Source organism: Diuraphis noxia, unplaced genomic scaffold (genome assembly GCF_037042655.1).
Source record: "Diuraphis noxia isolate RWA-SAM2 unplaced genomic scaffold, SU_Dnox_SAM2 contig0004, whole genome shotgun sequence".
NCBI lineage: Eukaryota > Metazoa > Arthropoda > Insecta > Hemiptera > Aphididae > Diuraphis > Diuraphis noxia.
This window is the reverse complement of record NW_028301714.1, coordinates 69859369-69913801: the sequence shown is the minus strand read 5'-3', so window position 1 is coordinate 69913801 and position 54433 is coordinate 69859369. Positions and strand designations below refer to the sequence as shown.

At 27.4% G+C, this 54433-nt stretch overlaps 5 protein-coding genes across 12 annotated transcripts; 3 read left to right on the top strand and 2 right to left on the bottom strand.

Annotated features, from left to right (window-relative positions):
• Positions 1 to 6565: 6565 nt before the first annotated feature.
• Positions 6566 to 8799, bottom strand: LOC107167705 (dnaJ homolog subfamily C member 21). The gene is made up of 2 exons (XM_015516876.2): positions 8469 to 8799; positions 6566 to 8380 (listed from the first exon to the last, which is right to left on the bottom strand). The coding sequence occupies exon 2, from the start codon at positions 8356 to 8358 to the stop codon at positions 6640 to 6642; it is 1719 nt and encodes a 572-aa protein (XP_015372362.2). The 5' UTR covers positions 8359 to 8380; positions 8469 to 8799; the 3' UTR covers positions 6566 to 6639.
• Positions 8800 to 8879: 80 nt separating this feature from the next.
• LOC107167725 (large ribosomal subunit protein mL63) lies at positions 8880 to 14244 on the top strand. Its single transcript, XM_015516897.2, has 3 exons — positions 8880 to 9143; positions 13671 to 13782; positions 13958 to 14244. Exons 1-3 carry the CDS (start codon positions 9088 to 9090, stop codon positions 14108 to 14110), a joined length of 321 nt encoding a protein of 106 aa, XP_015372383.1. The 5' UTR covers positions 8880 to 9087; the 3' UTR covers positions 14111 to 14244.
• LOC107167723 (apoptosis-inducing factor 3-like) lies at positions 14142 to 22415 on the bottom strand. 4 transcript variants are annotated; one of them, XM_089227921.1, is made up of 12 exons: positions 21716 to 22415; positions 18395 to 18642; positions 16910 to 17017; positions 16678 to 16738; positions 16427 to 16605; positions 16180 to 16353; positions 15954 to 16120; positions 15548 to 15672; positions 15356 to 15486; positions 14943 to 15274; positions 14645 to 14858; positions 14142 to 14557 (listed from the first exon to the last, which is right to left on the bottom strand). In XM_089227921.1, the coding sequence occupies exons 3-12, from the start codon at positions 16983 to 16985 to the stop codon at positions 14322 to 14324; spliced, it is 1695 nt and encodes a 564-aa protein (XP_089084047.1). In that variant the 5' UTR covers positions 16986 to 17017; positions 18395 to 18642; positions 21716 to 22415; the 3' UTR covers positions 14142 to 14321. The 4 variants fall into 4 exon arrangements, with proteins under 4 accessions (XP_089084047.1, XP_015372380.2, XP_015372379.2 ...); XM_015516894.2 differs by lacking the exon at positions 18395 to 18642 and having other exon boundaries at positions 21716 to 22060; positions 22139 to 22415; XM_015516893.2 differs by lacking the exon at positions 18395 to 18642.
• A 4692-nt stretch (positions 22416 to 27107) lies between these two features.
• Positions 27108 to 28947, top strand: LOC149056429 (uncharacterized). The gene is made up of 3 exons (XM_089227396.1): positions 27108 to 27267; positions 27444 to 27591; positions 27664 to 28947. The coding sequence occupies exons 1-3, from the start codon at positions 27108 to 27110 to the stop codon at positions 28229 to 28231; spliced, it is 876 nt and encodes a 291-aa protein (XP_089083522.1). The 3' UTR covers positions 28232 to 28947.
• A 6250-nt stretch (positions 28948 to 35197) lies between these two features.
• Positions 35198 to 54174, top strand: Spn (protein phosphatase 1 regulatory subunit spinophilin). Of its 5 annotated transcripts, none has more exons than XM_089225820.1 (24): positions 35198 to 35543; positions 35782 to 36037; positions 37011 to 37284; positions 37994 to 38185; positions 38900 to 39092; positions 39162 to 39527; positions 39805 to 39941; positions 40682 to 40702; positions 40770 to 40910; positions 43527 to 43716; positions 43939 to 44085; positions 44149 to 44409; positions 45809 to 45976; positions 46034 to 46186; positions 46246 to 46299; positions 46502 to 46654; positions 47919 to 48083; positions 48292 to 48420; positions 49543 to 49797; positions 49896 to 50100; positions 50165 to 50317; positions 50381 to 50518; positions 50586 to 50695; positions 52296 to 54174. In XM_089225820.1, the coding sequence occupies exons 2-24, from the start codon at positions 35782 to 35784 to the stop codon at positions 52569 to 52571; spliced, it is 4137 nt and encodes a 1378-aa protein (XP_089081946.1). In that variant the 5' UTR covers positions 35198 to 35543; the 3' UTR covers positions 52572 to 54174. The 5 variants fall into 5 exon arrangements, with proteins under 5 accessions (XP_089081946.1, XP_089081945.1, XP_089081948.1 ...); XM_089225819.1 differs by having other exon boundaries at positions 40767 to 40910; XM_089225822.1 differs by lacking the exon at positions 40682 to 40702.
• Positions 54175 to 54433: the final 259 nt, after the last annotated feature.

Sequence of the window (54433 nt, the reverse complement as noted above, 5' to 3'; positions counted from 1 at the left end):
TATGATATGGTCTTTCAGGGGGAGAGCAGGAGAGAGAGAGATTTGTAAAACACGACGAGTGCTATTTATATTAATAGGTACATATTACCTCCACTGCCTAAACCAAATTATTTTATTCAACCATACCATCTCTTCAAATAGAATTACGATCCTTCCTAGTATGCTTCGTCGACGATCAAATATTATACAATTGTCACTAAACCGTAAATAATTGTAAAATTGTATTATAGTAAAATAGTAGGTAAATATACATAATATTATAGATGGAAGATATGTTAAATTGATATATTTGTGTGTTTTTGCATATCGCAATATATATTATATACATCGTATCTGAGCAGTGAGCTTAGTGAGCTTGCAGTGAGTGCCAGTCGTTGAACAGGATTTTGTGAGAAAAATACGGATGACCGGAGTTCCTTCCCCTATTCAATTTAAACTAGTTTTATCTGTTGACCACTCCGTCACGTGCTACGTCTACTTTTTTGTATAGCCAGTAGGTTATTAAATTATTACTGTACTACAATGGTGTAGACAGACGTGTGTGGTTTAAAATGGTCGTTTACTGTTTAGGTACATTGCAGCATCCTACAACAGTTGTAACAGCTGACTTATTCGATTATATAATATCAGTGTCGCTGATTTTATTGTATGATAATATCAGTAACTATCCATGATTAAATCTCAACTACCAATTTTAATCTATTCTGTGATATTAGTTATCTATAAAATCTATAACAACTGTGATACATTTATACTTTATCCTATTATTTAGTTTATTATATTGTCTATTATACTTTATTCTACAGTATATTATATACTAATACGAGAGCACACACATATGTACTAAATAATAATAGTATTACATAATTCCATAAAATATTTAAATATGCATTAAAAATCATGAAAATAAAGAATAAATTTGCAAAACAACGATTTAAAAATGTTCAATCGCCAAATAGATAAAATAGTTATTAGTAAAAAAATAATGTATGAAATTAAATCGTTTATTTGATAATTATTAATTTATTAGACATAAATATGATAAAAAATAAATTTAACAATAACTAAATTATAAGTATTTAAAAGATCTTAATACTGACATTTTTTGTCTTTGACTTACAAGTGCGTTATATATCAAATTTACGCTCAGTAGATCACGTGTAGCTTCGTTTATTAAAAAATTAGAGAGAATCGACCTCTTTTGAAACTAGATTTTAAGTATTAAGATAAGGTATTTGTGTTATTTATATTAGGCTTTTCACTTGACATAGTTCAATTTAATTTTAATTGAATCAATTAGGTCAGTTTTTAAGTGCGTTGTGATGAGCATTTTCAATTTGTGCTATATTATATATACGCAAAACTTGAATAAAAATTGAACTATCATCGTTAAAAAAACCACATAAAAAAAGAAATTATGTTTTTACAATTATGTTTCATAATAAGTCGATTCACTCTAATATTTAAATTAACGAAGCTACACTTGATCTGTTGAGCATATAATTTATGTATAGCAAAACTACCTGAAAATGCTAGTGATGTTATGCCTATTTAATACAAAACAACTAATTTTTTTGAAGAATTCGCTTAGCAAAACTACGGACTTGAAAAATTCACTTCCTGTTAGAAACGGTGCAAATATACTATAGTCTATAATATATTACAATATTCATATTGGTTTGTCGAAAATCGATAGTTTCGTAGCCATCAATATTTGTTATAAGAATTATCTATTTGACCAAATATTATTCACATATAAGTTATACCTCAGAACACAGATATAGATAAGGTTTTGAAAACTATAAATCATTATTTCATTTCATTTTAATATGCAATAAATATCATAAATATGTAGAAATACGCAAAGAAACAATTGTTGTCATTTGTTTGAAACTAGATATATTACAATTCGTAAACATTAGTTTTATAATAAACGTGAAAAATCCAAAAATATAATAAGAAAAACAATAATATCTGAATATATGATTACAATGATTACATACAAATCAACGTTTAATGTTAAGTAATGGCCGGGTGTTTAAGAAATAAGAATTGAGTCACGATGGACCTTTCAAAAATGGGATCGGTTAGATAACTTGGAATTTTAAAATGTATTATATTAATATTTTAAATAAATTTTAAAAAATATACGAATAAAAAAAAACTAGGTTTATGATTTTGTACGATGTTTAGCTTGTTACCTAACCTAACCTAAACTACCTCGATAGACGATAGTCACTTTAAAAAGAGTTGTTTTTGAATAATATATTTATTATTTTAATTATTATCTATTTTAAATTGGCTGTATATAATTGTATTTAAATTTTATTTAATAATATCGTAATGTAGGTGAATTATAACAAATGTATGACTTATACATATATACATAGTTATATTGGATTACAATTGAATTGAATTTAAAATGTATTTATTTATTTATTGGAATCATTTACTCCTATTATATATACATATAAGATATTCAGGTGGTAGGACGTGTCTATATCATCGCTCATGGCTCATGTTATACATTTTTAGTTTTGGGTCCGCCGATACTTTACAAAGTTAGAGGACACTTTAATAAGTCAGTCGATTATATAATAAAATCTCTATAATATAATATACCTAATATTAATTATTATGTTTATACTATTTATGTTATAAATCTGTAACCTAATTTCCGGTAGCCGGTACCATTTAAACATAACACCTAACATAAAAGATTTTTTCGATTTGAATGGGAACCGGAGTTACTATATAATGTTTTTAGATAGTTATTTTATTTTAATTAAACATACAAAATATGAAAGTGTTAAAATGTATAGTCTAACAAAATTGTAAGAATGATATAAATAAAATACATTTTGAAATTTGTTTTTGTTCAATAGGTACCTACTAGGTACCTATAATTATCTCATGTTCAAATGTGAATTTTAAATCGTCTTAGTTAAAATAAACTATTAGGAATTAGTGTTGAAAAAATTAATCTAAAATATAAAATATTTTTTGAACGTTTATTATTTATTATCCACGAATACGCCGATTCTAGCTCCGCGGGTGTTCGAAATCAAAAATTCTTTACAATTATGATTTATAAATCATTGATTCTTATTTATTGCTATATTTTATAATTTACTTTGTCAATATAATTTTAAGAAACACCAACACACATTAACCGCACCTCTTTTGAGACAGCCCTTGATATGGTCTGAATATGAAGTGGAAAGGAATTCTTGTCGTCAAACACGGGAGGTGTTAATATACTTGTACAACGGGAGCCGTTTGAAAATTAACCTTTTGGTAGGTAAACCAGAGACAAATGGGAAATGGCCCATAAATCAAGTATACGATTTTCGGTTTGAGTTTATTAGTGGGATGGGATACTTCATGAATTATTGCGGCCGGCAGACTTAAGTTTTATATGACTGGGATTTACTTGCGGTCATATATTGTAATAATTATCAGTTCATACTTCATATCAGCCTACAAGTGTTACCCTGCAGGAAAGACCACGTGGAGGTAGATTAAATCTTGTTTTTATCTTAATGAATGAAATAAAAATTACAGATAGCTTATTTTAAAATTGAATTTAAAAAAAGAATAATAATAATTGTTTTGGATAAAGCTATTTAAACTTAACGGTTTTACAAAATTAAACTTCACTTATTTCTTTTAGTTTAAGTTTTTTCATTTGATGTTTAATAAAAGCTTCTTATTTTTCATATATTTTCTTCGTATTAAATCCTTTTCTTCTGCATTTTATGTAATTGGCAATAGTTTCAGAATTCAGATTGACTTCACAAGTAACACATCACCTAAGTTAGAGATTTAAGGATAGCTATACTATACATACTATTATACCTTTATGTTTTATACAGCCAGCTATTATACCTACCTATTCAAGTTTTTATTATAACACAGAATTTGGTGAACAGATATATGCATGACGTATAATAAATATCTGTATTAGGTAATGTATTTGTACATACCTACTATAACTACTTTAAAAAGCTGAATTAGTATACTAAATGTAGGTACCTAATATATGTTGCGTATTAACTGGTTTTATAATTCTAAATGAAAAAATAAAATATTACAAACATTATAGTATTTAATAATTAAAAAACGTTTTGACTTTGGAGTAAATTAAATAGGAGGGACGATGTCAAAAATCTCTGATAGGTAATACCGTTTTTTAGTTTGTTTTTTTCAAGTGATAAAATGAATGATTATTAAAATAGGGAGCAAGGTGTATGGCCCCTCCGCACTACTACATTATACCATTGATTATAGAATAGACTATATTAGAATAGATTATATTCTATAATCAATGATTATACATATAGGTGTATAAATCAATTTGATGTTAACTGGTAACTTACCTATTGTAAGCCATATATTGTTGGCCATAAGGTACAGGAATTAAATTTTACACATTATTTAAAACAAATTGTAAGTCCAGTTAACTGAATCAAATTGAAATCTTTTCTTTAAAACCTAAACAAATGCTCGAGAGGTAGTTTATACATTTACAAGGTTGAAACATCTAAAATAAAATCGTTAAAGTTTTTATAAATGATAAGATTACAAAATGTAAAAATGTGGTATATTATATTATAATGTTGAATAAATGTCTATTCATAAACAATTATCTAGATAAATTAATATAGATGACAGGAGATTTCAGATTTCACCTAGATAAGTCGCAACACCATACAGTAATAACTAGTGCCTGGAGTCTGGAATATTATAATATGCACTAAAAAATAAATATGAGGCAAATATGCAAAGCAAAAGTGTCAAAATATGTGTTATAATATGTAAAAATATGCTCAAATATGCATCATAAATTCAGGAACGGCACTAGGATTTGCGGGGCCCCGGGCAAAATAAATAACAGTCACATTACATATTATCCAAACTAATCTCTGAACAGTATAAAATATCATTTAAGAACTGCAGGGCCTTATTATAATTTTAAAATCGCGGGGCCCGGGGCAACTGCCCCGATTGTCCCCCCCCCCATCGCACAGGCCCTGCATAGATTTATATTACTTTAAACAACTACAAATATTAGAACAAATATAACAAAATTAGGAACGTTGGACTTTTCAATATCTAAATGAATTTAAAAAAAAAAACAAAACAATAGATATAAAAATGTATGTTTTTAAAAGTTTTTAAATAAATTAGAAGTGTTGGATTTATTTTTTTATTAGGATTTTATATTATATAAGGACCTTTCAATATCGTGTTAAAAATATTTTTTCACGCCATTATTTAAAAATTTCAATTTCTAAGAGGAAAACATGAAATAATTTGATTAGGTATTTACAAAGATTGTAAAAAATAAATATATGTTATAATAATATATAGGTACACTTGCATAAAAATATGACTCAATCATCTAAAAATGCAATTATTTGCAAAATTAAATTTGGTCTATTGAATCAGTAAGGTTTGAATTGTGGACATTTCGATTCCTTGTATATGAACAAGCAAATACATTAAACTTCGGTCTTTAGTAATAAACTAATAGCTAATTGTAATTCCTAATACACATTTTAAATTGCATAATATTTAAAAACCCTAAGAATTATTAAGCCATATTTTATGATCGTAGTATTAAATTACACTGCTTAATGACGTATCATTTAAAATTTGGATTCCGAGTGTATGGTCCGGACTAATATGGTTCGAAAAATATTTTATTCCATATTTATACGGTCCGCGTCTACACGGTGTTTGTGTTTTTTTCGGGAGTATACAGTCCGAGAATATACTTTCTGGATTTCTACGGTCCGATTATTTTGAAATTTTGGGATTATATGGTCCACCATAACGTGGTATGAAAAATATTTTAATCCGGATTTCTATGGTTCGAGACTTTACTGATTTTTTTCCGTAATTAAACTGTCCATGCGAATACATTCCAAGATTCTACGGCCTCCCAATTGTAAAACACTAAAATTAAAAAACGGGATATTTTTTTGACTTGAAAGTTAAAACTTTGAATTAGTATGTTGTATGTAGATTGTAGATCATCTATTTTTATTTATTAGTGTTATAAAAATTAACGACTACACAAATGTATGATAAATAGGTTCTGATGGCACCAATGTTTGCACTTGTTTGTATTTAATCAATGCACTTAGACAGCAAATAAAGTTTAATTAATTTATGTACTAACATGTGAGCTTTATTTAATATGTTGAAATATTAAAAAACTAACTTACAATTTTCTTAATGACAAAATTGACAACACTGTAGATGTAAGTAAATCAGTACAAAACAAAATGTTAAGTACATGATTTAACCTCTATATTCTATAATACAATATAGCATTATTGTATATAGGTACGGTACAATAGGTACATAATAAGTTTACCTATTCTAATAAACATTTTGATATTATATTTAATTATTTATAAAACAATTAAACGTTTTTATACTGAATTTTTCTCTATTAAAATGAAGAAGAAAATAGATACTTGATACAATCTATGTACTATAGACATTGAAATATAGGTTATATGAAACAACATTAAAAAAACAAGTAATAACAATATATTATACATATCAAAAGTTTTTAATTCATCAACCAAAATGCCAAAAAAAATAAAATATGCGATTTTGTAATAATTATTTTCCCTTTTTTTTACACTTGCGATCATTGACAACTTCTGTTTTTAGAACTGCATGGTTTGCATCTTTTATATGTTGATGTAGTTTATTTTTTGATGAAAATACTGATGAACAAACACCACACGCATGATTAGACTTTTTGATTTTGGGGGCTTCAACTAATTTTTGTTTTTTTTTGTTTTTTGTTGACTTGGTTGTTGTTGGTTCTTCTTGAAGTTGATTCTCCTTTGATTCTACTTCGGTCTCCACTTCTGGCACTGAATAATTATCAGCATCATCATTAGTCTTTCTAGCACTTATTAAAGTAACATTGTCTTTATGCTTTTTAGATGTCTGATGATTATGTAAAGCTTTTTCAGTTTTAAAAGACTGATCACATGTCAAACAGTATAATACATTAACTTCATCAATGGTCTGTGAATGTTTCTTTTTTCTTTTATTTGGTTTTCTTTTTATATTTGTTGTTTCTTCTTCACTACTTAAATCAGCTTCTAATACATCATCTGTATCAATATCATTTTGAACATTTAGTAGATTTATATTCTTTATTTTATTTTTATTTAATTCTTTTGCTTCAGCTTCACTACTTGAACTATTGCAAGACTCATTGCTATTATAACTATCATATTCTGCTTCATTTACAACACTTTCTTCATCAGAATCACTTTGATTATTGTCATCAGAAGAATTATTATTACTAACAGGTTCTTCATTATTCAGCAGTTTTTCGTCATTCAACATTTCGACTTTAATAAGGTCAATATTTTCTTTATGTTTTTTAGATTTTTCATGGTTTTGAAATGCTTTTTCAGTTTTAAACACTTTATTACAAGCCACACAGTATAAACAGTTAGCCATTTCATCATCTGAATCAAATTCATCACTACTACCGTATTCAGCAATTAGGCTTTCTTCAATCACCTTTAATTCCTCTTCTACATTAGAAAACTTTGACCAATCAGATTCTTTATAATTGGCCATTTCTTTTTGTTTGTCTTTTATTCTTTTTCGTCGAGCTTCTTCCATTCGCTTACTGTTTTCTGCTGATTTTAACTTAAGACTCTCGGCATATACTTTTAATCGTTTATCACGTTTACGTACAAACTCTATCAATGCTTGTATCTTATCATTACGCTCTTTTTTAGCTTTATCGCGAATTTTCTTGTTTTCTTTTTCCATTAATTTGACCACACGTCTGTTAGGGGCTTGTCGTATGTCATATTCATCTAACCATCCAAATGGTTTATGTGTGTTGAAACCACACCAAAAGTTGTAGAATGGCCGCACAATATCATTATAGTCACTGTCTGATCGACCAAATGTTGGAATATCATCAGGATCTATTTCAAAATAAACACTTTCTTCGGCCAATAACGTGTTAAATACCTCACGGTACACAGAATAAAATCCTTTATCGTCATCACCAAAGCCTTTGTAACAAGAAGGTGAAAAATACTTAAAAAGATTAAGTTCATTAACAGGAGTATCACCGCTATTAATAATATACTCGCGGTGGTTGTCATACCACTGGCGTTCACGTGGATCGCCTAGTACTTCATATGCTTGCTGAATTAGTTGAAACTGTTCTTTAGCTTCATCAACCCTATCTGGATTTTTGTCAGGATGCCACCTCAACGCTAATTTCTTGTACGATTTTTTCAAATCATCAGAAGAGACATCGCGAGACACTTCCAACACCTCATAAAAACACTTCATTGTTTTTTCACTCAAAATACGTCTATAAACAATTACACATAACAATATGAGTGAATAGAGGTCATTTGAAATAAAAAATTTCAAGTAGGTACATAAACATTAATATTTACCTGAAAATATATTCTTCAAAAATTTAATAATTTTCTGGTTGATCTGTTTTTGGTTTTAAATTAAATGAATACATTAAATTCTTAGGCTACAAATTTAAATTATTGTACAATAAGTCAACGGTAAAAGATAGCCGAGGACTAGAGGAGTAGAGGACTACGGACTACCGAGATCCGAAGATCCCAAGCACCTTAGCACCAAAACCTAAAGTTTGTAGTTTGTACTGTTTGTAGATAATATTAATTATTATCATTTATAATTTACAATAAACATTGCTGAGAATCTACCAATTACCATAGACAGTAAGTTGTGGTGGTGAGCAGTCAATCGAAAAGTGTTAAGTACAAGTGTTATCAGTTATCACTATACACCCGTCCCGCGGTCGGTCCGTGCTTAGATAATGAATATTTATTCTCGTGTGAATGTGTGATTGATAAGTGAAGTGAATACTTGAATAATCTTTATTCTTTAAATCTTAAGGCATACGAATTTACTTTTAAGCCGCCAACATCGGCACATCGCAGTTTACAGTCCTATACTTCAACTAGCCCTCCGTGCTAGTTATATACTTAAATAATATATTTTTTCTTTAAAACTATAAAGTTTACCAAATAATTCAATATGAGATTAACAGATGCGCTCTGGTCAAAACTACCAAGGGGTCATATTTTCAAAGGGTACGTGTAATTTTTCTATGAAATTATGTATTTATATCAATTCATTTTTAACCATACTATGATATGTGGATGTACAGTGTTACAATGGAAAACTCAATTGTATAACATCGACAAAAAATATAATATTAAGCCTGGTTCACACTAGGATGAACATTGTTGTCGAATATGATCGTTGAGAATGTTTCACCTAGTCTGGATGTGTTTCCTATGTGTGCGCGTACAACTCTAAAATGTTCGCTCAATAGGCGGTATTTGAACGAACATCAAAGAAAATGTTTGCTAACTCCGTCATCAGTATAGACGTGTTCGACAACAAATTTGCTATAAACTATAATTTATACATAAAAATATAAAATGTATATTTTATCTTTAAATTGATAAATATTTTTGAATAAATAATTATCTTTCAAAAAGTTCATAGAATAATTGATTATTAATCAAGTTTACCTACTTACCTTTATAGTATAGGTGAACACTATTTGAATTAGAATATTGATTTATTCAAAACTTCAAATTTTAATTTTAAATATCGAATGAAGGTTTAAAAAAATATGTAAATTGTTGTTTTTATTAAAATATTGGACTCAAATTATTATGATTGAACGTGGCTTATTTTTTCTAAAATTCAGTACAATATAAGTAAACTTTTAAAATTTATTAAAATTATGTAAAACTAGGTGTATCACATAGGTCATAAACTAATAATATAATTATTGTGCATTAAATACCTATACATATTATTATTTATTTAATTATTTGTATGAAACTATAACTTAAACTAGGTAGTTATTAATTTATTATTATTTAATGTTTATCAAAAAACATTTTTGTTGCTTGAGAAACTAACGATGTAAAAACAAACGCTGCACTTGCAATAATTATATCTTCGTCACTCATATTGAAAAAAAGCGGGTAAGTCGTGGATGTCGCTCTGCTGTACAGTAGGTTACAAGTGGGTTACTGTAATGGATGGAATTAAATTTGAATCCAATGATATTATTTCATTGAATACAAAAAACGATTCTGAGCGAAGACGGTTTATCTGTCTAGGAGGTATATAATAGATTTTTTAAATTTTCAAATCTTAGATATAAAAGGAAAAATTTTTGAATTGAATGAATTTCTAGCGTAAAATAATTTACGAATTTTCATGATTTTAACGTATGTTGTCAAAATTCAAACTTTGAATGCTTGTAAATATAAATTGTGACTATATTTTTCTTTTATTTTTCACCTGCTATTGTAAAAATATGTTAGGAGCCTTGTATTTAATTTTCAAATCTTAGATATAAAAAAAAAATTTTTTAAGAATTTTCGTGATTTTTACGTATGTTGTGAAAATTCAAACTTTGAATGCTTGTAAAAAAAATTGTGACTATGAATTTCTTTTATTTTTCAACTGCTATTGTAACAATATGTTAAAAGCCTTGTATTAATTTTTCAAACTTTTCTGCCTAACAAATAAATTTTTATTGATATTAATTTAAAAAAAACTAATAATGATCAAAAATTGCAAATACCTATGAATAGTTCAACTTAAGTCGAAAATTTTTGAAAATTGCATGGTGAATATAATATACTTATATAAACATTCGTTGAAAATTGCATGTGTCTATGGTCATTTGTTTTAAAGTTTTACATCAAAAACCAAAATCGATTTTGTCGAAAACTGATTTTGTGTAAATCTTCCCGTTTTTCCCTTAATTTTTAGTTTGTTTTTCTCTATTATTTAGAAAATTATTAAGAATTTTTTACTTTTGACCCCCCAACGTACCAACTAGATTCACTTTCTGCTCGAACGAGGTACTGAAGTCAAAAATCAAAGCACTTTAACTGCCCCCAAATGTGATGACAGACACAAAAAAAATAAAAAAAATAAAAACACACATCATGGTAAAATTAATACATTCATAGCTCCGCTCAGAATCTAAAAAAAAAAATTAAAACTGATAATTTTTTAGAAAAATTGGCAATTTGTTTGCTCCACACTAGATGTAGGTTCCAGCTAAAATTAAATAAATAATATGAATGCGAAATCTTTAAGTTCCTAATTTAAAAGGCGGGAAATCTTTGTGTATTTTTAACGAACATTTTAAAGTACAGTATCAAGTAGCATAATTGGTTCGTTGAGCCAGGAGACATTCTCAACGAACATGTTCGACAACAATGTTCATCCTAGTGTGGACCCGGCTTTATGTTACCAATTTTGGCCATGAATGAAAATTATAATCATTATTTTACATAAACGGATTTCATTTTTATGAAAGCTAGAATTTGCTAATTTAAAACAATCAACCTACTTAATTAATTTCAGTTTTTAATTATTTATATACTTTATTATAATCTAAATGACCAATGATTTATCTTTTGATCAACCTGAAATATTCTTCTGAAAGACTGTAATAACCTGTTATTACTTTGCTATCTACTTTTTCAATTACATTTTTTTCTATTTGCTTAAAATTTTAGTTGACTTATTTAAGAAAGAGAAATCCATTTATCAAGAATAGCATTTAATGGTTGATAAATTACTATAAAATAAGATTGGCACTTGTGTAATATGTCTTAGAAAATGTATGTTTATTTTAACCACACAATTATTATTATACCTAACTAGTTAAACGATTACCTATGTATATTATTAGATTATTTATATGAAAAACAAAATACTATATAACAGATTTATTTAACATCAAAAATTGAATTAGTAATAATTACTCGTCCAGCCAAAAAAGCGAATTAAAAATATCGAAAATAAAAATAATGAAGCTAAATTATACCAAAAAATAATGTATTGAATGTTTAGGGGAAAACTTATTTTTATAGTAAATATTAAATAGAGAATAGGGAATATATAATATAATCTTTTTTAGTCTCATTATTATTATGATTCAAGGTTACAAACATTCTATTTGAACTCTATTTTTTAAATTTGATTTTTGAGTTATGGAATTTATTAAGTCTAATAATAAATAAACTTTTACTCGTGAATAATAGTTATACAATTATACCTATAGAGAGGAAAAAATATACAAGGAATCAAAGTATTGGAAATGTATAGATATGCAATATAAAAGTCGATTAAAAACTACTAGTGATGATAAAATTAAAAAAGAGCCTTCAGAGCATAACCTGTTCCAGATATAATATGTAAATTAGAAGTTAAAAATGAAGTTGATAGAATTAAATCCCAAGCACTATCGTCACAAGATAACCCTCAATAAATAATTGCTTCATCACAATTAAATCCAGTGATATCAGGTGCATTACCCAAAATATCTAATTTAAAACATACGTTAAGAAGAGTACGCCAATATAATGGTGCTCAACGCACCTCCAAATCCTCAGTCACTTTTCAACCTCCAAATATTTGAAAGGTATACTTTAACTAAAGATGGAAGACAATTCATGCAGTACGATAGCGGCCCATCAGATGAACGTATTTTAATATTTTTTAATAAAGAAAATTTAGAATTAATGGAAAAATGTAATAATTGGTTCGTCAATGGTACATTTAAGTGCATCCCGACACTTATTACTCAAATTTACACTATACATGTATTGACAACCAATTTGTTGGTGCCTACTGTTTATATTAACTATTTAAGGTGCATATCATCCAACATTATGGGCTTTTATTGATGTGTTTAAAGGTCAGCAACATTTAGAGGACATCAAACAGGAACAGTTCATTGCTGGTGCCAAAAAACATAAAAAAATAATATATATATGTAAAAATTGTTTAGAAAAAATACGTAATTTAACCTTATCTTACAATACTAATTATTTAAAAGGTATCGCTTACAACTTAACTATGATTTTGTGAATATTTTTATACTTGTACTTATTATAATAATATTTTTTCACTATTTTTCTTTTCGATATTATGGCCTATAATCTCATCCAGCATAAAATTATATGCATTATATATTATATTAATGTATAATATATTATAATATACTATATATATTAGCATTGAAATATTAATAATGGCAATAAGAGATAACTGAAATTTACTATGTCGTTTCTTGTGTTAGATAACTGATTTACACAAAAACAATTCTATCCTTTTAAATTAAATAAGTGAAAGAGAAATATTACATAATTTTTAAACCTGTTCAATTCATGATCATTTATATATTTATTTTGTTTGCAACAATTTAAATTGAAGGTATTAATGGACCTACCTAATCAGTAAACAGTAATAATTATTATATTATATAAGCACACATTCTTTTTAATTTAATTTCGATATATATCAATTTGTATAACAGTAACTTCTAATGTTCTTAGTTCAAGCCCTAATAATAATACAAAAATATGAGTAGGTACTCGGAAGAAGTTTTTGTCGAAAATCCTTACATAGAAATTATGTCCAGAAAAACTTATATAGTAATAGTTTTTAAAAATTAATATTAAATAAAATTCTAGTTTTATAATATAGGTATTAGGTTTTAAACTAATATAGTTAAAAATTAATCAATATTTTGTTTACTAGTTTTACCTAATTCACTTGTTTTATTATAGTAAACATCGTCTGGTCAAACCAGTTACTGGATTAGATATACATAAAAAACTTAGAGATCTTCAACGAGAAGAACAAAACATGTTTTACCTCAGGCACTCATATTTGACCAAGGTAACTATGCATTGAAATAGATATTAGATAAATTTTCCTGTTAAAAATGATTTTTATATCAATATGTATTATACCATGATATATTAATTTACTAGTATTTAAATTGTTCGGGTCAACAGTTAATTTCAAACTTATATTAACGTAGTTTAGAATTTAAAGCTGTTTGCTATTATAGGAAGAGTCATATGGTCATTCAAAAGAACAAGGTCGTTTTGAAAAATGGATGAGGAAATGGAAAGTGTTGCAAGCAGAAAAATTTGGACAACACAAGTCAATTGAAAATCACTTAAGTCATCTTAGGTCATCAGATGGATGGGAAAGTTACTAAGAGCTTTCACAACAATTATGAAACAATTAGATTTTTTATAACATAGTTTGCATGTTTACTTTAACGTTTGTGAATGTATAAAGGAAAATAAAATGTAAAATTAATTAATGTGATTATAAACATTTAAATACATATACGACATGTTAAGTTACTAGTTAACAAAATATTGAAAAAAAATTAAGGTTATAATTTTAGTTCAAAGCACAGTTAATCATAGCCTGGTGCACACAACTGTATCTTCTTCCTTAGTCAACCATTTATTGTCAATCGCTTGATCTTTGTTCAATGTCCTACCACTTCCCAATAATTCAGCAAATTGAGCAGCGATTGGATCACTTCCAACTGTTGCAACTGCTACTACTTCATTTCCTTTGCAATAATATACAACAGCCTTGAAGTTCTCAAGATCACCATTAATTAGAACATCAGTGTAACCTCGGTTATATCCTTTAAAATTATAAAATAAGCATAATTTAAATTATTTACCATATTTAAAAAAAAAACCACACAATTAAAAAAAAAAAAGGTACATACCAGCAAATCTTATACTAGTTCCAAATAATGCTGTCCAGAAGAAGGGCACTGATTTAATAGGAGTTTTTTTACCAAGCATTTGTAAGGCAGCAACTTTTCCATGGTAAGTAGCTAATTGCCAATGACCTAAGGACGACTTTATATCGGAAGGGTAGATAGGAGCATTGGCAACATCTCCACCAGCAAAGATTCCTTTCACATTAGTTTCCAAATTCTATAAATTGAAACAAAAATTTTTTTTTTATGTTATCAGTTATTACTAAATCATTCAAGTATGGTTAAGAAAAAAAAATCACACCTTATCAACTTCAATTGTACCATTAGAAGAGTTAATCGCGACATTAGAACCAGCCAAAAATTCAACATTAGTCTTTGATCCAGTGGCCATGATGCATACGTCTGCCTTTAACTTTTGACCATCAGACAATTCTATTTCAGAAAGTCGATTATTGTAACCAATGTAATTTTTTACACTTGTTTTCATGTGAAACACAACTCCTTTGGATTCAAATAATTCCTGCACTCGTTCGCCTATTTCTTTTCCTAAACTTTCTTTGAAAGGTACATCACTGCGACCAATCACATGCACAGATTTTACTTTAGAAAAAGTTGCTGCAGCTAATTCCATACCTAAAATTATATTTTATTGTGTTCATTATTATTCAATTAATATTAATAATTTTAATTGAAGTTTAAAAATTTAAATCTTACCAATAAATGATGATCCAACAACGACTAAATGGCAATCAGACGACAAACTTTGATGGATTTTATGTGCATCATCGATTGTGCGCAATGTAAATACATTGTCATACTTGGAAACTTCTGGTGTAAAACGAGGCCTAAATATATGTAATTATTAGAAAAATAAATAGTAATTATTTTAGTACAATGGGTATTTACGTCATTCCACTGGCAATAAACAAAGCATCAAAAGTTAATAGTTCATTGTTTGATAAATATACAATTTTTGTACTTGTGTTGATCGATTCTACGCTAGTCTTAGTTAGAATTTCAATGTCTCCAGACTGAAAAATAGAAAGATTATAAAGTTGTTAAAACGTTACTAAGCAATAAACTAAACAAATTTTATTGCTTTTTGAAAAACTTGGTTATTTTATGGTAATACATATTGAAAAATATTAACCTGTAACAAACAACTTGACTTGAAAAAAAAATATTTATAACTTTTCTTTAAAAAGATAAAAATTAAGTACTGTAATTTTTGACTAAAAATAATGTTGTTATATTATGCAGTCAGTTTTAAAATATAACAAATTGCTTATAAAATTAAGAATAATTAACTTACATCATAAAACTGTTGAGAACGTAACAATATGCTATTGATTTCAGAACTTAAGGCTTTGCTAAGTTTGGTTCGGTCATATGGTAAATAACTGTCTTTAGTGATCAATATCAATCGACCATCATATCCTTCTTGTCTTAATTTCTCTACACATTCTGTACCAGCAGGTCCTGGAGCAAAAATTTAATGTTAATTTAAATTTGAATTGATGATAAAATAACTAAATTACCACTTCCAATGACAATGAATGTACGCTTGTTTTCTGGATTGCGTTTAGTTAATGGTTTCACAAATTTTGGATTTTCAAGTGCACACTTCTTGGCAGATATTTTTACATTGCCATTGGTTACAGAAACCTTAAAACTTGGAATACTATCTAAGCCAGGGAAATCCTCAATGTCACCTATTTATAAAAAAAATAAGGTTTTAAAGCACCTAAAAATTAACATCATATTTGTAATAAATATTTGTTTTACCAGTTTTTAAGTTAAAACAAGCACCATGCCAAGGACATCTTACAGTGCCATTCCCTAGAGCTCCTTTTACTAGAGGAGCGCCATAATGTGAACATTTTGATCCAACAGCAAAAAATGCATTATTTTGTTTAACAACTAAGACTTTGTTGCCATTGTTTCCAATCTCAAATTCTTGCATTCTATTATTTTTTATTAATAAAAATTAATGTTATTTTTAATGTTATGTACCAATATTAAAATTATTGATTTACCCGTTATCAGGAATGTCATTTTCTTTACATACAATTTGTTCGATGACATCATCATTAGAATCTGTAAATACATAAAACAATTTTCAACACATAAAATGAGTAATGAGCAAATTTACTATTTAAAATGAATATTCTTAAAAAGCGTTAAACAAAAAATTGCGTTTTAATGAAATAATAACTATCAAAAAGAAGCAAATGAAAAGAATACAATAAAATTTAAACAAACACACACCCGACATTGTTCTGCAAAACACACGCGATTGGGAATGTATACTACTTCTAAATACTAGTCTTCGAATAAATAACATTCAATCCCTGTATGAAATACCGGATTAATAGCCTGAAAGCATGCACATAAAAAAAAAAAATGAATCAACTTATTTTTTGTTTATAAAATAATGTGAACGAATTGAAAGTGATAGGAAATAATTTTAAATAGTTGATAAGTTATTGATGACTTGATAGCATTTTGCTAATCAAATGGTAAATGTTAATATTATTAGTATCCACGTATAAATAATATGTATTATATACATATACAAACATAATAAGTAATTAATTATATTGAATGTTATTTATGTGAGTATTATTGACCACGGTGAAATGATTTTTATAATAACTTATAATTTCAATGAATTGCAAAAGTGTTGTCAAACATAGATTTTGATGGCATTCACACCATGAAAGCATATGAAATAATTAGTTTATCATGCAAACATTTAAAGTTTATTTAGAATATTAAATAGTATTACAGTAAATAATATCTTTAAATAATTATTTACATTTTTAAGGTGCTATATTTAAAAATAGATATAATATAATCTAGATAAAATTACCAATTCATAAGAGAATAAAATCTTTTAAATTATATTTAAAAAAATAAATAATAAATATTTTAATATAGGTGATATTTTAACAACCTAATAATAATTATTGTATTTGTATAAAAAATAATAATAGATTAGGATTTATTTCTGAGGACAGCGTATATTAAATATATTATTATAATTTATTTGTGAATTTGGCAGGTATACTCCGAGGTATAGTAAAATGTTCTCTAACAAAGCATGTCACTTAAAATCAAAATAGATATACAGTAAAATCGAATGAATACCTGTGATAAAATAAAAAAAGCTTAAAATAAATGTAAACATTTTGAAAATTGCATTATACATGGAGAATAAAATTATAAAATTATTTTGTGAAAATTTCAAGTCTTCACAATTATTCTTTATAAAGAAAAATTAATTGCTGATTAACATTAAATCAAATTGCAATAAATTAGAATCTCTGAAAACATAAGTAAATTTAACCTAATATTAGAAAATGATACATTTAGTAGAGAGCACAGTGTATTGAAACTGATTATGGATTATGTCTCACACCAGAGTGGCAGAGTTAACACTAGGCTCTACATCTAAACATGATAGGATAAAAGTATCTTTTCCTCACAGATTTTTAGATTACATTCTATTTCATCATTTTAAACTCCTTACATAAACTTAAACTTTTTCATTATCAATCTCCATTTTACGGGTTTCTACCTAAAAGTCCGGCGAAAGAGAGTCCGACGAACAGAAGTCCGGTTACAAAAGTCCCACGAAAAAAAGTCCGATGTCATAAAAGTCCGGTTTATTTATTTACGAGGGGTAAACCACTATCGAAAATTATGTACACCAGATTATAAAGAATAAAGATTTTTATAACACTCTATTACCATAGTCAGCTGTTTTTTATGGCCATCGAGAAATTTGAACTTGGGAATATTTTTTTTGAAGATTCCATAATATTCTTCATATTGACTTTCTGAAATTAAATCGGGCAAAGTATTCCTAGCAAAATCTTCAGTACTGGAAATATCACTTGGTTGAAGCTTAAATTTAAAATTCCTTTCAGCTTCTTCAAATGGGTGAATGGGTCTTCATTCTTTGAGTTAATATTATTTAATTCCTCCACGATAATAATCTATTAAAATAATATTATAAATATGCACTAAAAATATGCACTAAAAATAAAATAAAAGCACTTAAAAAGGTCATTAAAAAAAGGATTTATTCGTATAAATATAAAAAACATTGTAATTTATTTATAATTATTTGGTACTTAATTAAAAAAAAAGATAATAAAAATAATAATATAAAAATATAACTACATGGTTTTCGATTTATTGGGTATCTTTAAACCGGACTTTTTTTTGCGGGACTTTTATGACCGGGCTTTTGTTCGGTGATTCCCATTTTACTTATATGGAATTTTTAAGAAATAAACCTAAATGTGGTCAGTACATGATGCAACGAGGAAAATTTTTGTTTACACTAAAATATGATTAAAAACTGAGATGGGATGAGGGAACTACAAATTCTCGTAATTGCGCCTATATGCTAATACCAAGAAAAAATATTAGTTTATTCAGATTTTTCTGTAAATTAATAGGTAATAAATATAAAAAAATCTAAGGCTATAATTATTAAGAAATTCTGATTACTTAAGAAATTACATTAGTATATTCTAAATTTTATATTTACCTACTTAGTATCAATTAGTTTAGTTCTACAAGTTACATTAATTAAAAAATATAAAAAACTAGTATACCCACGCAAATAAAAGAAAATTTTAGGGAAATATTTGAAATAAATTGTTGCTTGCCATTGTACTTAAGGAATTGTTTGAATAAATATATAATATTTGTGCTAAATAAATGGTATACTATTGTACGACAGGTACTACTTTGGAAGCATCTATGCATTTATAACACAATATAAATTGCCTACAATAATTATACATTTATGAAATCATTAAGTAATTATCAGTCATAAACACATAAATAAGTTGAAAATTTAAAAAATCCTTAAATATCTGTAGGTAAATGATATAATAAATTTAAAAAATATATGAATTAAATAAGTATTATTTTTTGTTTTAGAAATTTTAACAAAACAAAACACAAAATATCTTATTTTGTTTATTTTAGAAACCAAATAGGAAATAGTTAATTAATAACAATTAATTAGTGATAACTATTAATGGCACCTATATAGGTACTAAAAATAATGTAAGTATAGTATGTAGAAAAACTGTAGTCATGTGTATACTATTGTTCATACTTTTTAAATAAACTCAGTTCATCTGATAGTTGAAAAATATGCACTTTGTTAAAGTTTACTTGTATATGTACTTTAATCATGTAATAAAATAACAAATTTTATAGATACGAGTTAATTTGTTTTGTCTTGAATAATTCTAAAATATTGCGTTTAAAATAACTAACAAATAACAACTGATACTTAAACACCTATTTAAAATTTCAATTTAGATCAACATGGGTTTTAACCATTGATTGATATATTATGTAGGTTTTTGCAGTAGGCGATTATATTATTTGTAGTTTTAAATGAAAAAAGTATACATTTTAAGTATAAATAAACCTATTGAAAATAGTGTCCATTTAGCAATCATTAAAATATCTTATTAAATACAGGAGCATAAAAATACAACTATTTTGACATTTGGTATTTGAAAATTCTATATTTTTATTGCTATTTAATGTCATTACAAACAATTAAGTACATTTGAAGTGTTTAATGAATGCATAATAATAATAATGAAAGTAGGTAGTGAGGTAGGTAGGCTAGAACAAACAAAAATGTTGCCCTCTCGCCCTTCTCAAATATTTTAAAAATAATTAAATACCTATTATGTTCAAATAATTTAAAATTTATATCATGCATAGCTAATCTCATACCTAGTAAACGTAATAGTTTGTATTATAGAGCTTTAAATGTTAATGAATAAAGCAATGAGGTATGGACATGTAGACAATACGGGTTCGGGTGGCAGTATTGTGCTAAACAGTTCCCACCCGTTCCCAGTATATAAAAGGAAAAAAAAAGGTATGAACATGTAAAGCCTAAGATAAAATAAATACATACCTACCTAATTCTATTTCAAATTTAAAAATAAACAATTACCTATAAATAATTATAGTAAGTATACTCAAGTATAAATATTCAACTATCAGTAATAATTAATTAGGTATTTTTTTATAGAACAAGTAGGTTAATATAGGTGTATCATAAATAGTTGTGGTGGATTATTACATGTAGATAATATGAAAAAAGTTAAAGTTCACGATTATTTTTTATACAATATAATTGTATAATTAAGTAAGTAATTGATAATATTTGAAAAATGTTATGATAAACAATTACATAAATTTGTAAAAAAAAAAACTGCAATACCAACTCACATAACATGAGAGCATGTTGAATATATTAGGTAGGTAAATGTAATTACATTTATAGACAACTGTAGTTTGACCTATGTTTTAACAACAAAAGGAATTATTAATTTATTCTAAATGTTCTAAACTAATATACTCATAATCCCAATGCTTAATCATTTTAATACACATGTACAAATGTATAAAATACACCAATAACATGATGTAATAGATATAGGTTGAAGTATGGCATATAGTTATTCAAAAAAATTATAAATTTGTTATCTTCTAGACTTTTTAAAGTTAAATATGAGGTTGAATACATTAAAAAAGTTCATTTTTTAATGAGTATTCTTATTTCTAAGCTGAATTCATGATTGGCATTTATACATTTTATCATTTTTTGACGGTACTTATGTTAGGTTACACATATTTAAAGGTTTTGTAATAATCATTTGTGAAATTAGAATCATAACTTTTCAATGTTTGGTGTGCAAAATACACAGGTTGTAGCCAATGTTTTAAGTAGCAATTGTACCAAATAATTGGTTATCATTAGTTGGATAGGTCTGCATAATAATATGAATAGAGCGTACTAAGAGATCATATATAATGCCAGACAGTTGCAAGTAGTACAGCTGTAGATAGTTACTCGAGATCGAGATATAACCCCACTGAAAAGCTTTGGAAAACTTAAGCACAACCGGGTATGATATAATGGAAACAGTTTGAGTGGAAAAACGGCGATGGCGGAGTCTTAATTTATAGGTATTTTATTATCGGCCGTAAAACATGTAATAAAAAAATACGAAAACTCACCTTCGGTGCTCTTGGACGCTATCGAGCCCATTTGACAGCTCGGAGTCGACTATTGGCGGCGGATCGGCGATGTGGTAAAAGTTCGGTGGCAGTAGGAAAGCACTATTACTTTCCACAGCGATTATCGTAGCGATCTTGTATATTATTATTATTATTACGTATCGCCGTTCACTCTGGGCATAACTACTGCGTACTTATGCCTATATAGATCTATGACGTATGAGGTACGAGCAAATTATTATTATAAGACAGGTCGAGTGGAGAGATTTCGTCGTTGTCGAATGCCAACGGGTGAATGTGTGTGAGAGCTCTGAGAGTATCGTCGCCGTGACCGTGTGCGCGCGTCTATGGCCACGAGAAATAATATTATTACGAAAGAAAATCAAAAAAAACCAATAATAATTAGAATATAATGATAATTACGGCCAGGTGGGGCGGAAAGCGCATTGACTAGAGAGAACTGATAGACTGACACCGTCCACTGTCGTGTCCAGTCGAATCGTTATTATGATTTATGACCGAACGTCCACGCCGAGACCCCAGAGACCTTGAAACTCGATCGGTAGGCGGTGCGACCAATACCTCCAATGTCGTCGATTATTATAATGATTTATTGTAATTTTTTAAAAACGATTACGACAGTCGCTCGCCTATCGGTTTTCTGGCTATCTATAATAATAATATTATTATTATTCAGTGAATAATAGCATTGATTATCTATTCTATAATCAATGATAATAGTGAACTTATTCACGCAATGGCACCAGCGCTGTACGGGATTTTCGTCCCAGACGTGTCCTAGTCGTCCTACAGTTTGTTTTGCTATCGAAACATTCGAAACTGAAACCCCAGCGGAGTGATAACAGTTAACAAAACCAAGATCACGGATAACAAACAATTTAGTGCCTATCGCGGTCCGCGAACTATAACTTGCTTAGATCATATACGTATTATACATATATTATATATACATATGATCTAAGGTAACTTGTAAGATTCTGGTGCCAAGGTGGATTGGTCACACAGATTTACAATATCCCATGTCTCCTTGATTTGTGCAAAAACATCACGGACCAAGCCCGTGAAAATATGCGTTTTAATCAGTTTATTTCTATGCTTCTATGACTCGACCGTCAACTATAGATTACCCATATTATTATAATACGCACATACGGAATAGATGAAATTATTAAACTGTTTCATCTATTCGGAATTCTGTATTTCTCAGTAATCAATAATCATCCGAGGGGCCAGTGTATGGGCGAAATTCATGAGCCTAAATTAAAATATCCATGATCGTAATTCGTTACTTGTATAATCACAAGTGTATTATATCTAACTCGTAAACACGAAATTAAAATTGTATGCGAAAATTGCGAATCGCGATTGCGGTTGTACACTTGTACCCATATTATGTTCTTAGTTTCCGGACGTGAAATAATGAAATAATGATTTGATATCATTGCCCACAATGTATTCATTAGAATACCCATAAACCTATTACTTTTTGACTTTTGTCTAATACTCTAATACCGCATTACGTATTAGTATTTAGTATTACTGAAAGCTATAAGCTATAACAGCAACACTACCTACTCACTTCAATAGAGGCAAATATTGTACGATTTGTACTTAAGTCTACCCGCTGACCATTGTAATATAATTCTTTTGATACACGTTGTTTTTAGTTAATACAATTTATAAAATCTTTGTTAAATTTTTTTTCAGTATCCTGTTGCAGATCACTCGCTTATTATAATCAATTAATCTTAAAATTCAAAATCGAGAAGTAACTTAGTAACTGGTTCTCTGGTTCTCTAGGACCAAATTCGTTGCGCCGCCGCCGTGGCTTACAAAGGAGTAGTCGATCAGATATATAGAGGGGTGCTTAGTATTTGTTCAAATAAGAAACCTTTGTTTTTATTTAAGTAATTTATTTCTATAAAAGTAGAGTTTGAAAACAATTAAAAATCGAAATCAACATTAAAACCTTAAAAATTCAAAACAGGTTTTCATATATAGTTTAAATCAAAATCAAAAAGGTTGTCAAGTGGTTACCGCTCTGCAGTACAGTTACAGTTGCCGTCGAGTTCGTTATAGTAATGGATGTGTTGTTATAACTTATATTTGAATTCAATGCTAAACCATTGCATACAAAAAAAAAAATTATGAGTGGAGACAGAGGTTAAAGTGGGAAAAAATTCCAGAGGGGACTAATGTTTCCAAAAAGTTTTAAGCGTTCCATATATAATTTTATGTATAATGTCTAATGTATAAAATCCTAATTTGTTAAAGGGGACGCTTTTTAACCGCCGTCAGAGGTAAGGGGACTGAGTCCTCCTGCGTCCCCCCCCACTTTAACCCCTGAGTGGAGACTTGTACATATACTTGTTTAAGTAATTATTAATTAGAAAAAAAAATCAAAATCAAAAATATCTCATGACGTCATAACTATAGTCTATTAGTGGAATTATAACTTTCGATAGAACCATTTTTGGAGAATCCTCTATTTCAGGGGTTTGAGAACCTGAGGTTAATCTGCGGCTCTTAAAATCCATCATTATATCAAGAATCGTAGCATATAAATATTATTTTAAAAAATGCAAAATAGTATTTCGAAAATACTATGAGTAAAAATAAAATAAAAAGGTTGTTTGGTTCCCGGACCGAACAACTTGAGCGGCTCTTTGGATATCATGATGGTTTAGTAACTTTTTAAAAAGAATGGTTCTTTCCTACGATGAGGTTCCCGACCCTTGGTCTATTTAATATTTGGCACTGCGGTTACACGGAAAATAGCTCAGGCCGCTCAGGGGTATCATATCTCGCGGAATAATATAATATTAAAATCATTTTCATATGGTGTAAGTAATATTGTCTGGGGATTTTTTTTTTTCAGTTTTTCTGTAGTCGTTTGTCGGGGGATTTTTTGTCCCGGAGATTTTTATTCCGATTACCGTTGCATCTACAATCGTTGTGCGCAGCGAAGTTCGTACCTAGTAATGATTGTTCTAAACTTCTAAATCCTCGAAATGTTCTCGGACTAGACACGACAACTTAGCCATTCAACATAAGTTATTTTCTTCTTTAGTTTTTACTTTTTTAGTAATATTTAATTATTCTTTAGCCTTCCGGGAAGGCCCTTTCCCGTGCAACATTACGAATAGCGGTAAAAAAGACCGCTGTAGAAAAGTCCTAAATCTAAAAAGTCCGGTATATATTAAATATGTATTTATATATAACAGTATTAAAAAAATAGTTGATTTAGCTATCATAAAAAAAATAAGATATTAAAAAAAATTGCGTATTTAACTATCATCAAAAAAAAATATATATATATATATATATATTAAAAAAAATTACTGTAGGTAACTATAATATAATGTATATGTATATAACAATATTAAAAAAAGCGGGTAAGTGGATGTCGCTTTGCTGTACATTAGGTGGTGGGGTGGACCTCTGACTAGGGTAGGTTTGATTTGAATGCAATGATATGTATCATTGTATACGAAAAACGATTCTGAACGGAGATTATTTGTCAGTCTAGGATATATTATAGATTATTAAAAATGTTCAAATCTTTGATTTAAAAAGAAAATTTTATATAAATTTCTAGCTTAAAATAATTTGCGAATTTTCGTGAGTTTTACGTATGTTGTGAAAATTAAAATTTGAATGCATGTAAAAAAAAATTGTGCTTATATATTTCTTTTATTTTTCAACTGCTATTGTAAAAATATGATAGAAGCCTTGTATTAAATTTTCAAATCTTAGAATTAAAAAGAAAAACTTTTATGAATTTCTATCTAAGATAATTTGAACATTGCCGTAATTTTTACGTGTTAAGTCAATATTTGAACTTCAAATGCCAATAAAAAAAAATTGTGCCAATGTATTTTTATAATTTTTTATTCACTATAAGAATAACTTATGAGAAACTTTGTATTCAATTTTCAAGTATTTTGATAGAACCAAAAAAATTTTTCAGAAAAATTGAAAATTTCAGTTGTCTATAAATATCTCAAAAAAAGTCAAAATTGAATCATATAAAGAAAATGCCAATCTAAATAACTGATAAAATTTTCACGTATTTATGACTTATACTTTTTGAATAATTACAAATATTTAAAATCGTTTGAGGATAAATCGTTATCGTTACGCTTTTTCGTAAAAATTTAAAATTCAAACGCACTTAAAATTTTTCCTATTATGATGTTTCGAGTTTTCTCTATAGCTACTTGAAGGAAAACTTAGGAAAAATTAAACTGTATATAGATAACACTAACATAAACATTTGGTGAAAATTTCAAGTATTTAAAGTGATCAGTTTTTGAATTACAACCATATAAAAAAATCGATTTGGTCGAAAACTGATTTTGCGTAAAAATTCCCGTTTTTCTCGATTTTTTTGAAAACTGTTAGCTTAGGAAAATATTTACTTTTGACCTCTATAATGCACTAAGGATCTTCACTTTTACATCGGAAACCACCTCCAAAGTTTGAAATTGAAGCATTATTTCGACTATAGTTATGCTGTACACAGACACACAAAAAAAAAAACACACATCATTGTAAATACAATACATTCATCACTTCGTTCAGAATCTAAAAATAAATAGCTTATTTAACTAAGATCAAAAAAATATGGTAAGTATCTATAATATTATAATATATATGTATATACAATTTGATTATTCCCTACGTGGTTGTGCTCAATTTGAAGCACAGGGTTCGTTAACTCACACGATGAAGATAGTGTTCCCGGGCAATTATTCTTAGTTTTGTTACTGCATTTCCACCGTTTTGTTTTTATATTTTATTAAAGTATGTTGAAGGGTTTATGAGTAACCACCCACAATTATTTTGGTACTCTTTTCGTTGACTTTTACTTTACTTGAAATTTTTTTCGAGAGCAATTTACTAATCAACCTCAACAAAATATCGAACTAAACGGGAATTACCCGTTTCCGCCAAAATTTGAAATGACCGATTCCGCCATCGCCCGTTTCTGCCAATTTAAAAGAGGTTCGATTCCCGTTTCCGCCAATCTACCTGCTATGGTATAATAATTATTATTCATAGTTCATAAATTTTAAGTGTTTTGGTTCATCGTGTGGATCGTAAAAATGTTTTAATTAATTTCAATTCACTAAAACTACGTACACATGATGCGGTAGTACATAAGGAAATGTTAAATACAAATGAGCGATAAAGGTACGTTTTCCCTGCAGCGTCAGACGCATTGTTGCTAGATACATGCATTTTATTTGTGACTGTTTTCCTACATGCGTTTAACGCAGCGCGTCGGTAAATGTCGCAGTGCGTCCGGACGCACTACTATGTAGTCTGGACTAGTACTTCGTTGGAACGTCTTGCGTCAACACACAAAATGTCCAAAAAATTTGTATTTTCCTCAACTGAGGATGAAATTTTAATTGAATTTGTACAACAAAACCGGGAAATTTTTGATAGTGCTCACCCTAAGCACAAAGATTTGCATCACAAAGAAACTATCTGGAAAACTATTTCAGAAAAAGTCGGTAGAACAGGTATATACAAAAATATAATAGTACTAATAACTAGTAATAACTAATTTAATTAATTAAATATGTATTAACTGGATCACTAAATGGATATTATTTATTGTAATTATTTAGCTTTATTATAAAAATATTTTTAGGCTTTTAAATTATGAAAGTTAAAAATGTAAGGTTTTTTTTTATAGAGGAAGACTGCAAAAAAAGGTGGAGGAATATCAGGGATACGTATATGAAACAGAAAAAAAAATTGTCAACTGGGTCAGCTACATCTGAAAAAGTCAATAGAACACTGTCACATTTATCATTTATGGATTCTGTGGAATACGAAAGAAAGTAATGAAAATATTTAAATTGTATTTAATAAATAAAGTTTAACATACTGAAATTAAAATTTAAAAATTGTAGGACTACATCAAACGTGGAAAAGCAACTTACTGATAATTCTTTTTCCGCAACTGAAGACGGAGGTGATGGTGAAACTCTATTGGACATAGAAAATGACGAAGACACGTCATTAGAATCCGCAAAAATATCTACAGATTTACCATCATCATACGGAAAAAAACGGATAAGATCCAAAGAAGATAAAATTAGCCAAATTTTAGCAAAAAGATCGAAAGAGAGGGATGCTATATTGTTTAAAATCCAAGCACAAAATGAAATTTTAGTCTCCGGTATCAGTAATCAGCAAGAGGATAGTGTGGATCTGTTTTTCAAAAGTATTTCCACGACTGTAACAAAGCTACCACGACATGCAATAAATGAAGCAAAAATGCAAATTTTAAGTTTGGTTAACCAATTAGAGGACAAATATTGCAACATTCAAGAACTGCCTCATGTAAATCAATCTCAATATTATGATTATAATTTTCCACTACAACAGAGGTTCATGGGGCCAAGTTCTTCCCCAACTACTTCATCATCATCGCACGGATTTATGCAATATAATTACGAAGAAGATAATACAAATTAATTGTTACTTACATTTTTAAAATATTTTTTCATCATTTTGAAGCTAACCTTTTTATTTTTATTTTAGATATACAATGTATTAGAAAAGTATGCTATTTGCCATCGTATATTTGACATTATACAAATACAAATACACATACACGGTGGGTGGTAGACGAGACAATGCCCCCGACTTACCCCCGTTCATAAATTACATTCAGACATTTGCCGTTAACGTCGTCCCTCCGTTTTGTTGATTGGACATCTGTTAGCGTCCAGCAGCCTGCATGGCCCTCTCGTCCTCCTCTTTCTGGCCGAGGATACCTTCTGTCATGCTGATGAATGCGGACCTCACAAGAATGAAGGATTCCTTCAAAATTTTGACTTTTTTTTAGTTATTTATCTAGACCACTGAAATTTTCGATTTTTTTGAAGTGTCGGTAAAAAAATACTGGATGACCAAAAGAATTTGAAAATTGAATACAAGGTTCCTTATGAGTTGTTCTTATTGTAGCTAAAAAAAAATTAAAAATCGTTGGTCACAATTTTTTTTATAAGCGTTTATAGTTCAAATTTTTACGAAATCTGTCGAAAACGCGAAAATTTGCAAGTAATTTTGAAGTTGAAAAATCATAAAATTTTTTGTGTTTTTAACTAAGGATTAAAAATACTTAAATACATCACTAAGTTTTCCATTAGTTTTCCTTCAAGTAGCTATAGAGAAAACTCAAAGCATCAATATAGGAAAAATTTTAAGTGCGTTTGAATTTTAAATTTTTACGAAATAGCGTAACGATAGCGATTTATCCTCAAACGATTTTAAATATTTGTTATAATTCAAAAAGCATAAGTCGTAGATATACTTGAAATTTTTACCAGTTATTTAGATTGGGATTTTCTTTACATGATTTAATTTTCAAAATATTTTGACTTTTTTTGAGATATTTATAGACAACTGAAATTTTCAATTTTTCTGAACAATTTTTTTGAAGTGTCAATAAAATTTTTTTGGCCCAATCAAAATACTTGAAAATTTAATACAAAGTTTCCCATATAAGTTATTCTTATAGTAATTAAAAAAATATAAGAATACATAGGCACAATTTTTTTTTAATTAGCATTTGAAGTTAAAATTTTGACTAAATAAACTTAAAACTTATTAGTCACTCTTTTTCCCTAATCCCTTGGTCAGACTTTATGACTTACGTATACTTATACTTATGTATAATTTATTATACCTATAGCTATTTATAACTTAATTTTACTATTATTCTACTGTTTTCTTTTCTTTTTTTTATACTTATTATATTGATTGTTAATACTCTAAAGTACTGTAATTGTTGAGCTAGATTTATAATAAAAAGTAAAAAAGAAAAAGAAATATCACATCCAATAATGAAAAATATATGTACAATTTTAGCAAATTTAGGCATGTCTTCTATATTTAATATTATATTCATATTTTTGTTAGTATATCGTGTACCCTTTATAGGGATGAGGTTCTCGAGAATGTTGAAGAGATTTTCTATTTTTGACTACAGTCTACAATAATTAGGTACAATTTATATTATGTTTATATGATTTTATATGTATTTCGTTAAATTTACTTTTAAACGGTTATAACAAAAATTTGAACCATGTATTTTAATGGAATATATTTTTAATTCTTGTAAATATAACATACGAAAATCTTGAATTAAATATGGTTTAAACTTTTTTACTTGCACATACACAATTGTTTTTGTACAATAAAAAACTAGAATAAAAGTTGAAAATTTAAAATATTTATTAAAAGGTAGTACAAAAAGAGTAAAATAAAATATCTATATCCTATATAAGTAGATTTCGGTTAAAATAATTATTGAAGATTGAAACTGCTAAATTATGTAGATTCACTGGATCAAAATATGTAATAATAGGTATTACTGTAGTAATTTACTATACATATAATTACCTAACTATAGGCTTACGTAAGTACCAAGTATACTATATTTAAGAAGAGACATAAGAAAATGCTGCAAATTTATAGAGTTTGCAATTTCAGTCACAATTTATTAAGTTAACTACATATAGACATATTTTACTAAGGTATACGTATACCTATCTACATAATAATACATTTTTGGCACTTTTGCCAAAGCACGAGGCTTCTATTTAAGCTATTTATAAGTAGGTAATTAATAAATATCGTGGAATTGTGCCATGAAGGTATATTAATTATTCAACTTTTCTGTATCAATTAAAAAAAAACCAAAAAACCTGAAAATTAGAATAAATAAATGACCTATATTTTATCCCAACTACCTATTTCTTAAATTATAGGAACAACTTTCGCGAAGGTACCAATTTTATTGTACCTACTATAGAAGTAGAAGATAACAGCCATGTTTTATAAATCGTTCTGTGATAAAAGTTTATAGATTCGTATACAATATCATGCATTTTTATTTTCTGTTACTTATAGGCACTTATAAACAGGTTACGAAACTACCCATTAAAACTATACAACAGAAATGATGCCCAAAGATTCTCGTACATAAACAGCTGATGGCCTGTGTGAGAATAGCAGCTAGCGTTCCTGCGGCCAAAAACAATTTTATTTATTATTAATGTTATCTTCAAACATTTACCCGCGAATTTTCATTATTGGATAATGGATATTTGGCATGACAAATTATATATTATTTGTCATGATGTTTGGGATTTAGAATAAAGATTACAATACAATATTCAATAATTTGCTTTAGTAGTGTTGCACCAATATCCATTTTTCATCGTTTTACTTTTTAGTAGTTTATTTTGTACACTTTACAACTATTTTTCTTTATTCCAATATGGTTTCCAACAAGTGGTGTGTTCCTGGGTGTTTAGTAGTAAAAGTGCTGCATCTAAATTTGGTGTTCCTAAAAACATGATAAATGTTTGGGAAAATATTATTGGGTGTCCTTTAAACAGGAATTCAAGAGTTTGTGCAGACCACTTTAAACCTAGTGATATTACATCAACATGGGAGTCTGGTAATGGTAGTAGCCAAATCTCGGTATGTTCTATTGAAATCATATATGATAACCTAATACAATTAGAATTAATGTGAAATTACATTTTGAAAATCAAAAATTAAATTAAATTAATAGAGCCAAAAAGAAACTTTCAAAACTTGTATCCAGTTAGGTTAATAAATGTTTAAAAATGTGTTAATAAATGTTTTATATTATCATTTATACGTGCTATATTTATATATTTTAATTGTTTATTTATGTAAAACATCAAAAAAAATCTTAAAATATTGTGTTGTTTACTGGGAAAGTTAAAACTAAAATACATCAATACATGGCAAAATCAAAAAGTATCATGGAAAATTATAAATAAAGCTAAATAGTACCGCATGGAGCGCTAGGTATCATTCTCGCTGGTATCCGAGATTTGAAAATTTAATACAAGATTCCTTACAAGTTTTTCAATCTTTATCACAAATAAAAATTCCACCGGAAATTCAAATTAAATTTTTATGAGCATTTGAAATTTAAATTTTTACAACATTGGATTTTCACTTTTAGCGATTTCCTTATTTTGGTGTAACTCTAAAACAAATTACCGCAGATACTTGAAATTTTGACTGAATGTTTATATAGGCGTTTTATATATTTGATAAAATTTAAAAGTTTTGAGCTGTTTACTGACATTTTAATTTTTCAACTTTTTTAGTTTTTTTTCTATAAATATCGATAAAAATTTATTTGTTCGGTAGAAAAGTTTGAAAATTTGATACAAGGCTCCTAACATATTTTTACAATAGAAGTTGAAAAATAAAAGAAATGCGTAGTCACAATTTTTTTTTTACAAGCATTCAAAGTTTGAATTTTGACAACATATGTAAAAATCACGAAAATTCGCAAATTATTTCAAACTAGAAATTCATAAAAATTTTTCTTTTTAAATCTAAGATTTGAAAATTTTTAATAATCTATAATATATCCTAGACGGATAAACCGTCTTCGCTCAGAATCGTTTTTTGTATACAATGATATAATATCATTGGGTTCAAATTTAATTCCATCCATTACAGTAACCCACTTGTAACCTACTGTACAGCAGAGCGACATACACGACTTACCCGCCTTTTTAATAAATGTAATTATTTTGAAAATGTGATGGTAATAGTACTATAAGTTATAATCACGGGATTCGGGGTGCTAGCAATTAACCCTTAGCACCCCTGCGATTTGCGCCTATGCTGATTACAGGCGGTCAATAAAATTTCCCAACTTAGGAAAATATCTTATAGTCCAATTAAATGCTCAAGGTAATTAGTGCTATATGTTAAAAATATAAAAAATGTATTCAATTTACTTTTTTTTTTTAAATTTAAAATTTAAAATTTTTCAACATAAGATGAAAACAAATCTTATTATCTCATTTATTATCTATGGAAATATTGCGAATTTATAACTTTACTGTCGACACCATGGTCTTATATACAGGTCAGGCAGCTTGGTCGGGAACTGCGTTCTCTTAATGATTATGTAAAATTGTCAAAAGGACTTGCAGTGCTATCTAGTGGAGTTTTTTGAAACCGTGAACTGTCATTGTAACATTACAGATTGCAGCACCGTGCTTAATATCAAATAATACCCAATATCCTAAAATATATACGAATGTATGTAGTCATTTTGATGAATATTAATATATATAATTATAATATATAATTATTATAACACCATTGACCATTGTAATTTGTAGTTGTTAATGGTGATATTACAATACATAATTAATTGTATTGTCTGTTATGTTTTTAATTTGTACACTCACCTTATCCAATACAAACTATTAATTAATATTAAACATCATGCCAAAAAAACAATGTATTAAGATCAATTCTTATCAGACAATACCGCAGAAGGATTAAGAGTCACTTTAAACTCAACTATTGAAATTATAAAATACTTGATCGAAGAGTTTAACTTTAGTTATATACTAACAGGAAAAATTACACAAGATAATTTAGAAGTATAAAATATTTTAGTCTGTACAAATTATGTGTTTATTACAAGTATAATTTTTTTTATAGAAATTTTTTGGGGCTATTCGACTTGCTGCAGGTGCAAATGATCACCCAGGGACTCCAACATTTTTGCAACTGTATAAACTTTTATCTGTGTACAATTTGTTAAAACCCCCAAAATTTGGAAATTGTACTATTGATCAGCAAAATGAAGTTTCGCCTTTAATTACCATCAGTGACATAAAACATATTTTTGGGAGTACAAATAATGATTTCTCAGCACTTGATAATTTAAAAAAAAAAATCAATGGTCTTGTTGACGATGGTAACTGGGAGTTTTCTGATATTTTTGAGCATGACTATAATCTCTCGCCAGTCAAAGAATGCTTGATTTACTATTTGGTTGGATATCTAAGCAAACAAATATTAAAAAGCACAAAATGTACTATTTGTATTGGGGCATTTAAAAACCCACATTTTTTTTCAAATTTCCCTGAAGCTGAATTAATAAATTTAAAATCTAAAGGCAGATTGGTGCACCCAAACTATAACTTTTATAAGTTCATCACAAATATTGAAACATACTTTTCCAACAATATAAATGACCCTGATGTGTATAGCAATACGGTTGAAGATATTTTAGCCAATGAAGATTTGAATTTTCCGTGTTCCATACACAGGGATGAAATTATTGCTTATTCAATCCGGTATTACTTAAATATGCGCATGAGGCAATTCTCATGGCAAGTAAATCAAGAAAAATTAAAAGAAAATTCAAAAAGAAAAAAAATTTCCAAATTTTGTAAAACTTGAGTTATTATTTTATTTCATCTAATTATGTATAAAATATAAAATAATAATGTGATTATATTATGTATCTTTTATTTATTTAAGTATGATATATTAGTTGTGGAATTAAAACCTATATGTATACGTTTTGTATACTAATATTATTAGAATTAAATATAAATACTAAAGTAAATGTTGTCAGTGACTCAGTGTTGAATATAATAATTAATATTATAATAATATAATCAAAGTACCTATTATAAATTAAGAATAATAAGTTGAATTTAAAAAAGATTTTAAGGGGCCCAGTTTTTCAAATTTTCAGCAATTCACAACCCCCTCCCACAGATACCCTATATTGAATTTGGTTGATTCTACGGAACAGGATCATTATTCCCGTAGAGCGTATTTTTGTCTTTTGTGTACAAAATTACATTGGCACTTGGCGCCATAAGAGGACGTCTCACCCGCATATGTTGTCTCCGTCTTACACGCGTAGGACATATCAAATTGTACGCTCAGCAGAACACGTATAGCTCCGTTAGTTTAAAAATTGGAGTGAATTTACCTCTTATAAAATCTAAAGGTAAGATTGTTATCTAGGCAACCTCATAGGCTTTTTATTATATTTTAATTTTAAAGTGAGTTATGAGCATTTTAACATTGTAAATTGTTTGTACATCTTGAAATAGTCATAACTTGCTTTAAAATTAAAATATAACAAAAAGCTTATGAGGTTATCTAGATAATAATCTTACCTATAGATTTTATAAGAGGTAAATTCACTCTAATTTTTAAACTAACAGAGCTACACGTGTTCTGCAGAGCGTACAATTTGATATATCGTACGCGTATAAGACGGAGAAAACATCATAATAATATGCTGGTCAGCTGGTGGGACGTCCTCTTAACTATTTTTTTTTTTTATAGTAACTACACATTATACAATATGATGATAATTACGTTATGAAGTGCTGCACTCTGTACTTATTTGTATAAACAATATACATTAATTTCAATGATAGAGGGCGCGCCCTGTGTTCTTGAAAATTTTACATAACCATTAAGAAATCTAAATCTTAACATTGTGCTATAGGCGAGTTGCCCGACCTGTATATAAGACCATGGTCGACACCATAAAGATTAGGGATCTCTACTAATTATCTACTATCAATTAGTATGTATGTGTCCTCTTGATCGAGAAACAGACCTGTTATACTTCAGTTGGTAATCTTTTCAATACGATAATGTAACTATATCCCATTTTTGTTGTTATCGGCAAATGTTTTTCTGTGGTCCGTAGACACTAAGTATACACTAAGCTATACGTTGAAGTGTAGTGTTTGCAGGTCGTGGAATTCAATAACTAGTCCATAGTTCCGTACGACGTACGAGTTCGTAGAAAAATGACTTCCAAATAGGTAGATTATTTGTGTTCTACATCATGTTTCTTCGTCCTACGAATATGCACCACAAAATTCGGTGTGAACATGATTCAAAAAGATGGCAAAACGTTGGTGCAGTTAACAAACATTTTTAAACTGTGAGTGTGCATCTAATATTGAACTAGTGTACCTTTAAAAAAAAAAAAAATATTTTTGTTAATATCCGTATTTTGTTGTGTACTACAAAAAATGTAAAATTTGTATAGTGAATTCCCTGTGCCGCTGAAATTTTTCAACTGTCTGATATTGTTTATAAGATAGCAAATTAAAATAAAACATTTCTATTAATATCGCCATATTCATAGTACTCAATTAACATGTGACACTAAATTCTAGATGTCTACCGTAACTGAAGAGAAAAAGTCGATCAGAATGGTCGGACCTAAAGTATCTCAAATTGCAAACATTTTTCAACGTCCTACAGTGACTAAGGATCCAGATATAATAGTAGTCAAGCAAAATGCTTCACCTACATTAGATAATAAATTGCCAGTCAAAGTAGAAACGCCTAATCAAGTGACTGTTGTAAGGACTGAAAGCCACTTAGCAAGATTTAATAATGCTAGAGCTCTTTTTGAAAAATTGGGAACAGGTATGTTTTATTTCATGTAATATTCTTTAAAAATATAAATTTAATGTGTATGAAATATGTATACTCATTATTATATCATTTTAAGAATTAGGGTACACATATTTTATAGTGTATTCTTTTATATTATGTACAAGGTTGTGACTAACATGCTTAAAGAAATAATGAAATCATATTTGTAAAATTATATAGGTACTTAAGGAGATTCACCAAGCATGATTACCCACTTTTAACCTTTAATAATACTGGTTTTTAGATTCTGATTTTGGACATTTTTTAGTATATCTACCTAAAGCCATATTTTCAGATACTTAAATTTTCCATGCCTTATTGTTTTGTGGTGATACAAACCTTTTTTTCAAGTTAGAACTTTCTTAATTTAGTGTAAATTCTTTTAAACACACAATTTTGCTAAAAACTTTGATGTATCTATAAATCAAAATCCTAACTAGTTATTTCCTGAGTTATAAAACAAAATATTTACTAAGACTTCTAAGGTATCTTCAATAATGATTTCATGTAAAATATAAAATAGGTATTACACTTATTGGTACTTTCCTCTTATACAAGACTATCACTATTATCGCATCCACCACCCAAGATTACCTCCATTATTTAGATTATATAATTATATAGCAATTGCAATGTTGCTTTATAACTTTTATAATTTTATTTTCTTGAAACATTAAGTTAAATTCCATACCTACAATCAATAATTTCATTACTACTTTTCAATATCTATCTATAGGTATGTTATTTTTTTCTTAAAATATATTATTTAGTATCTGAAAATAAAGTAAATATGATAATGAATAATCATTATTTTTAATTATATCTCCAATAGCTCAATTAAAATTATTAATTTGAGTATTTGAGTATCTTTGATAGGTATAATTTTTTTATTTTTTTACATACTTCTGATCATTATTTTGGTTTATAATTTTTCTTATTTGTTATACTCCTGCACTATTTTTAGGAGAAACTAAACCTACTTTGTTGGAAAAAATAAAACAGAGTAATTCTCAAGACAGCATTTGTGCTAAATCAAGATCTCCAAGCCCACCTTCAAGTAATCAAAAATCAAATGGTATTATTGGAAGCGCACAATGTTATTCACAGTTAAATGGCAGCAAAGTTAAACCTATTAAACCTGAAAAACCTGATAAGAAACTCAACAGTCGTGAATTAATAGAAAAACAGAAAAATTGGACTTCTCATTTTTCTAAATCACCACGTTCGTCCAATTCTAGGTAATATTGTATAATGTAATCTGTTAAATATTGTGGAATATATTTTTATTTTTACTATTCAAAATCTTAATACTAGATGATTAAATAATCATTTATATACAGAGTAATATCTGATAAGTATTAAAATGTTGACCTGAAATTTTTACAAATAATAAATATTAGTTCCAATCATTGTTTTGTGTTATGAAATTTAGGTAATTCTCTTGGTTGTTTCTATGTTTATTTCATTAAATTGACAAGGTAACAACTGTCATTATTTGCCATTTGGAACTTTAGGGGTCTCTATAAATAAATATTTTTAAAATTTTATAAATTTATCTACAATTAATATTTTAAAAGTATAAGACATAGAACAACAATTAACAATGCTAAAAAAAGATAGAATAAGTTTATATTGTTTTTTTAACACTGATATGAAAAATATTAAATATTAAATTGTACATACTATAATTTTGTTTAAAATTGGATCTTTTGGAGTGATGCAGGTTGGATCACAATAATGCTCGTGGTCGGTTAAGTAGGCCTTTAAAAGCTTGATGTGGGACAAAATTCACCTTTTTGCTTTCCTTCAAATGATGCTACAGTTGATAGCATATGTTGTATAATATTCAAATTATTATTTTTTTTATATAATTTTTATAATTAGATGTATTTTTATGTTAATCAAGTAAATTTGATAATAATAAATTATTCAAATTGTATAATATAGATATAATAGCGATCCTAGTCCTAATGAAGTTAAAGAGTGGATACCAGATGCCAATATTGATGGTATTTCCAGAACAGCCTCAACTTCATCATTATACAAAAATGTTTCACATCCTACAAGTCCACCACCACCACCACCATCATCTAAAAAAGTTGATAAACATTTCAATCTGAATGATGAAGAAATTAACTTGTAAGTATTTTTATCTTTAATTTTCTATTGGTATATATTACATGATGTTAAATATTTCAATTTTTTTATTTTATTATAAAATTGACGTGTTATGTATAAAATATGATCTTTATTTAAATGTCATATTCATGTTCATATTAAGTTTCATTGAATTCACATTTTATCAACTAGCAAGTGGGTACCTAAATAGGGTCATATTTAAGGAGCTATTTATAGGAACGTTTAAAATGTTTAACACTCACTATGCAAATGCTGGTAATATTTATTTTTTGATTTCCATTGCCTGTTTTGATATATTTTTGGTAGTTCTATGTTTTAAGTTAATTTGATTTAAAAACAGGCTCAAAAATTAAATTGGCTGGATAAGATCCATTTTTAATATAAAAATTTACACTTTCTCATTGGAAATAATGTTTTTTTTACATTTTAAATGGCTTTTTTTCAATCAGGTTTTTTTATTGTTGCCAACATTGCATTTAAATTGATAAAACAAAAATAGGCTTAGATGTTTAAACATGATATCAAAAATAGATGTTATTTTTTACTAACATACAAGTGTTTAGTTACCACCTAACTGGTCAAAACAATTCTGATTCAATCCAATGAAATCTGGTCGAGAAATTTTGTGTTACATGAAAATAATTTATCATACTGTGTATTAAATAGTCTTCATTTAGTTGTATTTAATTAATTATTGTTAATGTATTATTTTAGAGACAGTTCTACAACAAGTAATAACCAGATACCTGAAATGATATCTAATAAAGAAACAATAGAACCACTTTCTGGCATAAATTACTCCGCTGAAGAAGAGAAACACATAGAACGTATTTTAGATAATGAATTAAATGATGTGACCCCGGATGTATATACTTCTGTGGCTGTGACTGGAGAACATAAATTAAAAGTAAGTTTTTCTGAGTTTAATCTAAGTAATAGTAATTGTAATTTAATATTATATAATTTGATGATTTAGAAATCAATTAGTGAAACTGAAATTAGTAATGTGCCAAATTCATTAGACTTATCAGATTCTTATATAAATCAAGAAATACCTGTTAGTTTAAATTCCACATTTAATGTAACCGAGGATCAAGATATTGAAACAATTATTATTAGTGACATAAGTATGAATCTAAATGAAGCAAATTCTTCAACCCCTAAAGTTCAATTCAGTATTGGAGATTCTGCCAATCATACTGTAGCTACTGTCACTCCATTAGACAGTGAAATTGATTCTGGATTTATCTCTTCTGAAGCTGTGACTGTCCCTGAATTAAGTAAAGAATTAATTGATTTGAATAAAAGTGACACCTTTGCTGAAGACAATAATATTGAAAAAGTATGTAAATAATAATATATTTAGCTTATTGATGTCCATGTAATCTATAAGTGGTACCCACTTAGTCTGACTGTATTTATAATCTGAATATTTTACCACAGTTATACAAAAAATGAAAACCAGATGCCTTTTTTTAATGCTATACTGGCCATTAAGGCCTTTTGCATGCTTCCATCTAGCCTAACTAGATATTTCTAGTTGTTAATAAGCATATATCAGATTATTTTTACTTTTTACTCACAACTTATTTTCATTTATTTTTATGTTTACTTTTAAGAATAAACTTACTCCATTGACGTTGGATTTGGGAGGTACAAGTATGAATAGAAGTTCAGAAGGTATAATAGATCTAGAGTCCACTGGACAACCAGATATGATGACACCTGATGAAGCTGAACAATTACTTAGCACAAAGTAAGATTCTAACTTTAATTTTGCATGTATTATACATATTTTAGTTTTAATTATAAGTTAATTAAACTAGTTAAATTTAGTTAAAAAACTAAAACTGCAGTGGACTTCCTTATTATAAATAAGTTTAATTTATTCTGCATTCTCTAAGCTAAATTTCTTTTTGTATTTTTACTTTTTTCTCAATTCTGTGCAACGTTTATAAAATAAATTACATCCATCATATATCTTCAATTACTTTACTCAATACTTAATATGCATACATTTTCTGGGTTTCTTAATCGTTAAGATATCTTATCAAGTTATAATTTCCTTTTTATGGCTTTATTTTGGTCACAATGTACCCTGTTTCTTATTTCATTAAATGTTTTGATGTTTTACTTTAATGTGATTCTTCTGATTTATTTTATTGCCCTTACATTTTGAACATTTATAAATTTCCTTGGTTTTCTCTTATTGTATTATCCCATTTTTTTTTATTTTACACTGTAATTTAACAACATTTATCTTATGTATAGTTACACATTTCTCATAAAATACATTTAATTTGTAATTTTTGTGTTAAAATTTAGTTGATTATTTGTTTTATTTTCATTTTTGTGATGAATGAAAATCAAACAATCTAAATACATTAATTTGTATGTTAATAATTAATATCAAAAATTAATAGCAAACAATAATTTTTTTTATGATTTTATGTATTATGATTTGGCTGCATGATAATTATTTTTATTTTTTTGAAGAATTTTGGAAAAAAAGAGTATGTAAGTAGTGTTAATATTTTATGGAATTCATTGTTGCATTCATTTTCATAAATAATGTTTTTAGTAGTCAAGATAATCTTTTGTCTGATGAAGAAGCTAAAGAGATCAAAAAATTACTATCACCTTCTGATAATGATCAACTGAATACATCCGATTGGATGAGTGAAGTTCTTTCTATTGAATCTAATGATAATGTCAATAATCAGAGGTTTGTTTTTTATGAGTCACTTTAACCTATTCATATACATTTTGGATAATTTTTTAGCATACAATATGTTTAGTTATAAGTTTTTAATTTTATTAGAAGATATCTAATTTTAAATTTTGTTGAAAACTTTCATATAATCAAGCATAGCCCACATTGACCTAATTAAGATAAAAATATTTGGTTATACTTATAAAAGCCTTAATTCTATAGTATCTAAATTAGGCAATTATTTACATGCCTTATTGCCAACATTCTATTATTTTCATTGGAATGTTAAAAATCATAAGAATAAATTTTAAGTATTGAGATTTCTTATATCAAATTAATATTATTATAGAATATTGAACTAATTGTTTTATTATTAGTGCACATATAATAGACAGTGATGTATTCGTAATTTTTTTCTAGGGTATATGCTCAGCACATAGACCTATATTGAGGAGATGGGGGTTAGGAGCTTAATCCTCTCTCTCTCTCTCAAAAATAAAATTTCTTACTGAACCTAAAATTAACTTATGGTGGGTCGTGAGGTAACTCTAAGACAATTGGTAATTCAATAACAATTTTTTGAAGGTATATGTGGGTATACGCGTGTATACCTGCCGTATCTCTAGTAGTTTTACAGGGTATACGCTAAATCAATAAACTGGTGGTAGAGTATACGCCGTAGACCCTCCAATACACCACTGATAATAGAACATTTGAATAGAGTGTCACATAAAATATGTTCATGTTTCTCTAACAACAATTTGTTTTGGATTAATGTTGATTTTTATAAATAATATATATATATATATACCTAACTAAACTCAATACTTAAAAATTTCTAAATATTACAGTTGTTTAAAGAATTGTATAGGGCGAAAAAAAGAAAAATGATGTATCTAAAATTTTATCTTAAAAAAATCTTAAGTTGTCATTAAAAATGTTGTTCTAATTTACTATTTTTTTTTTTCATTGGCATTATCTATTAATGATAATCATAGGCACGACTGCATTAAAAAAAAAAATTAAAGTGCTTAAGCTCTGCATTGTCTAAAAATTTAAATTTAAATTATTATTATGAGTTAGTTATATTGTCTTTTTTGAGCAAAAACATTTTGTAAGTTATAACAATTTAACGTTAAACACTTGGCAGAACTAATTAGTAATGTGAGTGCCACCGGAAAATTTCAGTTTTCATTAATATTGTATTATTAATATTAGTTATAATACAGAGAAAAAGTTCAATTAATTACTTATATAGTTTTATACATTTGATTATATTTGATATTTATAAATCTTGGAACTTGGAACTGATAAGTGAATACAGAATATTGATTTGTAGGGCTCAGAATTATATGCACTAAAAATGTATGAAATATGCAAGCATATATGCAATGATTTTCATTCAAATATACATAAATATGTGAAAAAAATACATTTTATTATTTTTATTTAGTTTAAAAATGTATATGATTCACTAAATAATTAATATGGAACATAAAAATGTATTAAATTCCTAGTTGATATTATTTAATTGTATTTTGTATGATGTATTTAATTAATTTAATTGTATGTTGCATTTTGAACATTCACTTATCTAAATAACAATTTGTAAACAAAAATCAATTAAAACATATGTATAGTATATTTTTATAATACAATATTTCTAAGTTACCTGGAGAGTTACAGTTAACTACTAAAGACTTGGATAAATTTTTCAAATAAAAATGCACATCGGTTTTTAGCAAAGTTTTTTTCTTTTCCCATTCACAGGTTTTACATAAGACCAGTGGCGTGGCAAACTAAAAATATTCTAAAGACAACCACCCATCTAGATGACCCACCCCACATGTATTTGCGTGTAAATATATACAATCCATAATACCCACCTCCTAACATTTTAAAAATCCCAGAAACCTTTGAAATTACTCTTTGCCCCGACACTGCATAAGACATAGCGTTAAGTATTAGTATTAATAACTTAATACTATTATTTCATAAATTTGCATTATAATTTAGAAAAATTCTAAAATATCTATAAGAATGAAAAATGTTCCTAATATGCAGCATTTAATTTTGCATACCAACACATCAGGTTAACTTACCTAACCTTAACTATTGACATTAATGACTCTACCTAGCTACTTTTTAATTTATTAAATAAAAATATGCAAATGCATACAATTCCGGGTCTTAGTGATTTGTAAATCTTAAATTGGTTTTTGTCCTAATTAGATGTGGACATGTGACTGTAGCGCTAATCTGTGTTCTGAAATTTGTAATAATATTAGTACTACTCTGACTCTGTGATATAAGCATCGAGTCACTGCTGAACATGATAATATGACCACTAACCTGATTTCATAGAATGTAGAATTAATAAATAATGTTGTATAACTTGATTTAAACTCTATCACAATTCAATTGTCGATTAACATATTCATTATACTCTGGTAGTCTGAAATCTGATTCCTCAGCTGTTTTTGGTGTTTTTTTTTCAAGTCGAGGTTTTAATACATCAACACCATAAATATTTGGGGATGCTAGTTTACCCCCTATACCCCCTTCCTATTTGTGAATATGATAATAATAAAAAACTACAGGTAATAAAATAATTTATTATTATTTTAGTCGAGAAATTAATGAAACTCATGATAATTATAATATGGAAGACTTTCAAGTTGATGATTCTTGGGAGCAAAGTTATGAAACAAAAACTGATACATTATCCGCTAATAACGGGAGTGCTGAATTTGATGAATATGAAGTAGATGGTGATTTATATAAATCAAAAGAATTTATCCCAGAACCCACCAGAGAAGTAAGTAATACAAAATTTAAATATATTGGACTGACAAATAAAATCAATAGTAATAAATAGGTATGTCAAAATTACTAATTACTTTAAAATGATTTTTCATTTAAGTTATTGTTATTTTCTATGAGCATAAAAAAGCATAATATTATTATTGTCTTACTTATTAATTAATGGCTAAAAAGTTGATTAGAATGCCAATATATTTAAATTTAATGTATTCATTAGGTATATGAAGAAGGCGGTGTTCACTATTATGAAGATGGTCATTTCTGGATGGAAGTTCCAGGACTACCAGAACGTGATTCAGATGATGAATCTCATATTGTAGTCAAACAAAATATGAAAGTGAAATTTAGTGCTGATCCTATCAAAGTATTAATTAACTATTATAATTAATTTTTTAATTTTCATGTTATAAAATATATTTATATTTAGGTTTATAGCACTTTTTCAATGGGTGAATATGATCGGCGTAATGAAGATGTAGATCCTGTAGCTGCATCAGCTGAATATGAATTAGAAAAACGTGTAGAACGGTTAGATTTGATGAAAGTAATTTTAATAAAAGGTCCAGAAGGGCTTGGATTATCAATTATTGGAATGGGTGTTGGTGCAGATACAGGTCTTGAAAAACTTGGTATTTTTGTAAAAACTATCACTCCTGATGGAGCTGCTGCTAAAGATGGCCGTATCCAGGTAATATATGTTCCTGATATTATAATGTATTAATGTATGTACCTATATTATTTGATTTTAAATTATATGCGTTATCTTAAAATTTTAAATGATTAATTCTCAATTTTAATATAATACAATCATTAAGCTAAAGATTATGAGGGATAGTAAAAGCAGTCTGAACAAATAAATGATTGATTATTTTAATCTCATGTTGGTTTGATTATTCATCAGATATCCGGGTGGCTACTAGTTGCGTCCCGTGGTAAAAATTTCTTCCGATTGCGGCAAGAGTTTTTTTGGGATGCATATGAATTGTGACCCGAGTTTTTTTGAGTTACATATGAATTGCGTCCCGAAATTTAAAATTAAATTAATTATATGTATGTAATTATATTTCATTATGTTATAATACGCATGCATTTATGCATTGATTTTCATTCAAATATGCAAACAAAAATGCTTGTTAATTAAATTTATTTAGTTTAAAAATGACAAATATTTATAATTCATTAAATGAGTAATATGGACAAAAAAATTTATTATATATCTATTTGAAATAATTGATGTATACCTAATGTACTTATATAGCTATGTATTTTGTATAAAGTAGGATGTTGCGTTTTGAACCTTCGCTCATCTAAATAAAATGTCATGAACAAAAATAAATTAAAATAAATTTAGTATATTTTTATAATATTTCAAAGTTACCTGAAGAGTTACAATTGACTACTAAAGACTTGGATAAATTTTCAGTAAGTCATCGGTTTTCAGTAAATATATTCTTAAATCGAGAAAAACTTTGTTCTACTTCCATTGAAAATATCAGGACGTACTTATAAAGTATCCCAAGTCACTGCATGAAAGGTCTTTTGGTTAAGATTAAATTATCTAGAATTAAAAAAACTTGGGCCGCAACTCGTTTTTACCCAAAATAAACTCGGGCCGCAATTCGGATTAGACCATTTTTCGTAGATATTTTCGGGAAGCAACTAGTATGCAGCCAGATATCTAGTCTAAATATATTGAGCATAACGACTAATTAGTGTATATATATTTACAAAAAGTTAAGATGATTTAGCCAATCAAAATGATCAAAGTATTGATTTGAGTGGCAATAGCGAAACCATAACCGTAAAAATTTTTTTAGCTTGATTGGTTACTTACTGGTTCTTAAAAATTTGAATAACTTTTATTTAAAATGTCTTAAATTTATCAAAATATTTCTTTTTTTTTTAAATAAAGACAAACATATTATGTAGATTCATATTCAGATTTAATGTAATGAACTCATTTGTTATTGAGTTATTTTTAACACTGCTATATTTTACAATACATAAAAAAGCATGCTATCAATTTAAGATCCAAATCCTAAATTTAATGATAACAATACATTTTTTTTATTTAAAATTTAATTTAGGTTAATGATCAAATAATTGAAGTTGATAATAAATCTTTGGTTGGTGTCACACAAGCATATGCTGCCTCTGTTTTAAGAAATACTTATGGACAAGTTAACTTTGTGATAGGAAGAGAAACTGATCCTGAAAATAGTGAAGTTGCTCATCTTATCCGCCAATCATTAGAAGTAAATTATCTATTATTTTGTTAAAAAAATATGATATTTATTTAAAATTTTATAAAGGCTGATAAAGAAAGAGATACTCAACGACGTCAGCTTGAACATTCGTTAAACCAAAAATTCTTTGGTAATGATCGAACAGAATCATCTAGTGAAGATTTGAGTAAAACTGATGAAGCTGATACTGTTCAATCTTTGCGTGAATTATTACAAGAAGTATGTGCTAAACTATATATATTTTTTAAATATTAGATATACATAATTGAATTTTACAGAGCCGATTAAATGTAGCTAAAGCTGAAGATGAAGTTAGCAAACTGAAAACCAGGGTGAGAGTTTAATATATACTCTTTGGTATATATCTTCCTCTGGTTTCCTCTGGCTTACTTAACCAGTTGCTAACACTTAACACGTTTAGTTTATTAACATTTATGCAAACCTTCCACATTTAACATATTTTTTTTTTTTAATATTCACTTTTTATGTACATTCATTGCTTAATAATTTAATGTTTACTTTTAAAACATTTAGGTAGAAGAGTTGGAATGGAATGGTGCCAATAATAAAAAAGAAATTGCTGATAAACTTGTACAGTCTGGACTACACTTAAATGAATTGGATAAATGTTTATATGTTGCAAGAAGAGATAAAGAGACTTATCAAGGGATGTTACAAACATCAGAAGTAATAATTTGAACTTTTGTGTATTTTTAAGATTATAAATAAGGAATTGCTTAGAGCATTAGGATAAACTATGGCCCTTGTTTTTATTGAACAAATTAATTTATACAACATCAATTGCCAAAAGGCCTATTACACATTTAGCCTTTAGGGTTTTTGGAAGTTTTTAACTGGCGTAAAAATTATTATTTTATTTATCTTGAGTTTTTTGGGAATAATATCCATGACCAGCCAGCTGATTTGGATTTCTTGTAGTAAGCCTTGGAAAATTTATTTGTCCTTGCCATATCACTGCTTATCTGGTCTACATATTTTCCTTTATTAATCTTTTCTTTCACTCTTAATAGCCAACAGCTTTGAGAAGAGCCCTGTTACCTTTCTTCAGCTGCCTGCCTTGGTCTCTCTTTTACCGTCCCATGCATTTCTTTTGTGTTTTAGAGAATGTCTACCTTATCGACTGAGTAGGCACAGATACTCTCAAAATCTGGATAAAATACCTGGAATACTCAGAAATCAGAATATCTGCTTCCATTAGAGGAACAAATATACATAATTTATAATTGCTAATATTTTAGGTGAAAATATTGTTTATGATGTTTCTAAAAATTAGGTTCTATATTTTTAAATGGTATGAACATCAATATTGCTATTTCTAAGAATTTTAATTTAAAAAGTTTTTTTACTTATCTGACATCAGTGAGATTAAAATAAATTGTTTCGTATACAATTATATGTAATCTCCTTCAAATATTATTGAAATATAACAAACTTAATAATTAATTCATCAATTTTCTTTGAGTATTTCCTTTTTAAGAGAACTCTACACTCACATTTGTTTTTTCAGTCTTAAAAATGCGTAACATTGTGGTAAGAACATTATTTGTGTTTTGTTGAAAGTTTTTTTTATGATAATTCAGCTTTTAAGCGAGTTATGGGTATTTAATACATTATAAAATAAAAATGCTCACTTAAAAACTGAATTATCGTAAAAAATAATAGGTCTATTCACTCTACATTTTAAGCTAAAGGAATAAGACGTGAACTCCTGAGCATAAATATGGTATGTTAGGCGTTTGTAAGACTGAGACAACAAATGCTAGTGTGGCGTCCTCTTAAAGTTCATAATATATAAATATTTTATTGAAAAAAAAAATAGATTAGGATCTAAAATTATCATATATTTAATTTCTCAGTAAAATATTTACATAAATAATTACAAGTGAATTGATCATTTTTCGGCTAAATATATGTATATATGTTTATTTAGGAACGTTATATCAACTTGGAAAAAAAATACACAAAACTGAAAAAAATTCTCAAGGAATTTCAGCAACGTGAAACTGACCTTTTACATAGAGAAGAATATTATTTGCAGGTTTTACAAGAAAAGGACACAGAATATAATGCTTTGGTCAAAGCTCTCAAAGATCGAGTAAGAGCTTAATATAAAAATATTTATTTAAAAGTATATTAGTTTATTTAAAAAGGTATTCAGATATGAAACTTTGTTTATTGTGTGAGATACCTGTTATGGAATTCAAATTCATTATATCTAATATATCTTTTACATTTTATGCTATATGTTTATAAATTATAATATCATATGAGTTAAAATATTTAATTTAAAATTTTGTTCTTAGGTGATACAAGTTGAACATGAATTGTTAGATACTCAACGAAGAGCTGGTTTTCCTGTCCAGCTACCTCAAAATACAACTAGCACTAGTCATTATTTAACTACTCTGACACCACTTGCCAAAAAAACAAAAGTTGGTATATTTATAAACATATTATATAATAATATAAAGGTTATACAGGGTGATTCGTTTATCAAACAACACTCATTATTTATAAAAGTATTGACTTTTTTCAAAATATTGTTTTACATAGTTTCAAGTTGTTAAAAAACCAACGCTTTTATTAAAAATTTATATTTTTAAATATTTTTTATCCTTATCATTTTTTAAGTTTTTTACTTTTTTGAATGGCAACATAGTTTTTTAATTTCATATTCCAAAGCAGAATATTTTTCTAAAAATTTTGAAACATAAAAATCGAATTTAGGACTAGTAGTTTATGAGTTATAAGTATTTAAAGTTTAGACAAGCGGAGTAGTGGACAAACATTTTGCGGGGTAACCCCGTACCACTCCACTCTGCCAATCTAAACTTTAAATACCTATAACTCATAAACTACTAGCGCTAAATTCAAAATTTTAACGTAATAATTAATTAAAAAAATAGCTTTATTAATTTATGAAATTTGAAGTATAGGTTACCATTTGAAAATCAAAAGTTGATGGTGGTGTATATAATAAATATAAGGGTGAAAAATATAAAAATAATAAACAATTCAAGAAGAGTGTAAATCTACAATTTTGAAAAAAAAAAAAAATTGAAAAAAGTCAATACTTTTTTAAATAATGAGTGTTGTTTGATAAAAGAATCACCCTGTATAGTGTGAAAAAACTTTTTGATGTGGCTTAGTGCGGCTACCTGATATTTTTAGCAGTGAAATCCTTGCTACACATACAATACCATACTAACCATTCCTCATATATACAGCTTAGGATCAATAAAAATAAAATATCATATTGAATTACATTTTTAGCTTTTACTTTTCTACAATTAATACGCTTTTTTGTTGAATTCTTATTTTTCAATACTGATATTTTATTAATTTTAAAAGTAGTAATGTGTATTATAATTTATACATTTATTATAGTATGATGTGAGCGTATTTATTATAACAATACTACTAGTGGTTTTTTCACTAGATAGAATAATTTTTATAAATGTGTATTTAATCTTTATTAATGCATATACTTAATTGTCTTTTATTCTGAGCAACTCTATGACATTATTTTTATTATTTTTAATGGTTTAATTTAGGTTACTCCTGTCTTGCCATTACTTCAACAACTTGGAGCTGATTTATCAGAAACAGAAGACTGCTTTGATGATGAAAAAGTTGCTACTGTTGAACGAAAATTACCCGTTAAAGAAGAGTTAGATCGTGCTGTTCCTCCACATGAACTTTTAGATGTATCTTTATCAAAGAGCAAAGCTGAACTAGCTGCCAGGGGTCTTGTTACACGGCAATTACCAACTAATGTTCTTCGTAAATCTTTATCCAATAGCAGCTTAGTTAGTATTATATTAATTTTAATTATCAATTAATATTATTCATGTGCATCAACATTTGTATTATAATGTATATTTAAACTTAAAATGTTATAATTTAGGATAACAACAATGAAGAAGTAAAACATATTGAAGACTCAATAGTTCTAGAACCTTCTGTTGAATTAAAAGATGCATCAAATGTTGAATCTATTGTTCAAGAGCAAAAACAGATGCCACAGTATGCATCTGTTCAAAAACCACCATATAATCATCAACCTGATCAATTTTTGGCTCGTATTCAACAATCAACTCATTGTCGTAATTGTAAGTGTTTGCAAACAATATACAGTATTTTTATACCTCATAAAAACATTGTGTGAATCTCCAGTAAACGGTCCTCCACCATCATTAGCTGAGCAGCTTAAGATTGTACTTGCAGAACGTGAATCACGTTTGTCAGAATCAAATAGTTTATACTCGTCTGATCATAACAGTTCAACAAGTTCCTTTGCTGATGAAATTAGAGAAGCTAGCTTAAATTGTGAGTTTAAATTTTAGGATGTTAATGAATGATTGCATAATATAAAATGTTTATATTATTTAGTGAAGAAAGCCAATACTCAGTGGCAACATACTAATCAGTTGCCTCAAAGTTCTCCATCTTCAGTATCATCATCTGAAAGTGTATCACCTGGTCATTATGCTTCTGATTTAAATAATTCCAAAGCAATTGGATCAACTGGTATACCTAATAAATAGTTAAAAAAATAGTATACAATATGATGTTATATTAAAATTATTATTTTCAGATTCAATTGACATTTGGACACCTCCTCAATCTTCAGATAGTTCAATTACTGAGAGAAAAAATTCTCATGTTTGGCATAATGCACCTGTCCATGAATGGTCTAAAGAACAAGTATGAGTTTCTTATAACTTTTCTTTATTATAATATCATTAGGGTCCATATTTATAAGTAAATACATATTTTCTCTGTGACATGATAATCTAATTTCATAAGTGATGAATTTGTTTCACAAGATTTTTTTTCTGTATACCAATTTAGATTATGGATAGATAATTAAACAACTCCCAGTTAAGTGCTACTAATAGGTGGCTTCTTATTCCAAAACACAATAAAAATTATTTGTTCTATGGCCACAATCTTATTGTGCTAAATTTTTAGTACAGATTGTATATATCTTATAAAATATAATAGATAATTTTTTTTTTTTTTTTTTTAAACAAGATTTTTGTGAATGTTAGTATTTTGATTTTACATATTATATATGCCACCGGAAATGTTGACAATTTAGGAAATGACGACAATTCCTAGGAAATCATGACAATTTCTAATAGAGGAAGGAAATTTATCATTCACTAGAAGTTGTCATCATTTTCGTTCTTTATTAGACAATGTCATACCTTATCGCTTTTTACGTGAATGCATTAGTGTTTATAATGTTGCAGGTCACATGGACCAGGTTTACAATGTAACTATTAGAATGATAACTAACTCGCAACTGTAACATGCTAAATACCATTATACTACCACTACTGTAAATATTTTCCATGTTCTAAAAATGTAGGTACTGAAAGTGGATTTTTAAAACATATGTCGGGAATATCATACATGAGATCGAAAATAAATCCTTGCAATACAAATTTATTGAATCTAACTACTGTTTAAGAATTATTACACAAATTAAAGTGATAAAAAAAATGTTTGACAATAGTTGATTTTTTATTGATTATTTATCATTGGAATAGTAGGGTAATTAATATTTGATATTTCACAACTATTCTATTTTTTCTCTCATATTTCGATAATTTTGTTGTATTAACGTGTTTACTTTAAAGTTGAGGCTTTTAGAGCAAATGAAAGCTCAAAATAAGTAAAACAATAGTTTACGATTTGTGGAATGTAATATTGATAGCGTAAACTGGCATATTTTTGACATGGTTATACAGGTTATGCACAGCCAAATAATTGTGGTACTCAACATGTACTACTATGATACCTATTATTATATTTTTCAATTTATTCTAGATACAATTTTAATATCAGTTGATGTATCAAATATCTTGCTGTAGTGCATTAACAAATGTTTATAACATTACAAATGAGCGAACATTGGTATGAACAGTATTGTTGTGTGTGTTTCATGCATAAAAGTTATCTTGTAATATTAATATAAAACCAATAATGCCAGAAGTATAGTGCAATTTAACGATATAATTAGAATTGTTTTGAATTTAAAAATTTAAAAATGCAATGTTATAAATTGCAATTATATTAATTAATCATTATTTTTTTTACAATTTATTATATTGTTTTGATAATGCAAATTTTGAATTTTTTAGCACATATTTAAGTACATATTTTTGTTATATTAATGTATACTTTGATTATTCAAACATATATAAATCTGAGCCCCAATATTGTTATAATTTAATACACATCTGTAGGGTATAAGTTGTATTGTCTTATATTTAATATTCAAATTTATTAATCCTAGGTATGTCAATGGTTATTAGCCTTAAGTTTGGAGCAATATATATCAAAATTCATGGAACATCAAGTGTCTGGTGTTGGTCTTTTAAATTTAGATACTAAAGATTTTAAAAATTTTGGTATCATTGGAGATGACAAGAATCGACTTAAGCGTAAACTTAAAGATCTTAAAGCCCAAGCAGAAAAGGAAAAACGTCACATTGAAAAAGAGCGAAAAGAAAAAGAACGGTTACAGAGAAAAGCTGAAAAACTAGCTGAAAAAGCTAGTAAACGTAAATAACTTAAACTTAAAGTTTTTTTTGTCTTTGACTTCTAGTCTTTAGTATAAGTGTTGAGTTTTTTCTAAGGAAAAATATTCACAATTATTGGATGTGACATTTTGTATAATATTTAATGTACAGCAATGATATATTTTCCCTCTTAAGATATCTTTATATTCCTGATACGTCTGAAGCCTACTTATTAACAACTTTTCATGAGTAGAATCAAATATATTGCTCATTATATTTAAGTACTTAATTTATTTGCAGTATTAAATAGAATCATGTATACTATTTATTTATTTTATATTCGTTTGACAGAATATTTAACAATTCTTTTTTGTAGTTCAACATTTTATACTATAGATGATACTAATATACTAGGCTTTATAAGTTTTTGTTCTATTCAAAAATAAGTATTACTTTATGTTTGTCTAATTAACTATACTACACATTTATTTTCTTATTATCAGTGAGTAAAAATTAATTTTTAGATGACATTTTTACCTAAATTAGGTATCCTGATTTTCTAGTCGCTCTATCTACTTAACTTATGTTGGAAAAATACTTTTCCATCTAAAATTCATAGTATAATTTTATTTATATATATATATATACCACTAATGTGATCTAAAAATTATAATCCATAGTTATTGACTGCAAATTTGTTAACTAAACATATATGCAATCAACTTTGTCTTATATTAAAATGTTTTGAAGATAGTACCTATATTCATAAATAATTAAAATTGATTCAATATTACAAATATTCATTTCAAAATAATATTAAATTTAAAAAAATAATTATTCTTTGCATTCCTCCAACGTTCATACAGAAATATCTAACACATATTTATAGTAATTATTCAATTATAGGTAAATTAGATAGAATTCAATATTAATCTTAAGAGGACGTCTGACCCTCATGTGTTGTCTCCATCTTACACACGTACGACCTAGCAAATTATCGTTTGCTGGTTTCAATAGGGTATTGTCAGTTTTGATATTAGAGTGAATCCACCTATTATCAAACTTTTAGGTAGCAACATTATCTGTGTTATCTCTTTAGTTTTTTACCATATTTTAATTTTTAAGTGAGTTATAAATATTTTAAAATATTCATAATTTACGTACCCATAACTCACTTAAAAATTAAAATATCGTAAAAAACCAACGAGAGAACACAGATAATGTTGCTACCTAAAAGTTTGATAATAGGTGGATTCACTCTTAATACCAAAACTGACAATACCCTATTGAAACTAGCGAACGAACATTTCCTATGTCGTACGTGTGTAAGACGGAGACAACACATGAGGGTGCGACGTTCTCTTAATGTATTAGGTTATAAATGTTATAACGTTATAAGTATCTACATTTTTTGATAAATTAATTTTATGATCATCGTATAATTATTGTTTATTAATACCATAACATTATTGAGTAATTTGTTATATTTAAGACACTTTTTTATGTAACTTGTTTTTAGTTTTTTTTTTAATTTTGTATTTTAACATTTTTCTTAAATTAAAATGTAAGATCAATGCATACCCTTACAATCAATGAAGTATATGTTTAAGCATGTTTAAAAAAAAAAAAAAAAAATGGTGTTATTTAAATTAATCTGTCTTAATTTGTTATACAATTTTAGCAGGGATCAAATCCACCTATTTTAAAGACAATAAATTTTGATAACAAAATAAACTCCACTAGTACTAAATCAGTATAAATTTCAAATTATTAAGAGGAATAAAATTTAAAATGTTCACTTAGAAATGTACAAACACAATAAATTTAAACTAAATTTGACAATCACCATTATCAGAACAGTCAATCATATATGTATATATATTATATATACATTTTTTATTAAGAGGATGCC

What these genes read in the sequence shown, in the direction of transcription:
- LOC107167705 (XM_015516876.2), bottom strand. Translation starts at nt 8,358, where the DNA reads ATGAAGTGTTTTTATGAGGTGTTGGAAGTGTCTCGCGATGTCTCTTCT.
- LOC107167725 (XM_015516897.2), top strand. Translation starts at nt 9,088, where the DNA reads ATGAGATTAACAGATGCGCTCTGGTCAAAACTACCAAGGGGTCATATT. An exon ending in AGGGGTCATATTTTCAAAGG is followed by an intron (nt 9,144 to 13,670) that starts GTACGTGTAATT and finishes GTTTTATTATAG; the next exon opens with TAAACATCGTCTGGTCAAAC. An exon ending in GGCACTCATATTTGACCAAG is followed by an intron (nt 13,783 to 13,957) that starts GTAACTATGCAT and finishes TTGCTATTATAG; the next exon opens with GAAGAGTCATATGGTCATTC.
- LOC107167723 (XM_089227921.1), bottom strand. Translation starts at nt 16,985, where the DNA reads ATGTTATTTATTCGAAGACTAGTATTTAGAAGTAGTATACATTCCCAA. An exon ending in ATTCATTGTCATTGGAAGTG is followed by an intron (nt 16,121 to 16,179) that starts GTAATTTAGTTA and finishes TTTTTGCTCCAG; the next exon opens with GACCTGCTGGTACAGAATGT. An exon ending in TGTTGGATCATCATTTATTG is followed by an intron (nt 15,275 to 15,355) that starts GTAAGATTTAAA and finishes ATATAATTTTAG; the next exon opens with GTATGGAATTAGCTGCAGCA.
- LOC149056429 (XM_089227396.1), top strand. Translation starts at nt 27,108, where the DNA reads ATGTCCAAAAAATTTGTATTTTCCTCAACTGAGGATGAAATTTTAATT. An exon ending in AGAAAAAGTCGGTAGAACAG is followed by an intron (nt 27,268 to 27,443) that starts GTATATACAAAA and finishes TTTTTTTTATAG; the next exon opens with AGGAAGACTGCAAAAAAAGG. An exon ending in TCTGTGGAATACGAAAGAAA is followed by an intron (nt 27,592 to 27,663) that starts GTAATGAAAATA and finishes TAAAAATTGTAG; the next exon opens with GACTACATCAAACGTGGAAA.
- Spn (XM_089225819.1), top strand. Translation starts at nt 35,782, where the DNA reads ATGTCTACCGTAACTGAAGAGAAAAAGTCGATCAGAATGGTCGGACCT. An exon ending in GATAATGTCAATAATCAGAG is followed by an intron (nt 40,911 to 43,526) that starts GTTTGTTTTTTA and finishes TTATTATTTTAG; the next exon opens with TCGAGAAATTAATGAAACTC. An exon ending in TTATCCGCCAATCATTAGAA is followed by an intron (nt 45,977 to 46,033) that starts GTAAATTATCTA and finishes AATTTTATAAAG; the next exon opens with GCTGATAAAGAAAGAGATAC.